This window comes from Hydra viridissima, unplaced genomic scaffold (assembly GCF_058129835.1).
Source record: "Hydra viridissima isolate aposymbiotic clone 2 unplaced genomic scaffold, HvirCarnegie_v1 scaffold_8, whole genome shotgun sequence".
Taxonomy (NCBI): domain Eukaryota; kingdom Metazoa; phylum Cnidaria; class Hydrozoa; order Anthoathecata; family Hydridae; genus Hydra; species Hydra viridissima.
This window is the reverse complement of record NW_028324307.1, coordinates 44,401-116,489: the sequence shown is the minus strand read 5'-3', so window position 1 is coordinate 116,489 and position 72,089 is coordinate 44,401. Positions and strand designations below refer to the sequence as shown.

Genomic DNA, 72,089 nt, shown 5'->3' with positions numbered 1-72,089 from the left:
AATATATATATATATATATATATATATATATATATATATATATATATATATATATATATATATATATATATATATATATATATACATATATATATACATATATATCTTTGCATACACAAATTGATGTGTATTAAATTTAGAAAAACATGCAAAAATAACAAAAACGTGCTTATTTTACTTACTGTTTGCAGAGCTTACTCTGTTGTATAACTTAAATTTGTAAAACAGATTTTTCTTCTGCTACGAAACTCGACAAACAATTGAAAACCAGGAAGAAATAAAAGCAATGATGAGAGGTATTGAAGCTATTACCAGAGATGATGTTTCCGCAGACGTATTTGCCCAAAAGATGAAAAATGAGGAAGAATTCCGACATCTATAAAGAAAGTTAGAGCACTCAAAATTACGCAAAAAGTTGGTAAATAATGCTGTCATTTTAATGTTAAGTATATAGCAATAAAAGGTGGAATTGGGAGAAAAACTTGTTTTAGTTTTTTTCTACTTTTACATTATTTGGTCTATTTGACAGCAGGCGAGCAGTTGGTAATTGGCCAGTTAAAATAAATAAAATATGGCCATTGGCCAATTAATTTTTATAAAGTGTTGTATTGTGGTAAAATTGAAAATGTACGACCTTTACGGACGACCTTTTTAGACAGTTTTAGGACAAATTACGACGTCTGCCGGACGTCCAAATTAAATTTATGGTTGTTGTACTTGCGCATTAATGACACTTAAATCTAGGAATAATTACTTTTTCTTTATTAGAAATATATTTACTAGTTTAAATGCATATTAGATAATTTAAATGCTATAACAAAAGAAAAGAACTTTTACTTTATTTAATTTCTTCTTTTTGCAATATAGGCATTGCTCGTTTTAACAAGTCGCTAACAAGTGCTTCGTTATTGCCTACGTTAAAAACATCTTTTTCTGAACTCAGCGCTTCCAAAACAAACTTAAATATTTATATTTAGTTAAATACATACTTAAACTTTATTGTAACTTTCTTGTTCTTCACAGCAACACTCAGTAGAAACCTTACAACATAATTTGGTATGTAAACTAACTAACTTTTTAAACATTTGTATAATGTTGTGACTACAAATTTCCGTTTTCCTTTTATCCTATTTTTACTAAAACAGGTTGTGTCATTTTGCTGTCTAACACATTTTTAACTATACTACGCTGCGTTGAACCACCAACACCTTTAACATGCGTAATTTAAAGAAAACAAAGAGTTTAGTAAAAAAAACTCAAGTGTAAACAAAACTATAGTGGAGGAAAGACAATAACAGCCTACATCGGTGTATGGGTGCTTTTCAATCAAAATTACATAAACTTTGTTTATAGTTTTGAGCTGTGTTTATAGTGGTAACATTTTAAATTTTATTGATTAAAGTTACTTTTCAAATAAGTTTTCTTCACTAAAAAAAAATGATAAATATCTAAATCATGTTCTTTGATTGAATTAAACTTTTTTTTACATATACATGCAACAGTCAACATAATTAAAAGAGAATTTGTTTTAATACTGGAAATGAAATCTTCGGGTAAAATAAGCTGATTATATTTTGGACATAATATTTCATTTAGTTGTTTAACCTTTATATTTTCCAAAGACAGAAAAAACAAAATAAGTGTTTAAAATTTTTTTTAGAATTGCTGGTTGTTTTGGTATTTTACCATAAAAATTACACTGGTAAAGCTGTAAATGAGGATTGATTTCTTTTTTTAGTTCTTTAATATTTATTTATTTAAGTCATGTGCTGTCACAATAGCTTTTTTAATGGCAGCAATCATGGAAGATGACCACCGTTTTTTACCAATACCAGGGCAACCAATAAGCTTTTCATTTTTGTTTTAGTGATTTAGTAACATTTAAACTTTACTGAGTTTTTCTATCTGCAGACAATAGCATTCATCGATGAGTTTTCCAGTTCATATTTAAAAGAAGTGTTGTTGATTTCATTCTTTTGATCATATTCTTCATGGTATCATAACGTTTTGAAAATTATTAGATGAGTGTACATTCTCTAAATCTGACAACATGACATGGAATATATATTTCAATGTTATTTTCTTGATTTATTCCAATAGCAAACTTTTTTTTTCCCAACCAAATATCCACAGATCCTGTAAATATGATTCAAATTTTTGTAATGGATTTTCATCTAAAAATAATAAAACTGTTTGGAAAGTTCTTGTGAATAACCGTCAAACTTAACCACATGCATTATGTAGTGTTTATATCCATAAAATAAATTAAGCTAATAAATCAATAAAAAACTGCATATAAAGTAAAAGATTTTGTTCAAAATTATTAGAAACAATTAGTCAAATTTTTTACATAAGAACAATTTTCATTTCACAAACGATGTAAAAAAGATGTTATCAAATCAGGACAATGGTTAGATGTAAATTTTGAACAAGAAAAAAAATTAAGTTCTAAGACTTTTTATAAGTAACAAAAAGTTAAAGATTCATATAAGTAACAGTAGAAAAACATTTAAGTTTTACTGCTCAAAAAAAATGTAAAAAGACTTCCAAATTTGTAAACAAATCAAAGAAAAAGTTTTTTTTAGGAAGATCTTCTTCAATCATAAAATAATTCTCCTTTCATTTTCTTACTTCTTAATAAAATTAAGTTACCGAGACACTTCTAACAACCTAAAAGCTGTTTATCAACGTATACGATTTTAAAAACCTCAATAAGTAATGAAAAAATGGTTGCTAAGTAAAAATTCATTCTGTAACGAAGGTCCGTAGCAATTTTGAAAGTTCTAAAATTTTCATAAACCAACTGCGCTTGCGTACAATAACCTGTCGCTTATTAACTGAGTTTGAACGACCGACACCCCTAAATAATTTTTGGATATTGGACTTTGAGTTGACCCGAGAGCGCCACCTATCTAGGGTGAAAGTAGACATAGTCCCACACCCAGGAATGTCAATTTTGAAATCAAGTAATGACGTCCGCGGAAATAAATTGGATTTGAAGTCAAAAATCATACTAAAAAAGGACTAGCAGGTGTAACATACAAAAATGCCTATAAATTTTTTTTGGTAGTTTAGATATTACCCAAAATGGGCATGTATACTACCCATATGTGTGCCAAAATGTGTATAAAATTTCAGGCCAAAATATTGCTTACTTTTGAAATTATGGCAATTCCAGTTTTCAAAAACCTCACTTTTTGCCAATGTCACCATGTAAAGTTACCATCCATTGAGCCACTATCTAAGTTATCCAACAGGCAACACTACACTTTAGCCCTACAGGTTGTGGGCAACAACTTTTGTAACAAGAAGTTTTTTCTAAGACTTAGTGGTAGAGAACTATGTCAAGAAAACTTATCAAGTTAAGGGATTTTCCTTTATTAATATAACTCTTAAGTCATAATAAAAAAATGAGTATAGCACCATAGTTGTCCATTTTTTCAAAAAAGTGCATAAAATAAAAGTAGTAGGGCTTAAAAAACTAGAGGGGGTCATTTTTATACAGTTTTCATTAATTTTGTGTTCCACTTGGAGAAATTTTGACAACCTGTGATGTATTTCTAGTTTGGTAAACAAATCTTACTGTCTGACAAATATATGATTGATTTTTCTAGTCAACTTGAAAAAAAAGTTAAATTCGGAACTTCTTAGGAATTTTGGACGGTTATTTAAGTTCAGTAATCTTATTAAGTAAAATTTCAATAACCTATTGAAATGACTGATGTTATAAAATTTATCTCCATTGTTTTAAATTGCCAACGGCATTTTCAAGATTTACCTAGCTACGATTTTTAACAGAACTTCATGAAAGTAAAAAAGTATTTAAAATGGCTTTAACATCTATTTTAATTCTATAAAAAAAATTATAGGCGTTATTGAAAATTTTGCAAAACCATGAAAATTGAAAAATTGACTTGTGTTCTTAACAAGTTGATCTCTGTTTACACTTTTGTTTTCCTTGAAAATTTTCACATTATTCTCAAAGAACTTATTAAGTAATAAGGTAAGAAACATTTGAAATTTAACATTAAAATGAACAGTGATACTTTCATATTTTTTAGTTAATTTTGTAATGTTGTTTTATATTGAAGGTGACTCCAAGTTGTTGTTCACTAAGACTTGCATTGTTTTGCCGTAAATTCAGTTGTCAAAGTATTTCGCTTAAATCACCGGCAATTTTCAAGATAAAGGTATAAAATTTTGACAGCAGTTTACGGGATAATAAAGAAACATATTTTATTTTATAAATTTTTTTGTAAGACTTAGTTTTGGTCCAGTTTTATTACTTCCAATCTTATTGCTCTGTTAAGCACTTAAGTTTAACCAAATTTGTACACTTCACAATTACTTTAAGTACATTAGTTATCCATATAAATCAAAGATTAGTATATTTAATTGTTTGCATTGTATACTATAAGTAAGTGAAAAAAAACTTTTTCGCCAAATAAAAATCCCTTAGGGGCTAACAGAATGTTTAAAAGTTGCACTAAAATATTTATAATTATGCAAAGATTGATAGATTAGGTATTTCCTTGAAACTTTCTTTTATGTAAAATTAAAAAAAATATTTCTCTCAGCCAATCAAAATGCCGAACCACACCAGAACTCATGAGGAAAATCAGAAAATTGTTTGCCTGATTTGTCTTAAAAAGTGCTCAAGACAACTGATAGCATTTATGTGGGAGCAAATCAGCAAAATCTATGGAGTCAGTTTTGATAAAGCTGATTCTCACATTCCTCAAGGTAATGTAGGGTTGATTTTAATTGTATGTATATAGGGATATTAGTTTTATTGTGGTATTGCAATGAAATTAAAAAGCTTGCTTGCTTTTAATTGATTTATTTAAACTGCCTGTTTTCATAAAAACCACAGCTTTACTAGCAAAACCATTGAGGTACAGCAATATTTCTCTGACTTATGAAAATCACTTTTTATGCTTAAAGGTATTTGTGAAGCCTGTAGAACAATGATGAGGCGTAAAGGTGAAGAGCAAGATATCACTCTTCCCCCTCTGTTTGACTTCACAACTATTTCTGTCAGAACAGAAACACGAGGTCATGTCTGTGATTGCCTCTTGTGTAAAATTGGACGATTACAAATGAATGAAATCCACTCGATGAGACAAAAGCTCAAGAAAAAAAACACTCCTTTGAGATGCAATGATTGCCTTAGTCCAATTGGTAAAGGTTTAGCACACACCTGCAACCAGTTTACCTTTAGAGAGAACCTTAAGGGTTTGGCAGCCCGAGATGCAATGGATGCCGAACAGATTGCTGCCACTGTAATCACAAACAAGGAAGCCTCACCCCATGGGACAGTTCGTCTTTCTAAGGCTTCTGGAGGTCATGCATTTCCCATTACGCCAGGTAATTAAAATTTTATTACTATATATAGTACAGAGCTCATACAAGTTATTATTGTTCAAAATTCACCATAATTGATTGTTTTTTTACTTGCAAATATCATCAGAATTTTAGTTTTTGAAGGAACTAAATACAGGCTTTAGTTTTCAGCAACAAAAACTGTATTTAGAAGTAAGTTATCTAAAATATTCTAATCCTTTAAAAAAAAGAAATTCCATTTTAAGGCCCAAGTGGAGTCATTTTTTTATTATGATTTAAGAGTTATATTAATAAAGGAAAATCCCTTAACTTGATAAGTTTTCTTGACATAGTTCTCTACCACTAAGTCTTAGAAAAAACTTCTTGTTACAAAAGTTGTTGCCCACAACCTGTAGGGCTAAAGTGTAGTGTTGCCTGTTGGATAACTTAGATAGTGGCTCAATGGATGGTAACTTTACATGGTGACATTGGCAAAAAGTGAGGTTTTTGAAAACTGGAATTGCCATAATTTCAAAAGTAAGCAATATTTTGGCCTGAAATTTTATACACATTTTGGCACACATATGGGTAGTATACATGCCCATTTTGGGTAATATCTAAACTACCAAAAAAAATTTATAGGCATTTTTGTATGTTACACCTGCTAGTCCTTTTTTAGTATGATTTTTGACTTCAAATCCAATTTATTTCCGCGGACGTCATTACTTGATTTCAAAATTGACATTCCTGGGTGTGGGACTATGTCTACTTTCACCCTAGATAGGTGGCGCTCTCAGGTCAACTCAAAGTCCAATATCCAAAAGTTATTCAGGGGTGCCGAGGAATCCGTTAGGTCCTGCCTCATTATTTCCAAGACGTTCAAGGCGATCAAGGATTTTCTTTTGGTTTTCATAAATTTAATAAAACTGACTTTTCAGTTCCATAAAAATAGTATATAGCAATTCTGAAAACAAAAGCTGAGATTTTCATTAAACTTTTTATATATTCATTTGTAAAAAACGACTAAACATGTAATTTTTTATTTAGATTTAATTAGGTTTTTTAAATTCAATAAGTTCCTTATTCTAAAACTAAAATTAAATCAAGCAATTGAAAATTTTATATTATTAACAATATAATACAAAAAAATAAATAAGAAGCAGTTTTCATAAATTCTCTGTAATATAATATTGATAAAATATATACCAATAAATACAAAAGTACTGGTTATTTGTCATTTCTTTAAAAAGAATTTAAACATCTATATATCTGGAACTTCTTGAAATAAACTTTCATCATCACCTGTTTTTGAATATTTACCTCTTAACTTATGAGAAAATCCACTACTCTTAGGTTCATTAGAATGAAAAATTAAGTCTAGCTCTTGACTAGTTGCCCATTTTTTTTTTTTTAGTTTTCCAATTGTTGATACATAGAAATTATTTACACACAATTTTCTTATCATGAAAAATTATTATATAAATAATCATTTAAAAAAATGAAACTTGATATTCTGACTCATCTGTTTGAAATTGAAGCATCTGTTCGCATGTCTCCAATATTCAAGCTTCGAAAATAAATTTAAAAAACTCAAATTAATTCCATCCTAACTGCAGGAATAGCCCTTTCAGATGTATATGTTCCAAGAGTTTTGTAACTTTTTGGCTGTCAAAAAAGTAATTATTCCAAGATTTCAGTGTCATAAATGCCCGAATGGGGAAATACAAGAATGAATTAGGAAATACTTGATTGGCGACAGGTCTTATTTACAGATGAGTCAAGGTTTTGTCTTGTCAGTTCTGATTGTCGCCCAAGAGAGTACAGAAGACCAAATGAAAGATATTTTGCTAGTAACACTCGAGAAACCACTTTATATGGAGGCAGCTCGTTAATGGTATGAGGTGGAAAACCTTTAACAGCTCGCACAGAGCTTTTTATTACTGATGGTGAACGTCTGACTTCTAGTACCTTTTGCACCGTACTATGGAGATGAATTACTTCTTATGCAAGATAATGCTAGACTACATACGCCACATACTGTTACTGAATATTTTAAAATATTCAAGTTTTGGAGTGGCCAGCTTGCAGTAAAGATAAGAACCCAATAGAACATCTTTGGGACATAATGGGACGCTGAATTAGAAGCCAACATTCACCAATTAACAGCCTAAACAAGCTGCGACAAAGTCTTATCTGCGTGTGAGATGATACCCCTCCAGAAACGATTAGAAATCTAATTGAAAGTATGCCACGGCGCTATCAGGTGGTAATATCACCAAGAGGTGGTAACACTACTTATTAATAAGCCAAAAATGTTTCAATTTGAACTGTATTAGTGTGCATAACAATAATATTCATTTTACTTTATTTTGTTAAACAAACCATATTTTTGGTTTTAGTAACTTTTTTCACCACCCTCAAAGTCAATTTTATTACTTTCATCAAAATAAATGTGTTCATGAGTTCTATTCTTAATATGTTTGTCAAAGTATATGATAATATTGACAGCAATTAAAGGAAATGGAAATGTAGAAATAGTGTGTTAACTTTGCGGTTTAGTGTATTTTCGATTTTTACGAGAAATTTATGAAAACTATTTTTTACGAAACTTCAAGAATTTCTTTTTGAGATTAATAACATCGGCAGTCTTGGTAGCCAAAATTGTAAAGACGAATTTAGCTTGTCAAATAAAAGTTCTGTTTAATACGTAAAAGGGAAAAGAGTTTAAAAAGGTGAGTTTTTAAAATTGCGTTGGCATCTCTGTTTCCCCATTATATATGGTAGTTACCTAAATGAGTTAATTTTTTTGCTAATGCAGTGCATAAGTCGCGTCATATTTGGCATTTCTGAACACCAAAGTCTAGGAGTACACAGTGGTTTTGTGACCATCACACTTGGAGTCCTTTTTGGGGTTCCCCATTTCTGATTGAAATACCTAGTAGTCGTTTGAAACAATAGTTTCCCACTAGCTTTTATTATGGTAATTGGTTATTCAGTTAATATGTTGGGTACTTCTATTAACTATTGTAAATAAATGATTTAAAAGCATTTAGGTTGTAAAAAGATTATCAAGGGAGCGAATGAACAAGAGATCAAAGACAAAAATTAGAGAGGTGTTGAAGCATGCTCCTAATTGACCAGGAGTTAACCATAAGGTTTATGCAGTTAATTGCTCTTTTTAACCAGTAAAGTTGATTCTTAGACGCATCTAATCATATGTTTACTGTAAATGCTGATCTTGGTGTATATTTTTAGCATTTGGAAAAAAAAGAAATAGTAACGTGGGTGTAATTGATTCGTAGTATTTTTTTAAAAACTTGTTATTTTTAAGAAATTTTGAAAAACTCGTAAAAGAAAGACAAAGTATTTATTCCAATAAAAGATTTATATTCATTATACAAGTTTACAAGTTACTTTTAAACAGATAATAATCCATTGAAGTGAGCTTTGTCGACAAGAGTTGGACCCGAGATGAAAAGTTAGTACACATTTTTGGAGCATGCTTTACAAGTTCATTCATGATTTGACATTATCTTGATTTTAATTGATAAACATTTTCTGATTGAAAGGAATCAGCAAACACTTGTCTTTTAAATTCAGCATGAAGGAGCTCGATAGGCCGACATTGAAGGACATTGGTGGGGTTATTTTGTTTCAAAACAAATGGAACGTGTTTGTTGTTTAAATACATTAACTACTTTTGAAGAATAATGTGGTAAAGCTTTGTCTGGCCAAAAGATGCAAGCTTTATCAGGGCAGTGATTCTCAATGTAGGTATTCTCAATGTCTTCGTTGAAGACATTCAAATTTGTACATCTGGGCATCAATGGCCATTTCCTAGTTCCAGATAAAGTAATTAAAAACACCATGATCACACAATGCTTACCAAACACCTAATTTAATGGGAAACTTGGTGCGACCTGAGAAGCAGGGTTGTAAGTCAGCCAGCAGAAGTCAGCCATCATTTTCTCATTGGCGCGCCCCAGGTAGCGATGCTCAATAGTTGAAATTGTTTGGTGGAAACGTTCTCCATGCTCGTCTGTAATGTTTCTCTCAAAATGCTTGGGGAAAAAGTCCAAATGGCTATGCAAAAAGTGAATCTTGGGGGACATGTGCACATTCATTTCGTTGAAGGCTGATAACAGTTCTGAGATGATGTCTTTATAGCCGTCCGACCGGTGCTTGCCTGAATAAATGAGTTCAAAGAAGAAATTCTTTGATAGAATACAAGTATTATGTACTTAATTCCTAAAACTTTCAGATACCTACTCAAAAAGTTCTCCACACAGCCTTTCACAGCCTTCCACGCTCTGAACTAAATCGGGGACAAGGAATCAATAAACTGTTGGCTTTTCAAAAGTTTTTGAGTGTCTGGTCCAACGAATACTCCTTCCTTAACTTTTGCAAGTGACAGTTTTGTAAAGGTCTCCTTTATGATTTTCATCGGTTCGCCGTCAGAGTGTAATGCCTTAACAAAGTTCTTAAACAGACCTAGCTTTATGGGCAGTGGAGGTATAATAACGTTGTCAGACTGAACAAGTGGCTCATAGCGAATATTGTGAACACCAAGGGTCGCATTGCCTCGTTCTAGCCATTCATTCCTGATGTAATGCTCATGTTTATTAGGTATTATAAATACCAACCAGGTAATTAAGATTACCTGATTGGTATTTGTAATACCTTATAAACAAAGAATACTTACAAATATGCTAAGACATTTCTTATAATTTTCAATGAAAACATTATTCTATATTTCAAAGTTCTGTTGCAAATATATTTTCAGGCAGCTTTTCTATATTTATCACTAAATACATTAAAAAGATTTCTAAACAACTTAATTAAATGAAAATTCACGTACAAAATACACTACAGTATTAAACAACTATTTTCAGAGACATGTCAGAATCTAATAATTAAATTCAATTGAGGAAAAGCAAAAAAAGTCGGGATAAAATAAAAAAGTCCTTAATTCACAACCTGTCTATCAAATACATTTTTTCACCCATCAAAATTAAAATGTGTAAACACAAACATGCTCAAAATACTTAATCACCATTTTGTATTTGTCCTGAGTTGTAGCATATTGGATAATTTAGATATTTTTTAGCTATTTTGAAGATGGTAAACCATAGCTATTTAGCTGCGTTTGAAAGATCAATGTAAGATAGTGATTTGTTATCTAACAGAGCTTGACCAATTTTTCTTCTCATATAAGCAATGTAAACGTTATAACTTTTTCTGTCTACGAAATAAATGAAGATTTAGAAATATTAATTGAATGACTCTTTAAACGAAGTCAAAGTAAAAAATTGTTATCTAGAAATATTAGAGATTTAAGTATTTACAAATCTGGATTTGGTAAACAACATTATCACTTAATCTTCTCATTAATCTAGGATGGCTTGATTATAATTGACCAGAGTATAGCATTGTAAAGAAAACTTTTGAAGAAAAGTTACATAAGGAAACGATATCAAGAATTTTCAATAACAATTAAGCAATAATTCAAATTGATGGATCCGTTTCTTCACTGATTGAGGCAACAGAAAAAAAAGCAAACAACTCTAGGACATTGAATGAAAGTTTTTGAGCCAGATTTAGATATTACAGATCTGTGACGATTATCACCAGAAACAAAAATCTTTTCATTTTTTTCAATACATTTTTAGAGAACCAAATCAAAGTACGTTTAAACCTGTATTCATATAGGAAGAAAAAAAATTAAGTAAATTTTACAGATACAAGATCCATTTCATCATGATTGGGTTTTAACAACATCAAATATACTCAGATTTGTCAAGAATCTGAAAATCGTGCTCACATTATAAAAGCAAATAGTATTCAAGTTTACATGAATAACATTTCAAAATCTTATGTAGTTAGTTCAACATCTAATGCTATTTATACAAGTTTTCCAGCCAGTTCTGTCCAGTAAATGTATTAAATGTATATATATATATATATATATATATATATATATATATATATATATATATATATATATATAAAAGGTTAGGTCAACATCTTCCAATTGTTATTGAACGTTTGATAGGAACGCCAGTTATTTTAACATTCGATACAAACGTTCCAGAGATGTAAATCGGAGTTCACTTAAATTGGTGTACGTAAGTTTTAAACGAAGCAATCAAACTTTATGGATACAAAACAGTAATTGTTACCTGGAAACCATTGTGCTTCTGTATCATTCTGTTACACTTTTTGGGCGTTGTTCTTCATTTTGAGTCTGTGATCAAATAACTTTTTTTGTATAACACTTTATGAATTTTCTGTAAAGTTTGTAACAAAGTCAAAGCGTGAAAGTTCTTATTATTTTATTGCGATGAGTTACTGAACTGATCGGTCTTGAGAGAAACTGCTTTCTTTATAGTAAACATTTATGGTACTAAATTTTTCTGTTTTTTTTTCTTTTGAAATAAGCTATGGCATAGGCTGATAAGTATTTTAAGTTTGAAAATTTTAATATTTTAATTAGGCTAATAATTTGATTTTAGAAAAAATTTTTAACTTAAGCTTCTATTAGGTAACTATTGAAAAAAGTTCAAAAGACTGCCAAAACCTATAAAGGGGTACTGTAAAGTAGTAAATTAGAATATATTCAAAGTTTGCAGTACCCCAAATTTAAACTTCTTGCATTTTTAGTGAGATTAGTTTTTGAAAACCATTATTTAACAAAAGGTTTCAAGATTTTGTTTATAACTGAGAAAAGATTTTTTTTTTTTAAAAAAAAAAAAAAGAGTTGATTGTTTTATCGAAAATGGATTTTCTAACCAATGCGCCCTCATGCAGCTAAGTTGGACCCCAAAAAAATGCAAAACATTTTTGACTAGTAACCTTATATTAGCCAGTAGCAACAATTTATTACTATCCAAAGTTGATTTTTTTTTATTACCCACCTTAATCACTATCAGATAAAGTATTTATAGAGATGGCTATATGTATTTTACTAGGTCTATTCTTAAATATTAACTAAATTTTGTAATTAGGTGCTAATTAAAATTGTTACATTTTTATTTCATTTTTGTTTCATATTTAATTCTTTTAACTATTTCTTTAAATGTTTTTTGATTTTTTAATATACTAGGAAGATTCTCATTCAAAATCTAAGCATACATCATTCATAGCTGTTTATCAACCCAAACCAAAAATCAATATTTTACACATGAGCAAAAAATATCAGATAGTGAAAAAACCTTCCTCTCCTGCCAATAATATTATACCACCTCTACTGCTCCTAATAAAGATATTAAGAAGAGGGCGTCAACGTTTTATTTTTCTTACAACATACGGAAGTTTTGGAATTAAAATGCGAAATTTTTTAAAAGAACGTATTAGTTATTATTCTCTTATCGCGTTTTTCCATCATATTTCACTTTATTGTGCTTGAATAATTTGTTGAATTTGAGATTTTTGTTCTGGCTGAAATTAACTTTAAAGTTCTTTTGTAATTTTAAAGTTGCCGTTACAGGTAAAATAAGCAATAGCTTGTAAGAAACAGAATTTTTTTAATAGGAGATTTTTATATTCAAGTCTAAAAAATTAATATTTTTAACATATAGGCATCTTGAACAATGATTGCAAAAAACACTCATTTAAGTGCATAATACATCCTCAAGAAAGTTAATTTTCTAGATTTACCATACTTATACTTTTAACTAAAAATAACAGATTAGTAATTTAGATTCTCCCTACATCAAAAATGCTTTCAATCAGCTTCCGCTAGGCTTTTATATTGCTGAAATGTCTCCATGCAAACAAAACATCAGCAATTGAATAATTTAAAAGTCTTGCGGAAGCTAAAACATTTTCTTGAAGTTAAGGCATGCCTTGTCAAATAGCATGTTTAATCATTTTATATATCTACCACTCTAAATTAGCATAGAACTCAAGTGTAAAGAAAAGCTAGGGTTTTACAAAGGCCAGCATTCTGGCTATATTTTCTTTATCATTATTTTCTCTAGAACTCTTTGCTAGTTTACGTAAGTAGTGTTTTCTTTCTGTTTACATAAAAAAAAAGATTACCTTTAGTCCTATTAGACAATTCATTTGAATATTATGAGAAAAAAAACAATTCGAAAGAAAAATAAAAAGCAACAAAGTGAAACTTTATGATTATAACTCACATAGTTGTCTCTGAAGCAAAAATGATTGAGGCGTGTTTGAATTCGAAGGTTTTTAATTCATCATTAAAGTCCAGATTTCCAAAAGAGCTTTTTGAAAAAATTCTTTGTTACAATTTGTTTTAAAATCTATCACGAACTTATTTAATTTTTCTTTTAACATTACCGACCACATCAGTAGTTTAATCTGTAAGAATGTTGGTAGCATAACAATGCTGTGTATAAGGTTCTTTTTTTGCTATTACTATTAATATAAAAAGTCTTTAACATATCTGGCATATCAATTCAATTAAACTTTATTGGCGCTCCAGCTTTCCGTCGAGAAAGATTTCATTTCAAAGTGAACAATGAGATAAACCATTTGGTTATTATTGGTCAAATATTTTTTTGAACACAAATTTTCTTACTATGAGAAAGGATGAATAGCGATGTGGAATATTTGGAATTGTTAAAACTTTAGGTAAATTATTAAGTCAATTGAGCAAATGCAAGTCAGCTGCATATTTGTTTTAGAATCTTCTCTAACTTAGCAGTTGCTGTCAAAGCCTTATTTGCCTAAAAAAGAAAAAGCCCCTTCAATTACCAATTTATTTAAATAACTTTCAAATTTAAACTGTTTAGGAATTATTCTTTACACTTTTAAATTGCAGGAATTTATTTAAAAAAGTCATCAAGGGTTTAACATCTAATTCCTTGATGTCTGTCCTATTCAACTATTGAGAGAAAAATTAATTCCTTTGATCTTCACCATTGGATGACGGTAGTGGAGGTACTTCAAGTAGGTAAGTCTCTCCATTAATGTTAACTAAAAAAGCCATTCTATCCCTCGTTAATATTTTTCCTTTGTTTAGCTCAAACGAGGTCTTGCCATCAAAATGAATTATACATGGATATGGTGATGCGTTTTTGGCTGCTTTAACATCTTCTTTTGAAATGGTTCCCAAGTTTTTCATTTATTTTTTTCATTTCGCTATATGTGGTAGACTGACTGCTTTTAGTTTCTTTAAGATCAACACCTGATTGATATAGATTTGCAATTTTTACCTTCTGTAAAACATTTGGTGATTTATCAAAGGCTGTAGCAGTAAGCGGAATTTTTGCATTTACTGTGTTTGGGTTTTCAGAGACTTCTAAATAATACCAATCACCTGGATCGAATTCAGAGTCAATTGAAGAATCATCGCTTAGAATTGTGTCTATAAGTTCAACGTTGGGTACATAATCTCTCAAACTCTTAGGCAGTGAAGGATTTTTCTTCCTGATATGGGATTTTGAATTATGGATTGTGAACGATTTTTCTTCCTGATGTGGATAAAATATTTTGAACACTTTTTCCTACATACTGAATTACAAATTCATTTATGTTAAGAACATCTAAGAGTCATTAAAACATCTAAAATCATTTCTTTTAAGTTTTCCCCAAATAATGTACTTAAATAAATATTACTAGTGTTATTTTTATCAGCATGTGTTGCTGTATAAATACCTTGCTGATCTATTAGATGACCATTCCTTTCAACAGGAGAAATATTTATACTTTCATATTCCGTATAAGGATCTCTTATATGCTTTCTCTATGAATGAATTTTAAGGGCATGGACACTGTCATACGTTCTGCAACAACCAACTTGTCTGCAAGAAATTTTACAATTTTGTGTTGAAGAAATGCTATGGCGGTAATGAAAATGTTTTAAAAGATCACTGACAGTCTTTAATGATTCTAAATTTGACTCACAAAATACACAAAAGTAACCTATTATTTATTCTAATATTGAAAAAAATGTTAAAAGTAAAAAATACAAACGAAAAACTTAAAAATATACACAATTTTAGAGTTATTCAAAATTTTACTACTTCTCAAAACTCTAATTTTTAGTTTTAACGCATGCGTTTTTTGAAAAACTTTTAATACATATCTTCTGTCAAACCGAAACTGGACTTTGCATTTAACGCATTCGTTAGAACGATGGTAATAAAATTTTATATTTCCGTGTTTTAATTATTGTGAAAGCAACACAAGATCAAGTGTTAGTTTTCAACACAAGGTTTTTTACAGTGCTAAATTTATATAATTTATTTTAGAAAATAATATATATTTTGAGAATTAAACCAGTTTATCAAATTGCTTGATATTTTGAGGTAAGTTTGTTTTGTATTCTAGCTACTGCACAAATCTGTTGTTGTTCTGATTATACACTATTCTATTAAGTGTCTCCTAAGTTTTAATCCTATGTTTTCTCCTATGTTTGTAACACTGGAAAAGCATATTTAAATCTAGCAGCTATATTAATGTATGTATGTGTGGAGAAGCTATATTAATGTATGTATGTGAGGAGAAAGGCGAGTTTCTTGACTCAGGAGGGCTAAAAGATATTCTTTAAATAATAGTCTAAAATTTGAAGACTATCAAACACCATATGTCTTAAACAGTATATATGATATAATAAATAGTTTAAACGTAAAACACAATAACTTTGTTAAAAGGTTTTCATCTCTAAAAATAATTTATAAAAAATAAGCGTAAGTGATAATTTGTTTTAAACATTCATTTAATAGCTTCTTCGCAGAAACCAATTTTATTACCTGGTTCCTTAGGAGTTTGAAGAGCCATTTATTATTTAGCATTTATTTAAACTTGGTAGACTTCGTTTACATCTATTAAAGGTGCAAATTTAACGTTAAAGTTAAGTATGTCAATGATAACTCTCTTTATACTACATTAAAGGATATGACGTTGCTAGCTCTATATCTAAATCAAAAGTAAAATTTTAAAGTATACTACAACTCTATACCTAGCTAATCATAATAGAACTATTTACTTAAATGAATATTAATCTAATTCATTATTTAAATCAATTACTGACCGAATTACTCATCATTATAATATTCTGATCTGATTAAGTAGAAACTTATATAGCAATTCCCGCATTCCTCCATTTAAACCAAGTAAAACTCAACTAAGTTTGACTAAAAGTTATAAACTTATAACGTTTCATTGTTACATGGGTACTTTAATTATGTTACCAGTGTCAACTGCTTCCATTTCATCTTCTCTTTTCTCAATATTGTTCTCCTTGGCAGTTTTTGGTTCGTGTCATTTAATACTAGCACATATCTATAAACTCATTCTTGAAATCTAATAACGGACAATTCATACTTTTACTTTGAAGTGGGAGATAATCAAAATATGTCGGCATTAATTCTAAAGAGAAGGAAATCATTTAACAATTTTTACAAAAATTCTCTTAAAAAACCATCTTTTAAAAATTTTCTTCGGTTTCCTCAGGTGCAGTGCCGGATTAAGGCTTTGTTTGTGGGAAAGTCCGTATTAACTGTATAGGCTTTTTTTGTGGGAAAGTCCGTATTAACTGCATTTTTAGGCCACTAATTGAAATCTGCCTTAGGGCCACATTTTAACAAGTAGCCTGAAAATACAGTTAATACGGACTTTCCCACAAAAAGAAGAAAAGTAAAATTTAAAAAAGAATATTTATTAGGCAAAAACTACATAATTTAAAATTTTCGCGCTTTTATAACTGCAAATTTGTCAATTAGTTCTTTGAAGTTGACCTTGTTGAGCAAGCCACTTTCAATACACAGAAGTGAAAGTACAGAAAGACGCCGTTGAGCCAGTGTTGATCGTTTTGCATCTTTAATTCTTTTCAATTGAGAAAAAGAACGTTCTCCTGAACAATTGGTTGACATCAGACATAAGTAGATCCGGAGTGCTATTTCAGTATTTGGAAATGCTTGGTATACACCAGAATTGTGCAGCATTTTAAACATCTTCTGAGTACTTGAATCAACTTGATTCACGGTCGTTTAGACTTTAGAAATAAATGGAAAGTTATTATACGCAAGCGCAGTAGAGTTAAAAATAATTTAAAATTTAAAAAATGGCTACGGATGCAAAACTTATCATTGACAACGAGTAACTTGTTAAATTTTAGATAACTAAATAGGTTTTTAACTATTTTTTAAATGAAATTATTTTGAAAATAACTTGCAGCTGTACGAAAAAATTTTTCAAATAAAATACAAGACCTCTGAATGTGAATAATATCTACTTTCAGCTAAAGCAACTTTAGTGTTTTTGTTTACAATTTTTAAACCTTTTTTAAAATATTTTTGAGCGTAGAAATTTGTTAATTTAAATTTATTCAGCAAGATGAACCTTTTATCTTTTTTGCATTTTTTGCTTACATAAGGATTCAATTTTTTTTGCAGGGTTAAAATAAAATCTTATTCGTTAACTTTTTGTAACCTGTTGCTATGGTACTCTTTTCCGATGTGACTATATATATATATATATATATATATATATATATATATATATATATATATATATATATATATATATATAGCATAAACACTTATCTATTCTTTATTAAACCTTCTGAAGGAGTTAAACAGACTGTCAAAGAACAAAAAACTTGATAAATGTTTGACTCTTTTATTACTGCTCTCTTCTTTAAGAATATTGAGCACTCTATTTGTAAAATACACTAACATTGTTAGTGTATTCGACAAATAGAGTGCTCAATATTCTTAAAGAAGAGAGCATAATATATGTTAGTAAGCATAATATTATATAATAATATATAATATTATATAATAATATTATATAATAATAAGCATAATATTATATAATAATAAATTAGAGAGCATAATATATGTTAGTAACATAATATTGTATAATATTTTATAACATAATATAGTTATATGTTAATAACATTATATATATATATATATATATTTGAGGCAGTGGCCTTATTCTTCACAAAAATATTAATTAACAAATTATATTCAGATTAAAATAATGTAAACTGAGGTCTAGTTTTATTTGTATCTTTGTAACATTTATAACATATAGAAAGAGCGCTCCGGTAGGAGCAGGTAAAATCCTTATTTTTTTAAATTCTGTAACCGTTTGCATAGCAGTATATTGGTTAAGGTATTTTACCTAAACATGCATATTGGTTAAGGTATTTTACCTAAACATGCATATTGGTTAAGGTATTTTACCTAAACATGCATATTGGTTAAGGTATTTTACCTAAACATGCATATTGGTTAAGGTATTTTACCTAAACATGCACTGATTTTAAATTATCATTTTTAAATTCTTTCTTGTTTCGGAACCTTAAACCTTCAAACCTTTTTGAGTGGCGCTCAAAAAATGTCTTTGGCCGACTACATGACGACTTGACCCTGGTTAATGTCACCCAGTGTAGTGCAAATGACAACTGTAAATATCTGAAAGTTATAGGGTAGTTTGATTGTTCTAATGATAGAAATTAGATTTTGCAATATCCGCATAAATGTTGATGTATTAAATTAAAATAAAATTGAATTTTTATTTATTTATGCCCCTAGAAACTAAATGATGGAAGAAGAAAGCGTGTTAGAATAGGTTTCCATTTAGTACAGAGACAAAGGGCAGTTGATGTTTTTCTTGAAAGCACATTGTTTATTGTACAATAACATATTTTACACATTTTTGGAGGATGGACAAATCTGTCATTTCAACATGAAACAACTTCTCTAATTTTACTTCAAGAATTTCTCCTATAAAATAATGCTTTTTACCGAGAAACTGTCCACAAACTCTGCAAAAAAGTTTAATATTTTTGTTGTGAAATTCCATTTTATCTAATATTAGACTATTTAAAAAATAGTATATATATACTATTATATATACATATATACAATATATTGTATATATATATAATATAATATATTATATATATATAATATAATATATTATACATACATACATATATATATATATATAACCTGTTGCTTTGGTACTCTTTTCCGATGTCACTATATATATATATATATGTATATATATATATATATATATATATATATATGTATATATATATATATATATATATATATATATATATATATATATATATATATATATATATATATATATATATATATATATATATATATATATATAGTCACATCGGAAAAGAGTACCAAAGCAACAGGTTACAAAAAGTTAACGAATAAGATTTTATTTTAACCCTGCAAAAAAAATTGAATCCTCATATAAGCAAAAAATGCAAAAAAGATAAAAGGTTCATCTTGCTGAATAAATAAAAATTTAAAAATTTCTACGCTCAAAATTTTTTTAAAAAAGGTTTAAAGATTATAAACAAAAACAGTAAAAGTAGCTTTAGCTGAAAGTAGATTTTATTCACATTCAGAGGTTTTGTATTTTATTTAAAACATTTCTTAGTACAAGTGAAAGTTATTTTCACAAAAATTTCATTTAAAAAATAGTTAAAAGCCTATTTAATTATATAAAATTAAACAAGTTACTCGTTGTCAATGATAAGTTTTGCATCCGTAGCCATTTTTAAAATTAAATATTATCTTTAACTCTATTGCGCATGCGTATAATAACTTTCCTCTTACAAACGACCGTGGATTATGTGCACTTGATCGTTCTTAACAGTTTCTCTGTTCTTTGTACCAGCACATAAATTGTCGAAATTCTATTGGAAAATCAGAACAAAGGTCTTTCGAGTACACAGTAACCATTCCTTTAATAGCAGTGTCAATATCTTCGTCGGTAGGGCTACCATATGAAATTTTGTAAAAATCAGGACATCATGTCTTTTTTAACCTGTCAAATCAGGACAAATATAAATAAGCAGAAAGTCTAAATCAGGACAAAAGCTCGTTACACTAAAAGTGAAAATGACAAAAAATACAACATTAAAAACCAGCTTTATTTTACATTTTTGTAATGACTACAAGAATTATTTCTTTTCTTTGCTTTTAAACCAGTCATATTTTTCACTAGAGTGCACTTTTTCAATCTCCGCGTCTAACTTTTTCACCACTTTCATAAACTTTCTTCAGAAAAGGAAATTCATTCTTCAGAGTTTCATTAAAATGGCACTTTCTTTTCGACATTTTGGCTATAATAAGGGATTTTTTTTTACTTTAAGTTAAAGTAAAAGTTTAACACTAAAAAACCCTCTGTCACGAAGTAGAAACTTTGTAAAAGTGGAAAGTACCAAACCAGCAAAAACAAAAGTAAAATACTGCCTTATCATGTCTGCTACCTCAGCCATTTCTGCCAACACTGCCTAAAATTGCAAGAAAATTGTAAAAATTGAATGGAGAAGTTGGAGTTGCCAAGTCAACATTTTTCTCTTTGCTTCATTTTTTAGTTTTTGTCAAAATGATATTTTTTTCTTTTTTGTTATGGTTTTTTAAAATCAGGACATTTTGGCACCTGATCAGGACAGTCAGGACAGACCCTTCAAATCAGGACAGTCTTGATGAAAATTAGGACTATGGTAGCCCTATTCATCGGTCATGGAGTCATACTCAGTCAGAACTCCAAATCTCCGCAGCACAATTGAGTAAGCTTTAATGCGTTTCTTTAATGCATTTTTCAGCTAATCGATGATGACATAGAAGGTATTGACCTTGAAGTTTTGCTGGCTTGACATCCCTTCCATAACATCTGCGGCATCTCCATCATTGATTTGTCTCTTACGGTTTGGTTGTCTTTGACTTTTAGATTTATATGTGCTGTTGCCACAGCGATCACCTGCCTTCTGATTATAATCATCAAACTTCTCTCGGCATTCATCCAAAAATATACGCAAGCTCTTCAGCAGACCAATAGCTGTAGTTAATTCGATTGTAGAACTTTTCAATAACTTGCTATTAATGTTGAAGCTCTGCAGAATGTCATTCCAAAGTTCACACTATAGGGCAACTTCAATAGTATCCATGTGTTTGGCCAATGAACCCGCTTCATTCCTTGTGCTACCATTCTGATTACAATCCCCTGAGATCTCCTGAAGAGCACTTTGTAATTTGTGGTACCCCTAGAACACTACTTTTGCAGCATCAGCTCGAGCAGACCAACAGGTATCTGATTGGTATTTTGGAACAAGGGATTCTGGTTGGTTTTTAACATGTGTCATCATGACATCCCAACAATGTGTTGATGCTACAAAGAAAGTATACAGGCGATTAAATATGTTAAAAAAGGAAACTGCTTCAACGCAACAATCCACAGCTGACTGGCCAACTAGGTTCAACGAGTGGGTAGCACAAGGAATGTAGTCCTCTAAACTGTTTTTGTTTTTCAGGATTTGTTGCATGCCAATATATTTACCAGACATATTGCTGGCATTATCATATGTCTGACCACGGCAATTTTGACAAGCACTGAAGCAATGTGTCAGCAAGATTCTGCCCTGTGTGACTGGATATATTGATAAATGTCAAAAAACGCTCCACACGCTGGTAATCCACCATATTAATATAACGAAGAATGATGGTCAGCTGGTCACAATGGGTAATATCAGGAGTGGAATCTACTGACTTTGAAATCTCATCCTTTATGAAACCCATAACTTGTTCACCCATTATTGCAATTAATTCTTCGCAGATTGTTTTTGATAAATATGATGTGTGACCGCGTCCGCCATTGCCATGAGTACAGATGTACTGGGACAAAAATGGATCAAATTGAACAATCAGCTCTAAGCTGCCCAAATAATTCCCGTTTTCTCTGGAGCCAACAACTTGATTGCTACCTCGAAGAGGGAGACCTCTCTCACAAAGAAAAGTAATAGTTGCAACACAGCGTGACAGGACATTTCTCCAATAATTGTTCTGCTCCAACATATTGTTGTGCAATTGCTCTTCAACTCTCCCAGCAGCAACACTTTTTGACATAAAGTGAGAACTGATTGTATGTGCTTTGCACTGATTTCATGGAATTTTAAGTATTGTATCATATTCTTCCAATCCTTAAATCCTGAGCCCGACAACTTTGACTGGTCAGATGAAAACAGAATGCAGGGAAAGCAGAAGACACATGTCTTGGCTGGAGAATAAACAATCCAGTCACGATCAACGATGTCACCATTTCGCAAAACCCGTTTGAAGACAATAGAATTTAGAAAGCGATTCACTCCACTGTATTCCCGCTTTGTTACTGGATAACTGTCTGCCAAGTTTCGAAAATGGATAATTCCAAGGCTGATGCATATGTTACGCACATGATTTGTTATGTTACCAAAACTCCCAACATCATTGGGAATGGTTCCTGAACCAGTATCAGCTCTGTCTTCAAATTTTTCAGTATGTCCAAGTTCAAATGCAATTTTTGCGGCCTACCTGAGATGTTGATGAGGATGGTGGGGAATTGAGAGTAATATTATCAGTAGCATCAACCTTGTTCGTGGCAGTGAAAAATGAATTGATTTTGGGTATTTTCTTTAACAGTTTATCTTCATCATGCATTTTCTTCTCTAACTCCTTCGCTCGCTCCCAACCACCTTTACGTATCGACATTAATCTAAAAGTAAAACGTAAAAGTGATCTTTAAAAACGTATTTTAATGTATTCAATAGCATAAGTATTCGATTTAAAAATAATTGATTCATAAAGTCATATCATAAAATGATGAAAAATTTTAAAAATTGATATCTTGTGAACTGCATGATAAGAACATACAAAACCTATATATAATATAGATTTTAATATTCGAAATAATAATTTAAAATCAAACTACCAGTATGCCAGAAGAAAATCATTTGATGAATTTGGTTTTGAACTACCAGAATAAACACCAATTATGAATTCAGATGATGGGATTTCTGGAATGCACCCACATATAACCCAAAAACATTTCACTGTGCTGTTAAAGAGAGGTAATCCATCAATAAATAGACAAAGACTCAACTTGGAAAGATCGGAATTTATATGTTGTTCAATTAAAATAATAATTACAACAGAAATCTAACAATAATGATGACAGCGTCAACATAATTCATTAAAAATTATAGATTCCTAAAAGTGAAGGAATTTATTTTTATTTCTTTCAGGAGCATGGTGTTCAAAAGTTCATGCAAATTACTCACTGGGATTGATTGTTTGACTTATTAATGATCTGCTTCTTATACCCCTAGGTCACAGAACTGAAGTTCTACATGTATAGTGTATATACGTTTTCTATGTTATAGCAAGAACTAATTTATAAATTAAAATAATATTAATTAGAATATGTAAAATGGATATGTGATATAATAATGATTAAACATATTGTTTTATATATATGTGATAAAAAAATCATACATATATATATAGATAATAATGTATGATAGTGAAAGTCAAAATGAAATTCACTCAGTATAGTTGAGATACATGGATCTAATCCATATTATATTAGTGATCTTTATTATATTAATATCAACAATAAATAAAATATGTGACAAATATGTTTTGATAGAAACATTTAAAACATGGCATGTTGAACAAAGAAGCTATACCCAGTTCTTTCTGCAGTAAATGTGATGACTTTTTCTTCTTTAAACCTACTAATAAATTTAAAGGATTACAATTTTATAACAATATTGTATCTAAAAGTATATTCATTTGCTAAAACTATTAATTTTATTACTGCGCTTTGTTATTGTTTACGAAAGAGTTCCACTGTTTAAAACAAATGTTATCGAATTTCAAAAATATAAAAAAACATAATATTTTTCGAATATTTTATTCGAAATATTTTAAATCGATACTTTAGAAGAAAAAAATTATCACTTATAAGAATGAATTAGTTACAATTTTTGACATCGTAAAATTGATATAAGAACAAAATGTGCATAATAATTGGAACAATTATAATAATTTCATCAATAAAGATAAGACATAAATATAAATTTACGTATAAATTTTTTGTAACCTGGATTTTTTGCTGGCCTGAAGGCATGTGCCTTGTTTGCCTAAGGGTTAATCCGGCACTGCTCAGGTGATTACAGCTCTGTATATAAATAAATATTTAATATGAATAACATTTATAATTATAGATAAAAAGTACCCATACTTGTAAAGAAAAAAAGGATGGCTAAAAGTGTCCAAGAGGAAGTAAACAGTCACACTGAGTATTTAAAACCTATATATGAAAAGGAAGATCTGCCAAATATAGTTTCAAACTTAAAATATTTGCATGCTGCAGTTGAGCACGAAGAAGAAATAGTAAATGTTGCAGAAGAGCGCGAAGATAAAATGCTGCTTGTTGCAGTACTGCACGAAGAAAAAATATATGTTGCAGAAAAGCACGAAGATAAAGCACAAAAAGTAGCAGTTGAGCGCGAAGAAAAAATACAACGTGTTGCAGTAGAGCACGATGAAAAAATACAAAATGTTGCTGAAGAGTACTATGAGAAATCACTACATATTGCAGTAGAGCACGAAGATAAAATACAACTTGTTGCAGTAGAGCACGAAGATAAAATACAACTTGTTGCAATAGAGCACGAAGATAAAATACAACTTGTTGCAGTAGAGCACGAAGATAAAATACAACTTGTTGCAATAGAGCACGAAGATAAAATACAACTTGTTGCAGTAGAGCACGAAGATAAAATACAACTTGTTGCAATAGAGCACGAAGATAAAATACAACTTGTTGCAGTAGAGCACGAAGATAAAATACAACTTGTTGAAGAAGAGCACGAAGAAAAAGTACATGTTGCAGAAGACCACAAAAATAAAATACAACTTGTTGCAGTAGAGCACGAAGATAAAATACAAATTGTTGCAGTAGAGCGCGAAGATAAAATACTTCTTGTTGCAGTAGAGCACGAAGAAAAAGTACAACTAGTTGAAGAAGAGCACGAAGAAAAAATACATGTTGCAGAAGACCACAAAGATAAAATACAAAAAGTAGCAGTAGAGCACGAAGATAAAATACCACTTGTTGCAGTACAGCACAAAGAAAATATACAAGTTGTTGCAGTAGAGCGCGAAGATAAAATACTTCTTGTTGCAGTAGAGCACGAAGAAAAAGTACAACTAGTTGCAGTAGAGCGCAAAGATAAAATACAACTTGTTGCAGTGGAGTACGAAGAAAAATTACAACTTGTTGCAGCAGAGCACGAAGAAAAAATACAACATGTATCAGCAGAGTGCGAAGAGAAACTACAACTTATTGCAGTAGAGCAAGATGAAAAAATGAAAAATGTTGCTGAAGAGCACAATGAGAAATTACATTATGGAGCAGTAGAGCACGATGAAAAAACACAGCATGTAACAGTAGAGCACGAAGAAAAAATACAACTTGTTGCTGTAGAGCACGAAGAAAATATACAAAATGACACTGGAATACATTTCCTTCCGCTTCAATATTGTTTTAATTGAGAGGATCCATCCTTATAATTATTTTAAAATCTATAACTCAGTGATTTAGACATTAAATAACAAATAATATTTTAAGTAACTTTTTTTTTCAAATTAAGACTTGTAAATAGACTTTAAGTGTGATGGTATATTGTAAGATTATGAAACTGGAACAAATTTTACTAATTTTATTGTCTGAAAGCAAAACTAAAGAGTTGGAGATTTTTTTCTTAATTTATCTTTACTATGTTTTTGCAAGTCACTAGATCACCTGAAACCAATTTAAAAATTGAGTTCATTTGACGCGAAGCAACTTTGCTAATTGAAATTTAAGACTTTTTCATTTTCAGACTGTTTGATTTTTGCGAACAGTTTTAGGTTTCACTTATTGAATGTAAAATATAATAAACTACGGAAAACAAATATTCAATTAATTTTTTATTCCTTATTGTAAATACGCTCAGTTTATACTGCATTATTGTGTTATATGGTCTTTGTGCGAGGTCCTGAACTAGTGCCGGACCATAAATTTCGTCTTAGTAGGCTTACCCTTTATTATATCGTTTGTTTAAGATTAAAAACTACATCAAAAATTAAGTTATATAAATATATTATTATAAATGAATAATGTGCTACATGTTAACTATAGAAAGTATACAAATTACATTTTAATTGTCCACATCACATAGTTACCGATATAGTTTACGGTTTAAAAGTAACTTACCCACGTAATACTTGCATGGCGCACGCCCATGGAAACAATATAGTCAAAAAATGTAATTCAAGTAGATGGTAGCTCTTAGAAATAACTGGAAGCAAGCAATATGCAATTGTTTAACTAATTCAAAATGATATTATTTGTTCCCTGATTTGCATCGCTACAAAATATATAAGAAATTTAGCAGATGTTCTATTTTCATTGATAATTTTCTTGAAAAATTAAGCTGCGCATTCTTAAATTCAAGACAAAAACTATTCAATTTCTGGTTGTTTTTGCTCCAGTAGATATACTCAAATAGCTTTTTTTTTAACTCAAGATATGACATTAAAAAGATCTTTCTTATCATTCTCTATAAAGAATTTTTGGTACCTGTAAAAAATGTATTTTACAATTATCATTTACTGACATATTGAAAATTGGATATTCTTTTACAAATTTTTTAGTTATTAAAAGCTGTCAGTTTTGATCTGGTAATTATTCTAGTTAATCACAATAGGCGGACATACTGTATAAAAGTTGATACAAAAAGAATAGCAGTTTAATAACACATTCAGAGGAAATTTGATTTCTGAAAAACTCCAAACATGAAAGTTGAGAAATGATTAAATAAAGTCATCAAACAATTAAAACCCAATTAATAACATTTTGATATATAAAGATTTGATCCTTTTCTTTTTCAGAAAAGAGTGTACCATATTTGAATAATTAGGGAAGAACATTTCTCAACCGGCACAAGGTGTCTAAAAGAGGTCTATAAGAGGTTTTCTTTTGGTATTTTAAACGTCGATGTACTTTTATATTTTTTATAACAATTTTACTTATTTACTTAAAGTTGCTAACAATCGTGTTAGTAAGCTGTTTCCATTTTATTTAATTATTCATTATTTTTAGAAGACTAACTCACAACACTATCACATAACAATGTTTATTCAAGTATCAGCTAGATTATTGAATTACTTAAATAAAATTTTTAATATTAATATAAAAGTATTAGTATCAAACATTTATATTTAAAAGATTGAAAAGGAATACTTAATTTGCTTTATTCTATAAACTGACTAGCTTAAAAAGACATGCAAATGGGTAAAATTAGGAGCATCCAAAAATTCAAACCACATTCATACATCCAAATTAGATGGATGCATGCATCTAATATATTTGAACAGAGATAACCTAAACTTGAAAAAAGAAATTTGGTGACCATTTAATCGCGGCACTACTACACTTTCTCCCCCCTTCCCCGTTTCCTAATTTTACGATTGATAATAAGAGAACTTTTAGCTGATTATCAAAATAAAGAGACTAGTAGGGGAGAACGGGGTGAGATGGGACAAAAAAATTTGATTGCGTGCTGCGCTTTAATTTTTCCACAAAACCATACAAATCGGTTTAAAACTATAGTCCAATGAATTGTCATGTTAAATTATTGTAAAACCCATTATTTAACCATCAAATTAAGTTCAAGGGCTTGGTTTTTTAAAGTGACACTGTTTGTCCCATGTCACCCCATGTTGGGGTGAAATGGGACAATGGTTGGGGTGAAATGGGACAAAAATAGAAACAAATAATTTTAAGCATTATTTTATTGTTTATTCTACTCCTTATAAAACATAACAATACACAAAATTTATTTATGTTTAACAAAAATAAAATACCATTCTAAATGCATTTGTAACTTTGTTCAACAGGTTGCTTGATGTTTAAATTAAGTCAAAATTACGTTGATGTCTGAGGGGGTGACTTTTTTTCTTTTTCTTATCTTTATCTTCCTTTTTTCTTTTACATTCTGATAAACTTTCAACTAGTTCATTTCTTGTTGGTATGTCAGTCAATACCAGAGACCTAGAACATTTTCTTTCTGCACTTTTTCTCTTTGCCACCCTTTCACCTGCTTTTGGAAATGGCCTTATATCTTCTGCTGTCCAAAGGTAGGCAGAAGTGCTGATTTGCTGTTTCTTTTCATTTATAACTTCAGATACAATACACAGTGATGTGGGGATTGATTATTTGTCGCAATTGTCATTTGCTGGAATTGGTCGATCAGATACATAAGAACATTAAAAGTCGACATCACAGAAAACATACGGATTGTACGGGAAAATTCCAGCTGCTTTAAAACCATTTTGAATATTTTGGGAAGTAAAGGCTCTCGTATAAGCTATTCCTAAATTTTCAGAAATGTCATATATCGTCATAGGAGTATTTGGATGTGCCTTTAACCATGAATCAAATGCTGAATTGTAAAATTTCTTTAATGGCCCAAATACTGATCTGTCAAGTGGTTGGAGTTTGTGGCTGCAATGGGGTGGCAATGTCAAGAGCACAACATTGCTTTCCTTAGCTTTATCCATCAGTTCAATCGATATATGAGTTTTGTGGTTGTCCATTATTAAAAGTAATGGATGATCCTTGCTAGGATGTCCATGCTCCACAAAATGATCAAACCATTTCAAAAAAATTTCTGTGTTTATCCATCCACTAGGATTAGCATCACCTTTTGTACTTGTTGGTGCACCTTTAAGCATATGGCTACGAAAGTGGGTACAAGGAAATATCAAAAACGGTGGAATAAAATTTCCAAGGGCATTAATGCAACCCGCCATTGTAACTAGGGTTCCCCTTTCAGCAGAAGTTACCTGTCCTACTTGCTTTACTCCTTTACCAGCAATCACTTTCACTGGCTTATGAACAGTTGTCAGACCTGTTTCATCAATATTGTAAATGCAATCAGCAGAAAAGTTATAGCGCTTCTGCACACTGTCAAGGTTTTTGAAGAAAGTATCTACATTTGTGCGATTGAAACTAGTTGTTCGACTGAGGCTGGTAGCTTCTGGAGTACGAATAGATAATTTTGTACGATTTAAGAATAAATAAAACCATTCAGTTTCAGCTGTTTCACTCTTTTTCCAGTTTTCTGGTACTTTAATGTCATTTTTAATTGCATATTGATATGCAAGTTGCTTTGTTTCTCTAACATTAAGTCCATAATGCATATTAGATGCTTGACGAAGATATATTGAAAGTTCATCTTCTTGTGTCTTATTAAAAAGATATTTATGTTGTTTATCAAAGTATAAGTTACTGTAAGAAGTTTTTTTATTAACCTTTATTTTCCGCTGTAAACTTGATTTTGAAATTGTATACTCTTGTGCAGCTGCTCATAGTGATAAACTGCCAGATTCGACAGCCATCACAGCAGCTTTTATTGTATGAGCATCAGGCTTTAACAGACTTGTCACTCGTTCGTACTTTCTTGGCATCTGAAAAATTATTACTCATATTACTCACTCCATTATTAAAAAAAATTATTCTCTTTTTAATTGCATTAACCAAATTCCAGATTAGGCTATAAATTTTAAATTTATTTTAATGAAAATAAAATAGTATCAAAACCCTATAAAACTTTTAATGTGATTAAATTTAATAAGGCTAATAGTGAAGAACTTTATTTAAACTGAATTTAAAATACAAAAATGATTGGCATTAAAACAATATTTATTGTGAAAGATGTCTTCAGGACAAAGTAACAAAGAAATCCAATATAATTATTATTATTTTCTATGATAAAAAACACTTTACTATAAAGTAAACATTGAAATCTTATCATAAACATAAACATAATTTTTTGTTCACTTGCTTTTTTAGAAAAATATTGATTATAAAAGTTAAAGTACAGTAAATTAAAAAAATGATAAAATTGAACAGTGTCCCATTTCACCCCAATTCTCCTGTTCCAAGTCACCCCATCACTAGCAGATGTGAGAAAACCTTTATTTTATATAGTTCTCGTAGCCATATGATAATCATATTTCTTCAGTAGTTAAATAAAACAATAGTGAATAATTAAAAACCATAAACATAAAAATATATGCAAACAACACATAAATTCTTAATATTAATGATCTATTCAAAGTCCAGGAAAACTGTTACATTTTTACATATTCGCAAATAATCCGAAAAAAAAATACTTCTGAAACTTAAAAAACACAATGATATGAAGAAGCTATTTCAAACTTATAACATATATAAAAAACTTTTGCTTTATTAACTTTTTCACTGAGATATTGCCAAGTCCCATCTCACCCCATGTCCCATCTCACCCCGTTCTCTCCTAATAAGTTTTAGGCCTCAAAATTAATCTAAAGTTCTCTAATCTGAAGTTGAAAGAACAAAAGTGTTCAACAAATTGCTACTATTCGCCATCATGGTTTATTTTTGTTTAAAAGTTTTCTTTTAGTAAGTAATAATAATCTATGATTTTATATGATTCTTAATCAGCATAAAGTTCTCCTTCATTATCAATCATAAAAATTTAGGGGGGGGGGGGGGAATAATTAAGAAGAAGTAATCGTTCTAAAAGATAAAAAAGTTATCAAACCAACTGCAAAGAGATCTTTTATTTTAAAGCGTTCAACATTTCAAAACTTACTCGCAAACTAGCAAAGTCGGTTCCTCGAATGAAAAAGGATAGAGTCTCGAAAAAAGTCAGAGTTCAAAAAAATTGACTTTATACAGGTCCTACAACGTTGTAGATATTTTGGAAGAATATATAGACGCAATTGTAAACATCTGAATAAAACCAATGAGCAGCTGTTTAGGGTTAGGTTTAGGATTAGGGTTAGAGTTATTTTAAGACATCTGCTATGTACTTTTATTATTACAGCAATATTCTGCATTTGGTTTCCATCAACATTTTCTTTTTACTTCTATAAGGCGCTTTAAATCTATTTGATAGGATTACTTCTCATTTGATTTCTTTTTAAATATTCAAAGAAAAGACAGACTTGCAAGAAAAGAATGCACAAAAAAAACTCTCAACAAGAAAACGAAAATGAAGCACATAAATAACTTCCGAAAAGAAAACGATATTTTTTCAAAACTCTATGACCAGTAAAAGTGACAATTGAAGTAAATTTGTGCATTTAAACAACGGTTTTAAATAAGGTTGAGCAAAAAATACATATGGTTAAGACTAATTTATCATAAGAAAATTAAAATATTACATGTCTTAAATAAAAGTTTCGCTTATCACCATTTTCTCAAAAAAGTATAAAATTTAAAAAGTGATTATTTTTTCAAGTTTGATGATATATAAAAACTCGTGCTTATATAGTGTTTAAACAAAAAGTAAAATATTTTGGGTTCTTTTTTTTCAGATTTACTGAGATAAAAAACCTTGTGTTCTTCAAAATTAAAATAGGTACTGATTTTTTGCCTTTCAACCGGCGATTCTTGAGGTCGCAAGAAATTTATTTAAGATAGAGTGCTACAATTTAAAAATTCGCTAGAATTCAAAATGAATATCGAATTTAAAAGACTTTTTTCGATTTTCAGAAACCAAATTTTTTTCTTTCTTTTTTTTTTTAGTAATTTCACCAACATCAAAAAAAAATTAAAAGTAAAGTTTTATTTATAACTGTGGCCATTGACATCTAAAACATAAATCTTTCATATTTTCATTATAATTAGGATTTAGAAACAGTGTTTTTTTAACGTTATTTAAAAAATTTTCAAAGTATTTATAAGAAAATTTCCGCTCCGATTAAAAAAAAACAACTCGAAATTAAAATTAAAAACACTTCAAAAAGAAATTTTTTCAAAAATCTTTTCTTTCTATAATCTCTAAATTTCATAAATAATTTTTGTATTATTTCTACATTTTGCATATTTATTTTTACACATTCAATTTTTGTATTTCAACTAAAAATACATATTTTCGTATTTCAACTTTTTAAACTCTTCGATATTTTGATATCCGTGGTTCGAACTTCAAGAAGCTGTTATAATCCACATCCTCTTGTAATTCGAACCACAAAGCCATTTACAAATGTCGATAAAGTCCGTGTCGTCATTGCGATAAAGACGTAATTGTTCAGCAAGTCAAATTATAGAGAAGACAAAACCTTCGAATTTGTTCTTTAATACGATGATGAGTAACTAATTTATCCAACTGGAATCCTGCGTCCAAAAATTTCTCCGTGAAAAATTACTCATGAGAAACTTTATGAGAATAAAGATAATTAAAAAAATTGTTATGAAAATATTATAAAAATATATTTTTTTGAAATGTATATCCTGTTAATATATCAAAAACTATATTAGTTAGAACAGTATTAAATAAAAAAAATTAAACAAAGTCATACTGTGGACACCTATGGCATTAAAATTTAATGTTTTGTATTTTGATGCAGTTTAATGCCTGTGTTTTCAATTCTTTGACGCACCATTCCTCCCAACCAGAGTATAAGTTTATGAGTTGAAAATTAAAACCGTAAGCTTTAATGCCAAAATGTAGGGTGATAAGTCTTTATATTTAAGTTTATAAGACCTTTTCCAAAGTTATGCTGTTTTTGGTGAAACCTTATCTTTCAGTCAGAAGATTGAGGATAAACAGGAATATTTATTTCCCCAACTCTTTTAGATTATTTGTGTTTCAAAAAACTACTACATTATGAAAGTCGTTCCTTCAATTAGTTCCCAAGAACCATTAAATAATCTGTAACTTTCAATCAGTTTCAAACAACACTTTTAACACTTAAGAATTTAGTAAAGTTTTGAGCTAGCATCTTGAAAGACAAATTTAGAAAATCTTGATTTTACTTCACTTTTAAATGCAAATACACACAACTTTTTCTTAAATGATCAATGAAAAATGTTAAAGATTAAAAAAATATATTAAAATTGTTAGATGAATCTTTTATTTTTTAATTTTAACATTTTCTTTATAACATAACATAGTATAAATGTTTTGTACATAACATAGAATCAAAACGAAAAAATCTCAGATTTTTGTACTACAAAAATATTTTGATGCAAATAACTTTCAGCAAAAATGAAAATTTTAAAACACAAAGAAAGGCATTTAAATATTCAAACTGTTCTAAAATAATAAACAATAAAAAAAATTTCGAAATATAATACAATTTTCAAAAATGAAAATCTTTATACAAGCACTTACATCTGCACAATCTTACTACAAAAGACCATATCTTAAGGTGGTCCTATACCATTAAAAATGGAAAATTTCAAATTTTTTTTTTTTACATAATTTTGTGCAAAATTTATACTAGTTTAAGTTTTTTTAATAATTTTAAATAAATTCAGAACACAAGTTGGTATATTTTTAATTTTAAACAAAGTGCTGAAATTGTTTTGCGTAGTTACGCCCCTAGCAACGTAATTTTTAAAATTAAAAAAGTTTCCTCTTTTTTACCCACTGCTAAAATGAATGTTTGAAAATGTTAACGCTGCATTTTTAAAGTATAGTTTGCCAACTTTCAAACTCATTTTTTGGCTATACTTTGCAAGAACAAAACTATATTAGCCTTGTGCTTCATTTAATTTGTTTGAATTTAGTAAATTGGTACTGCAGTTAAAATTTTGTTATGGGTCGAAGAAAGTCAGGTTAAAAACCTTTAAAAAGAGTATTTCATGGAAATCGATTTGTAGTTGCTCCACCAAAAACAATAAATAATTCAATTCCTACTTCAGAAATCATTATAAATGAAGCTCCATGTTCAGCAAGTGGTTTAAAATTGAAAAATAATAACGTGAAGGAAGCAGATTTGAATACATCTTATTTGCTAATAGACTTTAATATTTTGGCAGAAACAATATGTTTGTATTCAGTTTGCCCAGAATGTAATCAAATGGGATTATGTACTCAAAATTTAACAACAGAAAAGAAAGGATGGGCAAACTGAGACTTTCCTGTACTTATTGTCAATGGAGTAAAAATATTTTTACCTCTAAAGAAATTATTTTACCAAATAAAAGTGGTCAAAAATGTTTTGACATTAACACTAGATGTGTTATGGCACTTCGAGAAATTGGCAAAGGTCTTGCGTCAATTCAGACCTTTTCGCGTATACTAAGTTTAACAGATCCTATAAATCTCAAAGCTTATGACGAAATTAACAACAAAATGTTAGATTCATACATGACTGCTGCTAATGAAAGTATAACCAGTATATGAAAGTATAAACTTTTATGGACCTAAGTACCGATAGTTTATTGATTAAATGTTTGCATGTAATGACCCAGAATGTCAATGAATCACTTAATGCAATGATTTGGTCTCGATACCCTAAAAATCAATATTGCAGTCAAAAAATAATTAAAATTGGTGTTTGTTCAGCAATTATTCATTTTAATGATGGATTTAATGGGCTTCATAATGTATTTAAATTTTTAAACATTACTCCTGGAGCTTCATTTTGCATAAATGGTCCAAAACGAGATTTATGTAGAATAAAAAAAGCTAACAAGAAGTCAAGTAGTTCCTATAAAAAGCAAAGAAAAGTTTTAAGAGCTAAAAGAAAGGGTTTTATTGATGAACAGACAAACACAAATGACTATGAGTCTTATATAACTGGAGCATATTGATTTTTTTATGTGTGATGTTATTTTGATACTTGTTATTTTCTATTTATTTTCTTATTTTTGTTTTTCTCAGTTTTTGATTTTTGCCTATTTTTAGTCACCGTTTCCAGAATAAAATCTCCTAGGTTTTACAATTTGACCTAAAAATTTCCCAAGTTATTCATTTAAGTTTGATCTACAACCTGAACTAAAATGAAAGTTTTTTACTTTGTATTTTTTGAAATTTTGATATAAGAACTAACATAACTATAGTCACTTTTTGATATAAATGGTATTTTATCTATAAAATATAAACTACTCAATAAATTTTATTGATTTTAGTTCAAATTGTTCTTCATAGTAATAAAAAACTTTTTGTAAAATTTTATTTAATAAGTAAATATGGTTTAAAAGTTATTAAGGAAACAGTAATTGGGGTATTTCGGGTCCCAACATGGTTTGTTAACCCCGTAAAAAAACTTTTTCAAATTTTTTTGGTTTTTTTTCTTTTTTTATACCTGGGCATCCTATTATATGCAGTAAAAAGTGTTTTAAGGTCAAATGTCAGCGACACAAGTTTGATGGTATAGGACCCCCTTAAAGAGATCTTGCAAGATATAACCTGATAAAAAGCTTATTCAAAACATTCCAAAGTCTTAAAATCGGAAAAGCCATTGATTTTTATTTTGATTTAGGTAAGTGACCACTCTTTACTACTGCAAAAACAGTTTTATGACTATACTTTAGACTCGAAATAAAAAATAGTTTTATAAAATTTTTACATTATACCAGTTTTAATAAAATTCCCAAAAGTAAACAAGTCTGAGGGTACAAAGGATTTAATGTTAATTTAATTTCTTCAATTTTGAATTTCTATGACTATTTATTTAGTTTATCTATTTAATAAGTAAGCTATTGTAAGAAATATGATGGAAATTTATCAGTAAACTTATGTCAATTAGGTATTGCAATCCCGGAGGTTTTTTTCAATCCCGGGATTTCGGAATTGAAAAACATCAATCCCGGGATTAATCCCTTGATTGAAAAACAGATACAACATCTATATAGTATTAAGTAGAATAAAAATAGTACATTTAACTAAAAATATATTTATTAAATGAATTTAGTTTAACATGTTAATTAAATTTCACATGTTAATTAATGTTAAAAAAATTGTTAGAAATAAGGAGATATGTTATGCTTTTTGTGCTTCGAAACGCGACTTCAGGAAGTATAACGCGTCCAAAGTTTCATCGCCGAAACGGTACGAATTTTTACATTGAACAGTCCAGCGGAAGAAATTGCCCGCTCAGCCTCGACACTTGTCGGTTTCATAGTTGTTAGAAAAAATTAAACTCTTTCTAACTAATCGCCAGGAGTACCCCCATTTTCAAATAGTGTTATTTCTTTTTGAAGTTTTGATGAGAATATTTCATGTCTATTTGGTTGTATTGGTGATTGTCCTTCTTTACCAACACGATCAAGTTCCTCTTCAATACTTAAAGTATTACTTTCAGGCTCAGGAGCCATTTCAGGTTACTCAATCAAATCCAGCATGTCAGACTCAATTGATGCTCTTGTTAGAGCAGGATTGGAAGCATTTAATCTTTCCAACAATTCTACAAACAGTTTTCGACATTTAAATGAAGAAAGCACTGTAATTATTTCTTCATCAACTTCAACGGGGCTTCGACTGTTATGCAGGTATTGCAGAAGTCCACTCATATCGGTCCGGTGTTCATGCATGCGAGTCATTAAAGCTATACGCATTTCTTTGCTTGTATTATTGTCAGCATCTTTTAATTTTGTAAGCATGAAGTTAATTATAATGTCGGCTGTAAATAGGTTAGAACCTCGACGACATATTGCTCCAACCGTTGCTTTTATGGGAACTAAAATTGTAATAATCTCTGATAATATTCTCACTTCATCATGTGACATAATTATAGAATTATCTTGCACTGGGTAAATATCAATTAATGATTTTTGTATATAATTTTTTACTTTGTAAAATCGTTTAAGCATTAACAGAAGGCTGCTCTACTGTGTCTTGCATTCCATCATTAAAGACAGTTGTTTTCCAAATTCAGCCTTAACATATTTTTGTATGATGTCGTTCTTGTTAGCTGATCGTCTAAATTTTAGTATTAGTTAGCGTACTTTTTTAATGACTGGTCCATAATGAACTTCATTTAATCCAATTTTTGGTCATCTCTTTTAATGACTGTAGTCCAACAAATCTTCCATAATGTCCTCATTCTCGAATGAATCACTGTCAGAAAATTCATTGTTAAAATCTGGCTGATTGGCATCGAATTCTCCCTTTTTATAAAGAACATCAATGACAGCAAGTTGTATGCCGAAAGCAAAACATAATTGTTGGTTAGCAGGCAGCAACCAACCAACTTTTTTCATAAAACTAGCTCCGTCGGTCAATATAGCCACAATATCGTTGTATAGATCAAGACTATGGTCTTTAAGTCTTTTTTCTAATAGTTCAATGCACTTTTCTGCTAGTATTGAATCTGTTATTCGCACTAAACCCAAGCTCCAGAACAGAGAGTTTTGTCCATGAACGTTAATATTTATGTAGCGATTTCAAAGTGACGTCCATTCATCAAAAGGCAAAGAAAATATCTCTCCTACACCGAATTCTGTTTTCTTGCGCACTTCGATTTGATGAACTAAACCTAATCTTATTTTTTTGCTGTACTCTACAACATGATTACGAATTGTGTTTACTGACGTTGGTAGATTTCTGAATCCCATAGCAGTTAGAGCGGCACGTAAGTCTTTGCAGAACAAATCAAATTAAATGAAAGCCCGTCAAACTCCGTTAAGTGTCGCACGAAGTGTTTTATCTTCCCTCTCCCGTAGAAAATATTTCCAAACAGCTGAATTACTTTTAATTATAAAATCCATTAACTTTTAGTTTTAAGATTCTACCTTATAAGAAACGCGCTTTTTTTCAGTTTGAAAAAACTGACAATAGTAAATAAGCTATTAAAAATTTTTAACTATGTTAACTAAGGTATTAAAGAATCTAACTAATTTAACGCGAATATTTTAAAAGTTTTTAACAAATTATTATAAAGAAAATATAAATCGTAGTATTTAATGATACAAATTCTGGGTATCGCAAGCAGGTATATTATAATAATTTTTTTCATTGGTTAAAAATGATTGTTGTTTTTTTATATTTTTTCATTACGCTTTACTTTGTTCAATCTTATAGGGAATCCCGGGATTGATGGTCCGGGATTTCGGGATCATAAAAAAGGCCAAGATCCCGGGATTGCAATCACTAATCTCAATATTTCAAGTATTAACTTGATTAATTTTCAAAGATTAACCCTTTAACTACCGCTAAATAAATTGTGCCGACTATTTCCGGCGCTTGAAAATAAAAGTAATACCATGCCGGAATATTCCGGCAGCGTTGCATAGACTTTCTTATGATATTGGATTTATATTGCGGCTTTATTTTAATACGTTTTCAAAAACGTCGTTCAATAAAAAAGTTTACTCTTTGCAAAAGGTAATAATTATCTATTAACTGTAAAAATTGTGCTCTGTTTTTAAATTGTAAAAAATTTAAGAAATAAGATATTTTAAGTTAGTTGTTATTATTTAGATGAACTAGTTAAGTCCATATAACTATGTAACTTTATGATATTATTTTAACAAAAAAATACTAAATGTTTTTTCTTATTTTATTATATTTGCGACATCAACCTTTTTTTACATAAAACTAATAATCATATTATTTTGCTAAAAAAAGAAAATTTTAAATACAGTATATTTTTTAACTACGTAAACTGAACTGCCTATTTTTAAAAAGTTTTCGCATTAAAATTTCAGTTATTAATAATCGTTATTAAAATATTAAAACTTATATATAAGAATTAGGGTTTACAACAATGCACCTTTCGTAAACAAAACATTTTGCAGAATTTCTACAAAACTACACTAATTTTACGGAAGATTTAACCGGTAAACTTAATGGTATAAATAATTTTATATTTTCGGCCGCTTTTGGTAGTTAAAGGGTTAAGCGTGCATTTTTCTTTATCTTGTATCATTTTGGTAAATAAAACAAAGTATTCGTACAATACTGATTGTCTCTGTTCTATTTTATGCTTTGAACTTATCTAGCATTTTAGTGCCTGTGTTATTTTCAATTTGTGAAGAGCATGCAAATCATTGCTGTGACTACTGCTATGCTTGCAGATTAAACATCATCACTTAATTACAGCTAGTTACAATTAAAACTATAGATGTTTTAATGAAACCCCCTGAAATGGGATAACACTAACATTTGATGAGATTGAATAAATAAAACTTCCAGTAAACTTCGCTCAACATAAATAATACTATATCAAAATAAACTAGATGAAGAGTTTTATGATGAAGACAGACATGGTTGGCAAAATTCCAAACCACCTGGTTATTGGGTTTTTGCAAAAGGGCTTCTTTTTGAGGTTTTCATTACCAAAATTCAATTACCTGAAGAAAGAACAATAAAAACTACCAGAAACTAACCAAAATATAGGGTTAGTCATAAGAATAAATGATGTAATACAAGTTTAATCTTTTAGTACAACAGTCTTTCTCATAACTTTTAGAGAAGTCTGAATGCAACTTCTGAAATTATTTGGACATTTTTGATAAAAATTCTTTTTAAGAAAATTTTGAATTTAGATCTATCTCTTGTGATTAAGATGTGGATGATGCAGTTGATCAGAATGGTCATGATCTTTTGGATTAATGGCAACATCCACATCATAATCTATATGATTAGCAACACCATCCACATCAATAAAATCAAACAATTTCCATTTTGATGCCACTTTGACTTTTAAAATATTACTATTTTTGTAATATTTTTGTATAATCGTACATAAAAAATATCTTGAATACTCTGCTATAAATAATTCAATCAACTGTGTTACCTATTTTTTAAAAAAATTTTAATCAAACAATGTATATACGCCAATGTTTACTATCAATTTTAGAATGGAGTAAAACAAGAAATTATTGATTCATAACTCTCATAAAAATGAACTACTTAAAAATGAAATATGTGGCATACAGTTTAAGTTGTTTTAACATTATTCATGTTTGCATTGAGCAAAATACCTGCATCCATAATGCACTTTATAAAAAAATCGAAATTAAAAAAGTCAATTATATTATTGGTTTACTAATTGTCCTTTGTTAAAGATAAACCTTGGTTAACAATAGGCATTCTAAACTTACTAACAACCAAAACTTCATAAAAAAACAATAAAAACCAAAAAACTGTAAAAAGAAAAATTCACTTTTTTTAAAGTTTAAACAATATTGTAATAGTGTAAACAATCTTTTGAAGTTTAGCAAAAAGGAAAAGTGACTTAAACCTTTTTAGCCACAATATAAATAATATAAAAAACACTTGGAAAAGTATAAAAGAGGTGATAAATGTAAATGAAAAGCCAAATAAAAGTAACTCCCCGACAAGCATACTGATCAACTACAAATGCGAAACTAATCCTAAAGCAATCCATAATCTCTTTAACAATTTCTTTACTACGATTGCTTCAAAATTATCCAATTGAATTTCAAATTCTAGATTCAACTTTCAAAAATATTTTACGAATCCTAATAGCAAGTCCTTTTATGTGCGCGCATTAAGGAAAGAGAAAACCCGCGCATTAAGGAAAGAGAAAAGGTAAGAACGTTGGACCGAACAGCCCTCCAACAAAACTTTTTAAACTGGTAGCAAAAATTCTATGAAAACCACTAAGTACCATTTTAAATCAGTCATTTTGCAAAGGACAATTTCCTGATGTCTTCAAGCTGGCCCAAGTTATTCCATTCCACAAAAACAGAATCTACGGTTTTTGTGGAATGGGATGTTTCAAAATTGACGTAATGTCGAATATTTGCTAACATGCCGTTGGAACGGTTTAGTTTGAGAGTTAGTTCATTTATGTGTGTTTTAAATGAAAGTTTCGTATTGATAAAAACACGAAGATAAGTTTTGTCACAAGACAAAGGCAGCATTAGGCTGCTTATTCTAAAGTTCATGTATTTAAGAAGAAACTTGTTAGTTTTATTTAGAAAAGTTAGTATAGTGCAAATTCTAAAAAAAACTAACAAGAATCGTTAGGGTTAGGGTTAGGGTTAGGGTTAAAGGGCCAACGAGGGGCGTCCTTCAATTGTAAAATGACTTTAGATGCACGTGTCTAGTCGTCTCATTGCATCGACCTAGAGGAGTTTTCTGATAGATCTTGCGCTTTGGGCTCAGTTAATCGGTCTGTATCCATTGTAAACACGGTCTCTGCCGTTAGAAAATCGTTAACCAGGCGTTTGTGAGCTTTAACAACCATCCCTTTGAGTTTAAAACGAACGTTTCTTCAAAAGCCACTCGAGATGGAGGTACTCACGGAGGTTTGTTACGGTAACAACCCTGTGGTTTGCCATCTTCTTTCTTTCCGCAGCGTCGCAAACGCATCGGCCGGTCTCTTAGGTGACGAATTAACGTCTGATCTCTCGACTGGAATGCTAAACGATTAGTAGAGTTAGTACTAAGAGTCGCATCTGGCCGCCGTAATTTTCTTCGATGATATCTTGAAAATTTCGTGACGTCGTTTTCAAACCTCTAGGGTCGATTTTAACCTTCGACCTTAAAGTCGATTTTAGCCTTCGGTGTGGCTCTGTACAACTTTTGCGGTGAAAAAGCTTGCGCGGAGTCTACAGTTGTATTTAGCCGACAGACGCTGGCAACGCAGAAACAGAATGACTCTTGGGCGGCGCAAACCGAGCGTTCAGCAAATTTCTAGCATTTTACGTCAAAGCGGACAATCTGCACGACAAATAAAGCTAACTTTCTCGTTGCAACAGTTAGTCACTGGACGTTGGACGAGTGTGTACAACTGTTTTGCGTCGAAAGCCGACCGGTGGTCGGATGCGACTCTTCTTTTCATTCGAAAATCAGAACCTGGCCATCAGTCGTGTATCACCATCGAATGCTTAATGTAGTGATTTCTCGAAACGACAAAAGCTTGTAAAACAAACAGCTTCGCTGTACTGTTGCCTAATATGTTAACGGATGGCCAGGAACAACCTTGGTCTGTAAAGAATGAGTTCGTTTTTCCATTCGAGGCACTAATTACTGCAGTTTTAAAAGTCACCTAAAGTATAAGCTCATCTCTCCATTCAAGAAAAACAAGCATCAGAGTTTCGGAAAGTTTGCATGCACGACACCACCATCGATGATACTTAAACAAACAGAAAATGAATTGCAAAACAGAACCACTGAATTGCAAAACATAAAAACGGACAGCTTGTAAAAAGCATGGTGATGAGCTTCTTCAATCCAATCAAGGAACCAAGCATCACAGTTTCGGCAATGGTGCATGTGCAAATCAGCAAACAGTGATACTTAATCAAACAACTTTACTGTTTTGCTTAGTTTGAGAACGGATGGCTAAGAACAACCTCGTTAGTGAGTATGAAGTCATCTCTTCATTCAAGGAATTAATAATCAGAGTTTTAGAAGTCTCTTACGTGCGATACTACTAATCAACGGTACTTAATCAAACAGCCTCTCAGAATGGCCTAGTTTGAGAACGGAAGGCTAGGAACAACCTTAGTAGTGGGTCATCAGTTGAACTTTTCATTCAAGGAATTAAGCATCTAAAATCTGAAAAATAAAAAGAAGAGCTCTTTGTTAGAAGTTCTTATTTTTATTTTTCCTCAACTTCTATTTCTTTTCTTTTTTTTCTTTTTTTTTTTTTAATGATAGTTTTTCTTTTTTTTTTTATCTATTTTGTTCGTTTAAATTAATACAACAGGCGTTTTAGGTCGTTTCTGTAACATTATTTAACACTTTAAATTGTAATAAATATTTGAACAGAAGAAAATCCTTTTCGTAACGTTAAAATGTCATAAGAACATTTCATCTTTACCAAATACGCTTGTAAGAATAGTTTCACTTTTAAAGTTTGTTGTATATGTCTTTTAATTTAGTGAATCGCAATTTGGATTTTCTTAGGCGCACATCTACTTTAGTTGCTTTTTCTTAAAGAAAGGTCACCAGAGTTTTCTTACACAGCTCCTGCAGCATAATCTTTAACAAAATACTCTTTTGAAAAGTTTTACATTGAAATAAACAAAAGCCATTTGGGTAAATAGAGATAAATTAGAGAATAAAAAGTGCATAAACGCCTCGCTACTTTGATGAAGAAGAAACGGATGACTAGATGCAACTTTTTAATTTCGTGTGCAATCTCTTTCGATTAAGGTACTTTTTGAATATTTTTTCAAAGAAATGTTAGCGTAGTTTTCCTTTTTTAAATTTAAATCATGTTTAAAGGTAGTTTTTGAATGTTTTTTCAAAGAAATGTTAGCGTAGTTTTCCTTTTTTAAATTTAAATCATGTTTAAAGGTAGTTTTTGAATGTTTTTTCAAAGAAATGTTAGCGTAGTTTTCATCTATTAAATCTAAATCATGTTTAAAGGTAGTTTTCGAATATTTTTTCAAAGAAAAGTTAGCGTAGTTTTCCTCTTTTAGATCTAGCTTATGTTTAAGGTAGTTTTTGAGTATTTTTTCAAAGAAAAGTTAGCGTAGTTTTCCTCTTTTAGATCTAGCTTATGTTTAAGGTAGTTTTAGAGTATTTTTTCAAAGAAAAGTTAACGTAGTTTTCCTCTTTTAGATCTAGCTTATGCTTAAGGTAGTTTTTGAGTAATTTTTCAAAGAAAAGTTAGCGTAGTTTTCCTCTTTTGGATATAGCTTATGTTTAAGGTAGTTTTTAAATATTTTTTTTAAAGAAAAGTTAGCGTAGTTTTCCTCCTTTAGATCTAGCTTATAATTCAGGTAGTTTTTGAATAATTTTTCAAATAAAAATTAGCAAAGTATAGTTTATTTAGCATGACATCACAAAATACTAAACTCAAAAAGGCAAGATAAAGTATAAGATAAACGTAAAATAAGATATAGATGAAACTAATGTTAGGCTGCATAAAATCAAAAACTGCATTGCCTATCATAAACACAAATGTCTAGTGAGAGCTTTTAAAGTTCGTTCTTTTCGTCTTTTAATTTGGTGAATCGCGATTTGAATTTTCTAAGGCGCACATGTCTTTCAGTTGCTTTTTTTCTTAAGGAAAGGTCGCCAGAGTTTTTTTACGCAGCTCCTGCAGCATAATCTCTAACAAAATACTCTTTTGTATATCATTACATAGAAATAAACAAAAACCATATGCGTAAACAGAGATAAATTAGAACTCAAAAGTGCATAAAAAGCCTCGTTACTTTGCTATAGAAGAAGTGGATGACTAGATACAACTTTGTAAATTCGTGCACTATCTCAATGGATTAAGGTATTTTTCGAGAGTTTTTTCAAAGCAAAATTAGCGTAGTGTTCCTCTTTTAAATCTAGATTAAGTCTAAGGCAGTTTTTGAATAGATTTTCAAAGAAAGGTTAGCGTAGTTTTCCACTTTTAAGTTTAGCTTATGTAGCTTGACAAAACAACACACAAAAAGACAAGATAAAGTATCAGATAAACGTAAAATAAAATATAAATGAAACTAAAGTTAGGCTGCATAAAAAACAAACAACTTAATAATCTACTAGACATGTTTAAGTTGAATTAAGTAAAGTCCTTTGCGCAAATTTGGGTAAATAAGGGAGTAAAAATCCATAAAAAGCCTCGATACTTTGCTGAAGAAGAAGATGACTATATGCAACTTTTTAAAATCGTGAGCTATCTATATCGATTTAGTTTCTTTTTGAGTACTTTTTCAAAAAAAGGTTAGCGTAGCTTTCCTCTTTTAACATTAGCTTATGTAGCTTGACATCACAGAACACAAAACTAACAAAGGCAAGATAAAATATAAGGTAAACGCAATATAAAATATAGATGAAACTAAAGTTAGGCTGCATAAAATAAACGGGTAACAATACTCTTCTATGTATGTTTACATTGAGTTAAATGAAATCCTTTGCGCAAATATAGGTATGTTAAAGAATAAAAGTGCATAAAAAGCCTCAGTACTTTGCTGTAGAAGAAGTGGATGAGTAGATACAATTTTTTAAATTTGTGTGCTATCTCTATCGAATAAGGTAGTTTTCGAGAGTTTTTTCAAAGCAAAATTAGCGTAGTGTTCCTCTTTTAAATCTAGATTATCTCAAAAATAGATTTCGAATAGTTTTTCAAAGAAAGGTTAGCGCAGCTTTCCTCTTTTGACATTAGCTTATGTAGCTTGACATCACAGAACACAAAAAGATAAAATAAAATATAAGACAAACGTAAAATGAAAAATAGATGTAGCTAAAGTTAGGCTGCATAAAAAACCAACAACATAATAATCTACTAGGCATGTTTAAATTGAATTAAATAAAATCCTTTGCGCAAAAATAGGTATGTTAGAGAGTAAAAGCGCATAAAAAGCCTCGCTACTTTGTTTAAGGTAGTTTTTGAATAGTTTTTCAAAGAAAGGTTAGCGTAGTTTTCCTCTTTAAAGTTTAGCTTATGTAGCTTGACATCACAGAACGCAAAAAGATAAAATAAAATATAAGACAAACGTAAAATGAAAAATATATGTAGCTAAAGTTAGGCTGCATAAAAAACCAACAACATAATAATCTACTAGGCATGTTTAAATTGAATTATATAAAATCCTTTGCGCAAAAATAGGTATGTTAGAGAGTAAAAGCGCATAAAAAGCCTCGCTACTTTGTTTAAGGTAGTTTTTGAATAGTTTTTCAAAGAAAGGTTAGCGTAGTTTTCCTCTTTAAAGTTTAGCTTATGTAGCTTGACATCACAGAACGCAAAAAGATAAAATAAAATATAAGACAAACGTAAAATGAAAAATAGATGTAGCTAAAGTTAGGCTGCATAAAAAACCAACAGCATAATAATCTACTAGGCATGTTTAAATTGAATTAAATAAAATCCTTTGCGCAAAAATAGGTATGTTAGAGAGTAAAAGTGCATAGAAAGCCTCGCTACTTTGCTGTGAAAGAAGTGGATGACTAGATACAACTTTTTAAAATCCTGTGCTATCTCTATCGATTAAGGTAGTTTTCGAAAGTTTTTTCAAAGCAAAAATAGCGTAGTCTTCCTCTTTTAAATCTAGATTATGTCTAAAGTAGTTTTTGAACAGCTTTTCAAAGAATGGTTAGCGTAGCTTTCCTCTTTTAAGTTTAGCTTATGTAGCTTGACATCACAAAACACAAAACTCAAAAAGACAAAATAAAATATAAGATAAACGTAAAATAAAATATAGATGAAGCTAAAGTTAGACTGCATAAAAAAACAACAACGTAATAATCTACTAGAATCTAATAAAACCCTATGCGCAAATGTAGGTATGTTAGAGAGTAAAAGTGCATAAAAAGCCTCGCTACTTTGTTTAAGGTAGTTTTTGAATAGTTTTTCAAAGAAAGCTTAGCGTAGTTTTCCTCTTTAAAGTTTGGCTTATGTAGCTTGACATCACAAAACACAAAACACTAAAAGGAAAGGTAATATAAAAGTTAATCGTAAAATAAAATGTAGGTGAAATAAATGTTAGGCTGCATAAAAGAAAAAAAAAATCGTAGCATAATAATCTTCTATATATGTTTGGATTGAATTAAATGAATTCCTTTGCGTAAATATAAGCAAACTAGTGAGAAAAAGTACATAAAGAGCCTCGCTACATTGCTGCAGAAGAAGTGGATGACTATATGCAATTTTTTAAAATCAAGTGCTATCTCTATCGATTAAGGTAGTTTTCGAAAGTTTTTTCAAAGTAAAAATAGTGTAGTTTTCCTCTTTTAAATCTAGCTTTTGTCTAGGGTAGTTTTTGAATAGACTTTCAAAGAAAGGTTAGCGTAGCATTCCACTTTTAAGTTTAGCTTAAGTTGCTTGGCATCACAAAACTCAAAACTCAAAAAGAAAAGATAAAATATATGATAAACCTAAAACATAATATAGATGAAACTAAAGTTAGGCTGCATAAAAAACCAACAACATAAAAATCTACTAGGCATGTTTAAATTGAATTAAATAAAATCCTTTGCGCAAATGTAGGTATGTTAGAGAGTAAAAGTGCATGAAAAGCTTCGCTACTTTGTTAAAGGTAGTTTTTGAATAGTTTTTCAAACCAAGTTTAGCGTAGTTTTCCTCTTTTATGTTTAGACTATGTAGCTTGACATCACAAAACACAAACCTCAAAAAGGCAAGATAAAATATAAGTTAATCGTAAAATATAGAAGAAACAAAGTTTAGACTGCATAAAAAACAAACAACATAATACTCTACCAGGCATGTTTAAGTTGAATTAAATAATGTCCTTTGCGCAAATATAGGAAAGTTGGAGTGAAAATCCATAAAGAGCCTCGATACTTTGCTGAAGAAGAAGATGACTATATGCAACTTTTTAAAATCGTGAGCTATCTATATCAATTTAGGTCCTTTTTGAGTACTTTTTCAAAGAAAAGTTAGCGCAGTTTTCCCCTTTTAAGATTAGATTATGAAGCTTGACATAACAAAACACAAAACTAACAAAGGCAAGATAAAATATAAGGTAAACGCAATATAAAGCATAGATGAAACTAAAGTTAGGCTGCATAAAATAAACGGGTAACAATACTCTTCTATGTATGTTTACATTGAGTTAAATAAAATCCTTTGCGCAAATATAGGTATGTTAGAGAATAAAAGTGCATAAAAAGCCTCAGTACTTTGCTGTAGAAGAAGTGGATCAGTAGATACAATTTTTTAAATTTGTGTGCTATCTCTATCGAATAAGTTAGTTTTCGAGAGTTTTTTCAAAGCAAAATTAGCGTAGTGTTCCTCTTTTAAATCTAGATTATCTCAAAAATAGATTTCGAATAGTTTTTCAAAGAAAGGTTAGCGCAGCTTTTCTCTTTTAGCATTAGCTTATGTAGCTTGACATCACAGAACACAAAAAGATAAAATAAAATATAAGACAAACGTAAAATGAAAAATAGATGTAGCTAAAGTTAGGCTGCATAAAAAACCAACAACATAATAATCTACTAGGCATGTTTATATTGAATTAAATAAAATCCTTTGCGCAAAAATAGGTATGTTAGAGAGTAAAAGCGCATAAAAAGCCTCGCTACTTTGTTAAAGGTAGTTTTTGAATAGTTTTTCAAAGACAGGTTAGCGTAGTTTTCCTCTTTAAAGTTTAGCTTATGTAGCTTGACATCACAAAATATAAAACTCAAAAAGACAAGATAAAATATAAGATAAACGCAAAATAAAATATAGATGAAACTAAAGTTAGGCTGCATACAAAACCAACAACATAATATTCTACTAGTTATGTTTAAATTGAATTAAATAAAATCCTTTACGCAAATATAGGTAAGTTAGAGAGTAAAAGTGCATAAAAAGCTTTACTTTGCTGAAGAAGAAGATGAATAGATGCAACTTTTTAAATTCGTGAGCTATCTCTATCGGTGTAAGGTAGTTTTTGAACAATTTTTCAAAGAAAAGTTAGCCTAGTTTTCTTCTTTTAAGTTTAAATTATGTAGCTTGACATCACAAAATACAAAACTCAAAAAGACAAGATAAAATATAAGATAAACGCAAAATAATAAAATATAGATGAAACTAAAGTTAGGCTGCATACAAAACCAACAACATAATATTCTACTAGAAAAGTTAGCCTAGTTTCCTTCTTTTAAGTTTAGATTATGTAGCTTGACATCACAAAACACAAAGAGGCAAGATAAAATACAAGGTAAACGTAAAATAAAATAGAAGTCAAACAAAAGTTAGGTTGCATAAATACAAACACTGCATTGCCAAAAATAGAATTTGTTGTCTAGAAAGACCTTTTAAACTTTGTTTCTTTCGTTTTTTGACTTAGTGAATCGCGATCTGGTTTTTCTTAGGCGCGCTTGTTTCTTAGTTGTTTTTTTTGTAAAGAAACTTTATTCAGACGTTTTTTTTACGCAACTCCTTTAACATTATTTTTAACAAAGTATTCTTTTATACGTGATTACATTGAAATAAAACCCTTTGCGTAAATAGAGATAAATTAGAGAGCAAAAGTACATAAAAAGCCTCGCTACTTTGCAGAAGAAGAATTGGATGGCAAGATTCGTGTGCTTTCTCTTTCGTTTAAGGTACTTCTTGAATATTTTTTCAAAGAAATGTTAGCGTAGTTTTCCTCTTTTAAGTTTAGCTTACGCAGCTTGACATCACAAAACGCAAAAACCAATAAGGCATGATAAAATACAAGATAAACGTAAAATAAAATAGAAGTGAAACAAAAGTTAGACTGCATAAAAACGAAAAAAACAAAAAAAAACATAATATACTTCTATGCATGTTTACATTGAACTAAATAAAATCCTTTAGATTAAATATCTAAAATCCTAAATATATGAAAAAATAGAGAGTAAGAGTTCATAAAAAAGCCTCGCTATTTTGCTGAAGAAGAAATGGATGTCTAGATCTTTTAAAATAAGGAACTTTTTGATTTCTTTTTCCGAAAAATGTTTGGAGCAGTTTTCCTTTTTTAAATTTCACTTATGCAGTTTAACATCACAGGAAATATTATTTTGCTTTTTAACAAACTCTTAAAAACATCAGAAGTAATTCTAAATGCAACTCTATTAAAAGTTTTCACAGAATAACAAAACGACTTCTTTTTTTTTTTTTTTTAAAGATAAAAAAAAGTTTGAACTATCTTTAAATAAGAAATGTGAGAACAGTTTAACAGAACTTCTTGTTTATTATGTCTTTAGCGAAACAGATAAAAATATTTGCAAAAGCATAGATTAAACAAACTACACAAAAGGCCCATCTTTATTGCCAAACTGAACAAACTTATCTAAACTACATAAATGGTCTCACGATATTGCCATATTGAACAAACTTTTCTAAACTACCCTCTTTTTGAATTTTTAGCTTCATGTTTTTAATTTTGTCTTTAATATGGCTTCGGTAGGAGTACTTTTGCAAGACATGAATGAGCTTGTCACTGCTATGATTTGCCAAGATGCCAAGGTAATCTTTGTACGAGCAACTTGAGCTTACATCTGTAAACACGTCTTGCAAGATGTATGCCAACACCAAAGCTGCACATCGAGGAAAACTTCTGGTGTTGAACCATTCGTTGTGGCCAGGGCAAGCATTCAGCTTTTCAACTATTTCATCTAAAATTTTACAAACTCAAGTCATAACACAAAGAGATTAAATCGAATATTCATTTGGTTCTGAAGCATGACAAGATTTATTTTGTTTTTTCATTTGTTTTTTTTGTTGACCTTATTGTTTGCACTGATAGCAATAACTGGTTTTTGAAAGATTACCTAATTGGCATTGGCTAACTTCTGCTTTGTTTTCCTTTGGTCTTGTCTGAGTTGATCCTGAAACAAAATAAAACCATGTTCATTTTTCTAATTCATAAAAACCATCAACAGTTTCTAAGTGTTAGAGATGATAACAAGCTGTGCATGATTTCTAACGGTCATGTTTCTAACTTCATCATTAGAAATCGGGTAGACACAACTTTCTAAAAGTGCACTTAGCAATGATGGCTAGATTTTGTTAACAGTTAACCATCTGAAATTGTGCAAGAAGAGGTTTGTGTTTATATATGTTTGTATAAATTAGGTTTTACATTACCGATGAGTTCTTGAGTGAAAGATGGCATTTCCAACTTGATTTTTTTTCTTCTTGGATCTTTTACTTCTAAAACATAATCAGTTTTAGTATCATTCACTTGTATAAACATTTAAGCAATTACAGAATTAGTCCTGCAACAAATACATACACACTTCTGTGTTGTTCTTTTTTTTTTTTCGTCTTTTTTTATTGTTTTTTTTTTTTTTTTTTTTTTTTTTTACAGCTTTAACAATAACAATAGGGCAAGGAGTTAATTTGGGCATTTTCATTTTTTGAAAGCGTGTTGAGATTTGCATAAAAATCAAAAATCAAAAAGAATTTACCTCTGGATGTACAAGCAAGACTTTGGCTAAATAGACTACCAACAGATTGAACAGCACCAGGTGAGGGCTGTTTTTCAAGAACAGTACCAGCCTGTTGGACTGGAACAGCTGAAAGAAACAAACTGGGTTTGGCCATCGTTTGCTGACGAGCAACAAGATTAGGAGCCAGAGGAACAGAAAAGACCTCTTTTGAAGGATTAAAAACAACTTGCAGAGAAGGAGCAACAGGAACAGGTTTGGCAACCACTTGCTTATGAGCAGGTTCAAGAAGAGCTGGTTCAAGAAGAGCAGCTTCAGGAGGAGCATGGAAAACACGTGTGACAGCCATAAGATTATCTTGCTGTGAAGCAACATTAGACACTGTTTCCAGCAGAACAGAAAAGACCTCTTTTGAAGGACTGAAAGCAACTTGTTGAGCAGGAGCAGCAGAAACAGGTTTGGCAACCACTTGCTCACTAAAGTAAACTGGAGAAAGTTGTGCATGGTGTTCAATAAAATCCGGTTCATCAGGAAATAATGTTAATGCAAGAGGAGAACAAGCTGTGCCAACAGGAACAGCTAGAGTCTGATCTACATCCATACAAACAGCTTGTTCATTAGGAACTAGTTGTGCAAGAGCAGAGGATAGTTCAAGAACTGGACCAGCGATTGTTTGTTCAGAAGGAACAGACGAAACAGGAGTTGAGGTAGGTTCACACAAGAAATCTACAACATGTTCGTTGCTGTCCTCTAAAGGAGCATTGTTTTCTACAGCTGGAGAAAATGGAACCACTGTGGTACAACCGAAAGTAGCAGCAGATTCTTCAGAGTCAGAACCAGAGTCTGAATCTTCCTCAAAAATGTCCTCAACATCATGAAAACCGTACTCCTCTGCATTAGTTCGGAGCCAGTCCATCACATCCTTCTCCTCCTTTGGTGGTCTCTCAGACTTTTCAACAGTCAAAGACTCTATGACTCCGAAGGACTGTCCGATGCCGAGGGCAAAGCGCAACTCCTCTGCAGCGTTCCACTGGGACACATAAAAGCTATCCATTGTGTGTCTGCTGTGCTTCATGTAGAGTGTAGCAAACCGCTCGCGATCTTCTTTGCTGTTGTTGGCAAAGTAAGTGGCTATCGAACCGCGAATGCAAGTGGGAGTAAGACGCTTCATGGGAATGTTTACTTGGCTTTTTCTGAAGCAGGACGTCAGGCTAGAGGTGATAGCAGAGGAACCCATCTGGTAAACAGGCACTCTAGATGCACCTAGTGTCACACCTTCGTCTTTGTTGGCTCTCACCGAAGGAAAAAGGGGCCTGTAGCAGTCACTCAACTCCAAAACAGTCTTGGTGTCTGCAGCCATGTAGTGAGAGTCGTTGACAAGAAGGTCTCTGTATCTCAGCAAATAAATATCGATCAACACTTTCAAGTCGTTCGGCACTAGAATGTTTTTGGCTCCGTACTTGTATGCTGTTTTGTAGCGCTCTTGCACAATGCAATATCCACACTCACTCTTCTCAGCAGCCATGTAGTCTCTAATGTTTAAAAGAGCAATGTTAGATTTTCTTAAACTGTTAATTACAGTGACAGAGAGCAGAAGATGGTTTCGTAGAGACACAGCATTGTCTCTAGTCAGCGGAAGAGACGCCTTTCTAATCGATTCCACTAAGTCTCTTACGTATGCAGACTTGCCATATTCGGTCAGCAAACTGACATTGATGATGTTGATGCTTTTTCTTCTTTTCACAAGGCTCCTCCTCAAAGAACGAAAGGGCCTCAGCACTTTTCGCAACTCATCCACCTTGCAGCGCAAACGTTGGATGGCCTCATGAGAAAGTCCGAAATAGACGTTTCTGGCTTCACTGAAACGAAACAGGAGACAAAGGGAGACGAGGCGGTTGTACAACTTGTGACAAGACATGGCTTTTGTTTGGTCAAGTTCACTCAGCTTGGAATTGAGCTGAATTTTCTTAAAGTGCAAGGAGAAGTATCTATCCTCCAAAACATTGGAATTGGTGAGAGCGTTTGGGTGCAGCGTCAATGTGCTATCACAACAAGTCAATATTTCCACAACTGCATTTTTGTAGATCTTTGCTTGTGACCAAGTGTTGTTGTTGGCTACCACAAGCCACTTTTCAAAGTCTCTGAAGAGCTCATCTGCTGACTGGTAATAAAAGTGAAAAGCATCTTTGTCCAGCTGAAACAAGAGTCTCTTTTCTTCGGTCAAGACATAGGAGCTGGAAACCAAGTGCTCTAAGGAATCGAAATCAGAGTCAAGGACGGATTCGGTTTTCAGCTCTTTGTTTTCTACAGAGGTGCATTGGTTTGCAGAAGGAGCCTCGGACGAACCAGCAACTGGTGAGGGCAAGCTTAAAAGAGGATCAGAGGAAAGAACCGGAGAAGAAAAAGAGGAGGAAGACCCAGGAGCAGAGGATGCAGAGCCTGATGCAGACGCTTGTTCAGCTACTGGCTTAATACCAAAGAAGGCAGGTCGAATAAATTGAGGGACATAGAGCTTCTCGTTGTCGTATCGCTTTGCCTCTGCAATCTTTTGTTTGATCATCTTGGAATCGTAGAAATGAGTCTCTTTCAAGTGTATGTCCAGTCGGTCGTAATATTTCCAACATTGCAAACAGGGGTAAGGTTTTGGACAGCCGGACTTGCGTTCGAGACGAGCATGCTGAAACTTCCTGACCATTGCAGAGTAAAAGATGGAAGCTTCATCCAAAGTCCAAGAATGATCTTTTTTAGTCAAGTGTCTTTTAATGCTTGTGGACGAATGTTTGCACAAAGGCATCGGACAGCTAACAGCGTACCTCTTCTTGGTACCATAGAAAGGTACAACCCTGTTTACGGAGCCACACGCTGCAACTAATGCAACCCTGACTTTCTTTTTGAGCTTTAAGTCTCTCTGTTCTTGTGACTGCTTTCTTTTCTTTTTTTTTGCTTTAGAGTTTGGAGAAGAAGCAACAACAGAGTTGTTTTCTTGCGAAGAAGACATGTTCAGGTGTTTGTTTGCAACGGTTTAAGCTAAAAAAAAAAGAAAACAGTCAGCGAGAGTTTTTTTTTCTTCTGCCTGTATCCAATCCTGGAATGTTGCGTGGATTGATGAGAAACACAACTACAGCGAAGAGCTGTGTTTTTTCGAGTCCTCTGCAAAAGAGCAAGAAGAAAGTAAAGAGAGCAACAAGAAGAAACAAAGCTTGCACTAGCAAAAGAAGAAGAACGAGAGCAACTAGCATTACATGCATGGTGGCAACAGTGATTGCTATTATGAGAAGGAGAATGAGAAAAAAAAAAGAAACAAATAAATAAAGAGATGGAGTTTGAGAGGATCTCGCAACCATATGACTCAAAGAAAGAAACTGTGTTGAAAAAAGGCAAGAGAGGGCAAATAGAACTTGCTAACAAGGACAAATGACAGACATAACTACAACAGTAACAACTCTCATTGCAAGCATAATAACAACAACAGCATCAGCATCACTGACTCAGAGAGTGTTGAAAAAACAAAACAGATTAAAAAAAAAACAAGCAAAGTGGCTGAACAGTAACAACAACCATTGCATGTATAACAACAGCAACAGCATCACTTAATCAGAGGGTATTGATAAAAAAAACAAACAAAACAAAAACAAAAAAAAACAAAACAAATGAAAAAACAAAACAAGCAAACTGGGTGAACAGTAACAACTCTCATTGCAAGCATAATAACAACAACAACATCACTGACTCAGAGAGTGTTAACAAAATAAAATAGATTATAAACAAGCAAAGTGGGTGAACAGTAACAACTCTCATTGCAAGCATAAAAACCAACTACAGCAACAGCAGCATCAGCAACAGCATCACTGACTCAGAGGATATTGATAAAAAAAAAACAACTAACAAACACACAAACAAAAACGAATAAAAGCAAAGTTGCTGAACAGTAACAACTATCATTGCAAGTAAAACAACAACAACAGCATCAGCAACATCATCACCGAATCAGAGAGTGGTGATAAAATAAGATAGATTAAAAAACAACCAAAGCGGCTGAACAGTAACAACTCTAATAACAAGTAGAATAACAAAAGCAGCATCACTGACTCACAAGGTTTTGATAAAAAAAAAAAAAAAAAAACAAACAATGCAAGCCAAGTCGGTGAGCATTAACAAACATTCATTGCAACTATAATAACAACAACAGCAACAGCATCACTGACTCAATGGGTGTTAATAAACAAAAACAAAAACACAAGCAAAGCAAGCAAAGTGGGTGAACATTAATAAGACTCATTGCAACTATAACAACGACAACAGAAACAGCATCACTGACTCAAAGGGTATTGATAAACAAAAACAAAAACACAAACAAAACAAGCAAAGTGGGTGAACATTAACAACACTCATTGCAGCTATAACAAAAACATCAGCAACAGCATCACTGGCTCAAAGGGTGTTGGTAAAATAAATAAATAAACAAAAACAAAACAAGCAAAGTGGGTGAACATTAACAACACTCATTGCAACTATAACAACGACAACAGAAACAGCATCACTGACTCAAAGGGTATTGATAAACAAAAACAAAAACACAAACAAAACAAGCAAAGTGGGTGAACATTAACAAACACTCATTGCAGCTATAACAAAAAACAACAGCAACAGCATCACTGGCTCAAAGGGTGTTGGTAAAATAAAAAAATAAATAAAAACAAAACAAGCAAAGTGGGTGAACATTAACAACACTCATTGCAGCTATAACAAAAACAACAGCAACAGCATCACTGGCTCAAAGGGTGTTGGTAAAATAAATAAATAAATAAAAACAAAACAAGCAAAGTGGGTGAACATTAACAAACACTCATTGCAGCTATAACAAAAACAACAGCAACAGCATCACTTGCTCAAAGGGTGTTGGTAAAATAAAAAAATAAATAAAAACAAAACAAGCAAAGTGGGTGAACATTAACAACACTCATTGCAGCTATAACAAAAACAACAGCAACAGCATCACTGGCTCAAAGGGTGTTGGTAAAATAAAAAAAATAAATAAAAACAAAACAAGCAAAGTGGGTGAACATTAACAAACACTCATTGCAACTATAACAAAAACAACAGCAACAGCATCACTGGCTCAAAGGGTGTTGATAAAATAAAGAAATAAAAACAAAACAAGCAAAGTGGGTGAACAGTAACAACTCCCATTGCAAGCATAATAACGACAACAGCAACAGCAACACCATCACTGACTCAGAGAGTGTTGATAAAATAAAATAGATTATAAACAAGCAAAGTGGGTGAACATTAACAAACACTCATTGCAAGCATAAAAACTTACTCAGAGAGTGTTTATAAATAAAACAAAAAACAAAAAACAAAAATACAAGCCAAGTGGGTGATTACTAACAGCGCTAACAGCAGCAACAACAGTGTCTTTAGAAACAACAAACAAGTACAACAGCAACAACTGCTTTTACAGAGTATAACAATAACAACAACATGGCACTAACAACAACAAAAGGGTTGGAATAAAAACCTTTAGGCAAAAGGAGAGCTGCATTCAGACAAGATCGATTACAAAGAGGCTCTTCTTTAGGACAGAGGAGAAACTGCTTTTGAGGGACAGAGGGACTTTTGTTGTTGTTGTTGTTGTTGTGCAGAAACCAACAAACTTTTATTGAACCGAATATAACCGAATATAACCGAAAGTCTTGTTTGCTTCTGTTTTGTGCCATCAAGAAGGGAAAACAAAACATCACAAAACAAACGAAGCAAACGAAACAAACAAACAAACAAACGAACGAAACAAACAAACAAAAAAAAAAATTAAAAAAATTAACAAACAAACAAACAAACAAGCAAACAAACAAAAACAAATAAGAAAAACAGAAAACGCAGTACCGAAACCTCGCCATTTTTTATCCTTCCTCAAGCTTTCTCTGGGCGCCAAAGACCGAGAAAGTTGAGCAAACGTGACGTTGAGGGGAGGGGGGGGGAGTACTTATGGACAGCAGACCGACCAATGGCACGCTTAGGAGAGACCCACGTGAATGCTACATTTTCTTTCTATGCTAGCTGGATCCGCTCAAAGTCTGGAATTTCCAGCATTCACGTGTCATCACTCCAGCCACCAGATTGGCCCACACTTTGCACACTTTCAAGACTAGAACTTCACTTAATCACAAATTGAGCCAAAAAAAAACTAAGTCTTGCATGGCGACAACTTTTCCAAAAGCAAACAAAGGCAAACGAAGGCAAACGAAGAAAAAACAAAAACAAGTAAACAAAAACAAAACCGAAAAGGGAGAGAGAGAGAGCAAGTCGACTCATTTCTTTCGACTGCCTTAAACGAGAAGTCTAAAACGTTTAAAAGTTGAAAACTAAGTTTTTTAAATGAACTGCACCGAAAAAACTTTACGACAATTTAGCTGGTTAAAAACGCAGAGGAAAATATTTTATGAAACTTAAGCGTTCTAAAGGTGTCCATTTTTGGTTTTGTTTTTTTTATTTTGGTTTGTTTCTGGCTTGTTTCTTTTTTTAAATTCTAGCGATCGAGCATATTTGAACGGTTTCATCAACCTGTTGGCGCACGTGCTCGAGAGCTAGAACTTTGATTGCTTTTGTTGTTGAGAATTGAGAATGTCCGAGCAGGTTTTTTTATCGATTTCATCGCTTGTGGCGAGGCAAAAATCAAAACGCTTTTTGGACGAAAGAAAAGAGATTAAAAGGAAAAAAGAGAAGAAAAAAAAAACAAAAAAATGGGTTATGTGTCATAAACATTTATTTTCTCACGCGATGACGTCTAGTTTTGTTACAGTAATTAAAATATGGTATCAAGTTTGTAATTTCTATCTTATTTTTAGTTACGGATAATTGCCAATTATGTCACGTTTAGTATACACAACGCTGTTTTCTTAATAGCAATATGATACAAACAAGTTATAAAAAAAAAAGCGTTCGCTCGATCTTCCTTAGTCAGTTGAACAAAAAGAAATTTTCACAACATATTATTGATTTGGTTGTCCTAGCAAGCTGTTTTAGCAAACGACTAGAGGTTGCAACTGTTGTTCATTGAAAACGAAAAATCTAGCGTCAGCAAGAAATTTTTGAATACATAATGTACACAAAAGTGGCACTAACAAATGAAAATGTAAAAAAAAATGTTTACCTTGATGCCAGACTCGCAGAGATGTTGTCGCTCGTTGCTATCGACTGCGAACAGCTTTGTTGTTTTTCGAAGTGCCTCTTCATTCTACTTATAGCCGAAGTTTTGGCTTCGAAAAAAAATACGAACGTCGTTAAGCTCAACGAGCTGCTTTAATTGTTGTTCGTGCGAAAACGAAATGCTTAAAACGGATAAAAGTGTTGGCGTAATTACACTTTTCGACCGCGATGCAGTTTGTCAACTCTAGCGTACTTTTTTGGCTCGTGGAGCAAAAGCTTTTGCGGTGCAGTTCATTTACAACTTAATTTGCAACTTGCTGGCACAAGCAAACGTTTATGACTTCTCGTTTAAGACAGTTGAGCGAAATCAGTCGACTCACTCATTCTCCCTTTTCTGTTTTGTTTTTGTTTTGTTTTTTTGTTTTTGTTTTTGTTTGTTTTTTTTTTCTTTGTTTGTCTTTTGTTTAAAATGTAAAAAACTCGAAAGGAAAGTTGTTGCTTTGTTTGCTTATTGAAAGTTTTCGCCAGTTGCAAGACTTAGTTTTGTTTTTGTTTACTTATTAAAATATCGAGGAAAATATTTGAGGACATCGCATTCTAATGGTGCCTTTATAACAACATCTAACGATTTAACGTTTAATGTTGTGCTCAAAAAAAAAATTCCTTTTATATCTCTCAATGGTCTCCAACGATAAAACTGCCGACCAATCGCAACGATTAAACAGCCAACCAATGGCAGCTCAATGGTCTCCAAACAAGAGACTGCCGACCAATGGCAGCTCAGTGGTTTGAGAAGTGAGATCATTCGATTTCCTTTTATTATCTCCAGTTTGAACTAGTGCTTGGCTTGTGGTGCAGAAACTAAAACTTCCCGTTTTTGTATTTTGTTTTGAATTTCTTTGCTTTGAGCTTTTTAATCGATCGATAGCTTTAGGAGAAAAGAAGAAACCCCTCTGACGAAGTCTTGGCTTTTTTAAAAACGCTCAAATTTTGGCAAACAAATCTCATACGAAACGCTACTTTGATGTCAAGCTTTCGTTACTCCCTACTCCCTTCTAGCGGAGGGCGGCAAAAAGGTATTGCATCCTAGAGCTAAAAGGGAGGAGGGAAGCAAGTTTTTTTTCGTTTTGTTTGCTTTTTTATGTTTTTTGTTTTTTTGAGGGGGGGAGAGTTAGAGGGTAAGGGGGTTAGGATTAGAGGGGGTTGGGGTTACGGTTTGGAAACCTGGGGACGAGGATATCAAGCAGGAGTTTGGTGTTAAGGTTAAAGGGCCCACGAGGGGCGTCCTTCAATTGTAAAATGCCTTTAGACGCACGTGTCTAGTCGTCTTGTTGCATCGACCTAGAGGAGTTTTCTGATAGATCTTGCGCTTTGGGCTCAGTTAATCGGTCTGTATCCATTGTAAACACGGTGTCTGCCGTTAGAAAATCGTTGACCAGGCGTTTGTGAGCTTTAACAACCATCCCTTTGAGTTTAAAACGAACGTTTCTTCAAAAGCCACTCGAGATGGAGGTACTCACGGAGGTTTGTTACGGTAACAACCCTGTGGTTTGCCATCTTCTTTCTTTCCGCAGCGTCGCAAACGCATCGGCCGGTCTCTTAGGTGACGAAAAAACGTCTGATCTCTCGACTGGAATGCTTAACGTACTAAGATTAGTAGAGTTAGTACTAAGAGTTGCATCTGGCCGCCGTAATTTTCTTCGATGATGTCTTGAAAATTTCGTGACGTCGTTTTGAAACCTCTAGGGTCGATTTTAACCTTCGATCTTAAAGTCGATTTTAGCCTTCGGTGTGGCTCTGTACAACTTTTGCGGTGAAAAAGCTTGTGCGGAGTCTACAGTTGTATTTAGCCGACAGACGCTGGCAACGCAGAAACAGAATGACTCTTGGGCGGCGCAAACCGAGCGTTCAGCAAATTTCTAGCATTTTACGTCAAAGCGGACAATCTGCACGACAAATAAAGCTAACTTTCTCGTTGCAACAGTTAGTCACTGGACGTTGGACGAGTGTGTACAGCTGTTTTGCGTCGAAAGCCGACCGGTGGTCGGATGCGACTCTTCTTTTCATTCGAAAATCAGAACCTGGCCATCAGTCGTGTATCACCATCGAATGCTTAATGTAGTGATTTCTCGAAACAACAAAAGCTTGTAAAACAAACAGCTTCGCTGTACTGTTGCCTAATATGTTAACGGATGGCCAGGAACAACCTTGGTCTGTAAAGAATGAGTTCGTTTTTCCATTCGAGGCACTAATTACTGCAGTTTTAAAAGTCACCTAAAGTATAAGCTCATCTCTCCATTCAAGAAAAACAAGCATCAGAGTTTCGGAAAGTTTGCATGCACGACACCACCATCGATGATACTTAAACAAACAGAAAATGAATTGCAAAACAGAACCACTGAATTGCAAAACATAACAACGGACAGCTTGTAAAAAGCATGGTGATGAGCTTCTTCAATCCAATCAAGGAACCAAGCATCACAGTTTCGGCAATGGTGCATGTGCAAATCAGCAAACTGTGATACTTAATCATCAGTTCAACTTTTCATTCAAGGAATTAAGCATCTAAAATCTGAAAAATAAAAAGAAGAGCTCTTTGTTAGAAGTTCTTATTTTTATTTTTCCTCAACTTCTATTTCTTTTCTTTTTTTTCTTTTTTTTTTTTTAATGATAGTTTTTCTTTTTTTTTTTATCTATTTTGTTCGTTTAAATTAATACAACAGGCGTTTTAGGTCGTTTCTGTAACATTATTTAACACTTTAAATTGTAATAAATATTTGAACAGAAGAAAATCCTTTTCGTAACGTTAGAATGTAATAAGAACATTTCATCTTTACAAAATACGCTTGTAAAAATGGTTTCACTTTTAAAGTTTGTTGTTTTTGTCTTTTAATTTAGTGAATCGCAATTTGGATTTTCTTCGGCGCACATCTATTTTAGTTGCTTTTTCTTAAGGAAAGGTCACCAGAGTTTTTTTACACAGCTCCTGCAGCATAATCTTTAACAAAATACTCTTTTGAAAATTTTTACATTGAAATAAACAAAAGCCATTTGCGTAAGTAGAGATAAATTAGAGAATAAAAAGTGCATTAACGCCTCGCTACTTTGATGAAGAAGAAACGGATGACTAGATGCAACTTTTTAAATTCGTGTGCTATCTCTTTCGATTAAGGTAGTTTTTGAATGTTTTTTCAAAGAAATGTTAGCGTAGTTTTCCTTTTTTAAATTTAAATCATGTTTAAAGGTAGTTTTTGAATATTTTTTCAAAGAAAAGTTAGCGTAGTTTTCCCCTTTCAGATCTAGCTTATGTTTAAGGTAGTTTTTAAATATTTTTTCAAAGAAATGTTAGCGTAGTTTTCCTTTTTTAAATCTAAATCATGTTTAAAGGTAGTTTTTGAATAATTTTTCAAAGAAAAGTTAGCGTAGTTTTTCTCTTTCAGATCTAGCTTATGTTTAAGGTAGTTTTAGAATATTTTTTCAAAGAAAAGTTAGCGTAGTTTTTCTCTTTCAGATCTAGCTTATGTTTAAGGTAGTTTTAGAATATTTTTTCAAAGAAAAGTTAGCGTAGTTTTCCTCTTTTAGATCTAGCTTATGTTTAAGGTAGTTTTTAAATATTTTTTCAAAGAAAAGTTAGCGTAGTTTTCCTTTTTTAAATTTAAATCATGTTTAAAGGTAGTTTTTGAATATTTTTTCAAAGAAAAGTTAGCGTAGTTTTCCCCTTTCAGATCTAGCTTATGTTTAAGGTAGTTTTTAAATATTTTTTCAAAGAAATGTTAGCGTAGTTTTCATCTTTTAAATCTTAATCATGTTTTAAGGTAGTTTTTGAATAATTTTTCAAAGAAAAGTTAGCGTAGTTTTTCTCTTTCAGATCTAGCTTATGTTTAAGGTAGTTTTAGAATATTTTTTCAAAGAAAAGTTAGCGCAGTTTTTCTCTTTCAGATCTAGCTTATGTTTAAGGTAGTTTTAGAATATTTTTTCAAAGAAAAGTTAGCGTAGTTTTCCTCTTTTAGATCTAGCTTATGTTTAAGGTAGTTTTTAAATATTTTTTCAAAGAAAAGTTAGCGTAGTTTTCATCTTTTAAATCTTAATCATGTTTTAAGGTAGTTTTTGAATAATTTTTCAAAGAAAAGTTAGCGTAGTTTTTCTCTTTCAGATCTAGCTTATGTTTAAGGTAGTTTTAGAATATTTTTTCAAAGAAAAGTTAGCGTAGTTTTCCTCTTTTAGATCTAGCTTATGTTTAAGGTAGTTTTTAAATATTTTTTCAAAGAAAAGTTAGCGCAGTTTTCCTCTTTTAGATCTAGCTTATGTTTAAGGTAGTTTTTAAATATTTTTTCAAAGAAAAGTTAGCGTAGTTTTCCTTTTTTAAATTTAAATCATGTTTAAAGGTAGTTTTTGAATATTTTTTCAAAGAAAAGTTAGCGTAGTTTTCCCCTTTCAGATCTAGCTTATGTTTAAGGTAGTTTTTAAATATTTTTTCAAAGAAATGTTAGCGTAGTTTTCCTTTTTTAAATTTAAATCATGTTTAAAGGTAGTTTTTGAATATTTTTTCAAAGAAAAGTTAGCGTAGTTTTCCCCTTTCAGCTCTAGCTTATGTTTAAGGTAGTTTTAGAATATTTTTTCAAAGAAAAGTTAGCGCAGTTTTTCTCTTTCAGATCTAGCTTATGTTTAAGGTAGTTTTAGAATATTTTTTCAAAGAAAAGTTAGCGCAGTTTTTCTCTTTCAGATCTAGCTTATGTTTAAGGTAGTTTTAGAATACTTTTTCAAAGAAAAGTTAGCGCAGTTTTTCTCTTTCAGATCTAGCTTATGTTTAAGGTAGTTTTAGAATATTTTTTCAAAGAAAAGTTAGCGTAGTTTTCCTCTTTTAGATCTAGCTTATGTTTAAGGTAGTTTTTAAATATTTTTTCAAAGAAAAGTTAGCGTAGTTTTCATCTTTTAAATCTTAATCATGTTTTAAGGTAGTTTTTGAATAATTTTTCAAAGAAAAGTTAGCGTAGTTTTTCTCTTTCAGATCTAGCTTATGTTTAAGGTAGTTTTAGAATATTTTTTCAAAGAAAAGTTAGCGCAGTTTTTCTCTTTCAGATCTAGCTTATGTTTAAGGTAGTTTTAGAATATTTTTTCAAAGAAAAGTTAGCGTAGTTTTCCTCTTTTAGATCTAGCTTATGTTTAAGGTAGTTTTTAAATATTTTTTCAAAGAAAAGTTAGCGTAGTTTTCATCTTTTAAATCTTAATCATGTTTTAAGGTAGTTTTTGAATAATTTTTCAAAGAAAAGTTAGCGTAGTTTTTCTCTTTCAGATCTAGCTTATGTTTAAGGTAGTTTTAGAATATTTTTTCAAAGAAAAGTTAGCGTAGTTTTTCTCTTTCAGATCTAGCTTATGTTTAAGGTAGTTTTAGAATATTTTTTCAAAGAAAAGTTAGCGTAGTTTTCCTCTTTTAGATCTAGCTTATGTTTAAGGTAGTTTTTAAATATTTTTTCAAAGAAAAGTTAGCGTAGTTTTCCTTTTTTAAATTTAAATCATGTTTAAAGGTAGTTTTTGAATATTTTTTCAAAGAAAAGTTAGCGTAGTTTTCCCCTTTCAGATCTAGCTTATGTTTAAGGTAGTTTTTAAATATTTTTTCAAAGAAATGTTAGCGTAGTTTTCATCTTTTAAATCTTAATCATGTTTTAAGGTAGTTTTTGAATAATTTTTCAAAGAAAAGTTAGCGTAGTTTTTCTCTTTCAGATCTAGCTTATGTTTAAGGTAGTTTTAGAATATTTTTTCAAAGAAAAGTTAGCGCAGTTTTTCTCTTTCAGATCTAGCTTATGTTTAAGGTAGTTTTAGAATATTTTTTCAAAGAAAAGTTAGCGTAGTTTTCCTCTTTTAGATCTAGCTTATGTTTAAGGTAGTTTTTAAATATTTTTTCAAAGAAAAGTTAGCGTAGTTTTCATCTTTTAAATCTTAATCATGTTTTAAGGTAGTTTTTGAATAATTTTTCAAAGAAAAGTTAGCGTAGTTTTTCTCTTTCAGATCTAGCTTATGTTTAAGGTAGTTTTAGAATATTTTTTCAAAGAAAAGTTAGCGTAGTTTTCCTCTTTTAGATCTAGCTTATGTTTAAGGTAGTTTTTAAATATTTTTTCAAAGAAAAGTTAGCGCAGTTTTCCTCTTTTAGATCTAGCTTATGTTTAAGGTAGTTTTTAAATATTTTTTCAAAGAAAAGTTAGCGTAGTTTTCCTTTTTTAAATTTAAATCATGTTTAAAGGTAGTTTTTGAATATTTTTTCAAAGAAAAGTTAGCGTAGTTTTCCCCTTTCAGATCTAGCTTATGTTTAAGGTAGTTTTTAAATATTTTTTCAAAGAAATGTTAGCGTAGTTTTCCTTTTTTAAATTTAAATCATGTTTAAAGGTAGTTTTTGAATATTTTTTCAAAGAAAAGTTAGCGTAGTTTTCCCCTTTCAGCTCTAGCTTATGTTTAAGGTAGTTTTTAAATATTTTTTCAAAGAAAAGTTAGCGTAGTTTTCATCTTTTAAATCTTAATCATGTTTTAAGGTAGTTTTTGAATAATTTTTCAAAAAAAAGTTAGCGTAGTTTTTCTCTTTCAGATCTAGCTTATGTTTAAGGTAGTTTTAGAATACTTTTTCAAAGAAAAGTTAGCGCAGTTTTTCTCTTTCAGATCTAGCTTATGTTTAAGGTAGTTTTAGAATATTTTTTCAAAGAAAAGTTAGCGTAGTTTTCCTCTTTTAGATCTAGCTTATGTTTAAGGTAGTTTTTAAATATTTTTTCAAAGAAAAGTTAGCGTAGTTTTCATCTTTTAAATCTTAATCATGTTTTAAGGTAGTTTTTGAATAATTTTTCAAAGAAAAGTTAGCGTAGTTTTTCTCTTTCAGATCTAGCTTATGTTTAAGGTAGTTTTAGAATATTTTTTCAAAGAAAAGTTAGCGTAGTTTTCCTCTTTTAGATCTAGCTTATGTTTAAGGTAGTTTTTAAATATTTTTTCAAAGAAAAGTTAGCGCAGTTTTCCTCTTTTAGATCTAGCTTATAATTCAGGTAGTTTTTGAATATTTTTTCAAATAAAAATTAGCAAAGTTTAGCTTATTTAGCATGACATCACAAAATACTAAACTCAAAAAGGCAAGATAAAGTATAAGATAAACGTATAATAAGATATAGATGAAACAAATGTTAGGCTGCATAAAATCTAAAACTGCATTGCCTATCATAAACACAAACGTCTAGTAAGAGCTTTTAAAGTTCGTTCTTTTCGTCTTTTAATTTGGTGAATCGCGATTTGAATTTTCTAAAGCGCACATGCCTCTCAGATGCTTTTTTCTTAAGGAAAGGTCACCAGAGTTTTTTTTACGCAGCTCCTGCAGCATAATCTTTAACAAAATACTCTTTTGTATATCATTACACAGAAATAAACAAAAACCATTTGCGTAAACAGAGATAAATTAGAACTCAAAAGTGCATAAAAAGCCTCGCTACTTTGCTATAGAAGAAGTGGATGACTAGATACAACTTTGTAAATTCGTGTACTACCTCGATGGATTAAGGTATTTTTCGAAAGTTTTTTTAAAGCAAAAATAGCGCAGTCTTCCTCTTTTAAATCTACCTTATGTCTAAGGAATTTTTGGAATAGATTTTCAAAGAAAGGTTAGCGTAGTTTTCCACTTTTAAGTTTAGCTTATGTAGCTTGACAAAACAACACACAAAAAGACAAGATAAAATATCAGATAAACGTAAAATAAAATATAAATGAAACTAAAGTTAGGCTGCATAAAAAACAAACAACTTCATAATCTACTAGACATGTTTAAGTTGAATTAAGTAAAGTCCTTTGCGCAAATTTGGGTAAATAAGAGAGTAAAAATCCATAAAAAGCCTCGATACTTTGCTGAAGAAGAAGATGACTATATGCAACTTTTTAAAATCGTGAGCTATCTATATCGATTTAGGTCCTTTTTGAGTACTTTTTCAATGAGAAGTTAGCGCAGTTTTCCTCTTTTAAGATTGGATTATGAAGCTTGACATAACAAAACACAAAACTAACAAAGGCAAGACAAAATATAAGGTAAACGCAATATAAAATATAGATGAAACTAAAGTTAGGCTGCATAAAATAAACGGGTAGCAATACTCTTCTATGTATATTTACATTGAGTTAAATAAAATCCTTTGCGCAAATATAGGTATGTTAGAGAGTAAAAGTGCATAAAAAGCCTCGCTACATTGCTGTAGAAGAAGTGGATGACTAGATACAAACTTTTAAATTTGTGTGCTGTCTCTATCGAATAAGGTAGTTTTCGAAAGTTTTTTCAAAGCAAAAATAGCGCAGTGTTCCTCTTTTAAATTTAGATTATCTCAAAGGTAGATTTTGAATAGTTTTTCAAAGAAAGGTTAGCGTAGCTTTCCTCTTTTAAGTTTAGCTTATGTAGTTTGACATCACAAAACACAAAGCTCAAAAAGACAAAATAAAATATAAGATAAACGTAAAATAAAATACAGATGAAGCTAAAGTTAGACTGCATAAAAAACCAACAACATAATAATCTACTAGGTATGTTTACATTAAATTAAATAAAATCCTATGCGCAAATATAGGTATGTTAGAGAGAAAAAGCCTCGCTACTTTGTTAAAGGTAGTTTTTGAATAGTTTTTCAAAGAAAGGTTAGCGTAGTTTTCCTCTTTAAAGTTTAGTTTATGTAGCTTGATATCACAAAACACAAAACTCAAAAAAGAAAAGTAAGATAAAAGTTAATCGTAAAATAAAATATAGGTGAAATAATTGTTAGGCTGCATAAAAGAAAAAAAAAATCATAGCATAATAATCTTCCATATATGCTTGGATTGAATTAAATGAATTCCTTTGCGTAAATATAAGCAAACTAGTGAGAAAAAGTGCATAAAAAGCATCGCTACTTTGCTGCAGAAGAAGTGGATGACTATATGCAACTTTTTAAAATTGTGTGCTATCTCTATCGATTAAGGTGGTTTTCGAAAGTTTTTTCAAAGCAAAAATAGCGTAGTCTTCCTCTTTTAAATCTAGATTATGTCTAAGGTAGTTTTTGAACAGTTTTTCAAAGAAAGGTTAGCGTAGCTTTCCTCTTTTAACATTAGCTTATGTAGCTTGACATCACAAAACACAAAACTCAAAAAGACAAAATAAAATATAAGATAAACGTAAAATAAAATGTAGATGAAGCTAAAGTTAGGCTGCATGAAATAAACGGGTAACAATATTTTTCTATGTATGTTTACATTGAGTTATATAAAATCCTCTGCGCAAATATAGGTATGTTAGAGAGTAAAAGTGCATAAAAAGCCTCGCTACTTTGTTAAAGGTAGATTTTGAATAGTTTTTCAAAGAAAGGTTAGCGTAGTTTTCCTCTTTTATGTTTAGATTATGTAGCTTGACATCACAAAACACAAAGCTCAAAAAGACAAAATAAAATATAAGATAAACGTAAAATATAGATGAAACAAAGTTTACACTGCATAATAAACAAACAACATAATTATCTACTAGGCATGTTTAAGTTGAACTAAATAAATTCCTTTGCGCAAATATGGGAAAGTTAGACAGTAAAAATCCATAAAAAGCCTCGATACTTTGCTGAAGAAGATGACTATATGCAACTTTTTAAAATCGTGAGCTATCTATATCGATTTTGGTCCTTTTTGAGTACTTTTTCAATGGAAAGTTAGCGCAGTTTTCCTCTTTTAAGATTAGATTATGAAGCTTGACATAATAAAACACAAAACTAACAAAGGCAAGATAAAATATAAGGTAGTTTTCGAATGTTTTTTCAAAGCAAAATTAGCGTAGTGTTCCTCTTTTAAATCTAGATTATCTCAAAGGTAGATTTTGAATAGTTTTTCAAAGAAAAGTTAGCGTAGCTTTCCTCTTTTAACATTAGCTTATGTAGCTTGACATCACAGAACACAAAAACATAAAATAAAAAATAAGACAAATAGATGTAGCTAAAGTTGGGCTGCATAAAAAACCAACAACATAAAATATCTACTAGGCATGTTTAAATTGAATTAAATAAAACCCTTTGCGCAAAAATCGAGAGTAAAATGCATAATGTTAGAGAGTAAAAGTGCATAGAAAGCCTCGCTACTTTGCTGTAGAAGAAGTGGATGACTAGATACACTTTTTTAAACTTGTGTGCTATCTCTATCGAATAAGGTAGTTTTCGAGAGTTTTTTCAAAGCAAAATTAGCGTAGTGTTCCTCTTTTAAATCTAGATTATCTCAAAAATAGATTTCGAATAGTTTTTCAAAGAAAGGTTAGCGTAGCTTTCCTCTTTTAACATTAGCTTATGTAGCTTGACATCACAGAACACAAAAAGATAAAATAAAATATAAGACAAACGTAAAATAAAAAATAGATGTAGCTTAAGTTAGACTGTATAAAAAACCAACAACATAATAATCTAACAGGTATGTTTAAGTTGAATTAAATAAAACCCTCTGCGCAAATATAGGTATGCTAGAGAGTAAAAAGGCATAAAAAGCCTCGCTACTTTGTTAAAGGTAGTTTTTGAATAGTTTTTCAAAGACAGGTTAGCGTAGATTTCCTCTTTAAAGTTTAGCTTATGTAGCTTGACATCACAAAATATAAAACTCAAAAAGACAAGATAAAATATAAGATAAACGCAAAATAAAATATAGATGAAACTAAAGTTAGGCTGCATAAAAAACCAACAACATAATAATCTACTAGGCATGTTTAAATTGAAATAAATAAAATCGTTTGCGCAAAAATAGCTATGTTAGAGAGTAAAAGTGCATAGAAAGCCTCGCTACTTTGGTGTAAAAGAAGTGGATGACTAGATACAACATTTTAAAATCGTGTGCTATCTCTATCGATTAAGGTAGTTTTCGATAGTTTTTTCAAAGCAAAAATAGCGTAGTCTTCCTCTTTTAAATCTAGATTATGTCTAAGGTAGTTTTTGAACAGTTTTTCAAAGAAAGGTTAGCGTAGCTTTCCTCTTTTAACATTAGCTTATGTAGCTTGACATCACAAAACACAAAACTCAAAAAGACAAAATAAAATATAAGATAAACGTAAAATAAAATGTAGATGAAGCTAAAGTTAGGCTGCATGAAATAAACGGGTAACAATATTTTTCTATGTATGTTTACATTGAGTTATATAAAATCCTCTGCGCAAATATAGGTATGTTAGAGAGTAAAAGTGCATAAAAAGCCTCGCTACTTTGTTAAAGGTAGATTTTGAATAGTTTTTCAAAGAAAGGTTAGCGTAGTTTTCCTCTTTTATGTTTAGATTATGTAGCTTGACATCACAAAACACAAAGCTCAAAAAGACAAAATAAAATATAAGATAAACGTAAAATATAGATGAAACAAAGTTTACACTGCATAATAAACAAACAACATAATTATCTACTAGGCATGTTTAAGTTGAACTAAATAAATTCCTTTGCGCAAATATGGGAAAGTTAGACAGTAAAAATCCATAAAAAGCCTCGATACTTTGCTGAAGAAGATGACTATATGCAACTTTTTAAAATCGTGAGCTATCTATATCGATTTAGGTCCTTTTTGAGTACTTTTTCAATGGAAAGTTAGCGCAGTTTTCCTCTTTTAAGATTAGATTATGAAGCTTGACATAATAAAACACAAAACTAACAAAGGCAAGATAAAATATAAGGTAGTTTTCGAATGTTTTTTCAAAGCAAAATTAGCGTAGTGTTCCTCTTTTAAATCTAGATTATCTCAAAGGTAGATTTAGAATAGTTTTTCAAAGAAAAGTTAGCGTAGCTTTCCTCTTTTAACATTAGCTTATGTAGCTTGACATCACAGAACACAAAAACATAAAATAAAAAATAAGACAAATAGATGTAGCTAAAGTTGGGCTGCATAAAAAACCAACAACATAAAATATCTACTAGGCATGTTTAAATTGAATTAAATAAAACCCTTTGCGCAAAAATCGAGAGTAAAATGCATAATGTTAGAGAGTAAAAGTGCATAGAAAGCCTCGCTACTTTGCTGTAGAAGAAGTGGATGACTAGATACACTTTTTTAAACTTGTGTGCTATCTCTATCGAATAAGGTAGTTTTCGAGAGTTTTTTCAAAGCAAAATTAGCGTAGTGTTCCTCTTTTAAATCTAGATTATCTCAAAAATAGATTTCGAATAGTTTTTCAAAGAAAGGTTAGCGTAGCTTTCCTCTTTTAACATTAGCTTATGTAGCTTGACATCACAGAACACAAAAAGATAAAATAAAATATAAGACAAACGTAAAATAAAAAATAGATGTAGCTTAAGTTAGACTGTATAAAAAACCAACAACATAATAATCTAACAGGTATGTTTAAGTTGAATTAAATAAAACCCTCTGCGCAAATATAGGTATGCTAGAGAGTAAAAAGGCATAAAAAGCCTCGCTACTTTGTTAAAGGTAGTTTTTGAATAGTTTTTCAAAGACAGGTTAGCGTAGATTTCCTCTTTAAAGTTTAGCTTATGTAGCTTGACATCACAAAATATAAAACTCAAAAAGACAAGATAAAATATAAGATAAACGCAAAATAAAATATAGATGAAACTAAAGTTAGGCTGCATAAAAAACCAACAACATAATAATCTACTAGGCATGTTTAAATTGAAATAAATAAAATCGTTTGCGCAAAAATAGCTATGTTAGAGAGTAAAAGTGCATAGAAAGCCTCGCTACTTTGGTGTAAAAGAAGTGGATGACTAGATACAACATTTTAAAATCGTGTGCTATCTCTATCGATTAAGGTAGTTTTCGATAGTTTTTTCAAAGCAAAAATAGCGTAGTCTTCCTCTTTTAAATCTAGATTATGTCTAAGGTAGTTTTTGAACAGTTTTTCAAAGAAAGGTTAGCGTAGCTTTCCTCTTTTAACATTAGCTTATGTAGCTTGACATCACAAAACACAAAACTCAAAAAGACAAAATAAAATATAAGATAAACGTAAAATAAAATGTAGATGAAGCTAAAGTTAGGCTGCATGAAATAAACGGGTAACAATATTTTTCTATGTATGTTTACATTGAGTTATATAAAATCCTCTGCGCAAATATAGGTATGTTAGAGAGTAAAAGTGCATAAAAAGCCTCGCTACTTTGTTAAAGGTAGATTTTGAATAGTTTTTCAAAGAAAGGTTAGCGTAGTTTTCCTCTTTTATGTTTAGATTATGTAGCTTGACATCACAAAACACAAAGCTCAAAAAGACAAAATAAAATATAAGATAAACGTAAAATATAGATGAAACAAAGTTTACACTGCATAATAAACAAACAACATAATTATCTACTAGGCATGTTTAAGTTGAACTAAATAAATTCCTTTGCGCAAATATGGGAAAGTTAGACAGTAAAAATCCATAAAAAGCCTCGATACTTTGCTGAAGAAGATGACTATATGCAACTTTTTAAAATCGTGAGCTATCTATATCGATTTAGGTCCTTTTTGAGTACTTTTTCAATGGAAAGTTAGCGCAGTTTTCCTCTTTTAAGATTAGATTATGAAGCTTGACATAATAAAACACAAAACTAACAAAGGCAAGATAAAATATAAGGTAGTTTTCGAATGTTTTTTCAAAGCAAAATTAGCGTAGTGTTCCTCTTTTAAATCTAGATTATCTCAAAGGTAGATTTTGAATAGTTTTTCAAAGAAAAGTTAGCGTAGCTTTCCTCTTTTAACATTAGCTTATGTAGCTTGACATCACAGAACACAAAAACATAAAATAAAAAATAAGACAAATAGATGTAGCTAAAGTTGGGCTGCATAAAAAACCAACAACATAAAATATCTACTAGGCATGTTTAAATTGAATTAAATAAAACCCTTTGCGCAAAAATCGAGAGTAAAATGCATAATGTTAGAGAGTAAAAGTGCATAGAAAGCCTCGCTACTTTGCTGTAGAAGAAGTGGATGACTAGATACACTTTTTTAAACTTGTGTGCTATCTCTATCGAATAAGGTAGTTTTCGAGAGTTTTTTCAAAGCAAAATTAGCGTAGTGTTCCTCTTTTAAATCTAGATTATCTCAAAAATAGATTTCGAATAGTTTTTCAAAGAAAGGTTAGCGTAGCTTTCCTCTTTTAACATTAGCTTATGTAGCTTGACATCACAGAACACAAAAAGATAAAATAAAATATAAGACAAACGTAAAATAAAAAATAGATGTAGCTTAAGTTAGACTGTATAAAAAACCAACAACATAATAATCTAACAGGTATGTTTAAGTTGAATTAAATAAAACCCTCTGCGCAAATATAGGTATGCTAGAGAGTAAAAAGGCATAAAAAGCCTCG

General features: G+C 30.9%; 3 protein-coding genes and 1 long non-coding RNA gene across 4 annotated transcripts; 1 reads left to right on the top strand and 3 right to left on the bottom strand.

Annotated features, from left to right (window-relative positions):
- The first annotated feature begins 3,770 nt into the window (after positions 1-3,770).
- On the top strand, positions 3,771-6,475 carry LOC149884398 (uncharacterized). Its single transcript, XM_090096197.1, has 4 exons — positions 3,771-4,003; positions 4,092-4,190; positions 4,578-4,743; positions 4,945-6,475. The coding sequence occupies exons 3-4, from the start codon at positions 4,587-4,589 to the stop codon at positions 5,373-5,375; spliced, it is 588 nt and encodes a 195-aa protein (XP_089952323.1). The 5' UTR covers positions 3,771-4,003; positions 4,092-4,190; positions 4,578-4,586; the 3' UTR covers positions 5,376-6,475.
- Positions 6,476-8,688: 2,213 nt separating this feature from the next.
- LOC149884397 (uncharacterized) lies at positions 8,689-11,253 on the bottom strand. Its single transcript, XR_016455057.1, has 2 exons — positions 9,592-11,253; positions 8,689-9,508 (listed from the first exon to the last, which is right to left on the bottom strand). It is a non-coding gene; the product is annotated as an uncharacterized LOC149884397 (long non-coding RNA).
- A 16,492-nt stretch (positions 11,254-27,745) lies between these two features.
- On the bottom strand, positions 27,746-29,363 carry LOC149884396 (uncharacterized). Its single transcript, XM_090096432.1, has 2 exons — positions 28,627-29,363; positions 27,746-28,293 (listed from the first exon to the last, which is right to left on the bottom strand). Exons 1-2 carry the CDS (start codon positions 29,346-29,348, stop codon positions 28,056-28,058), a joined length of 960 nt encoding a protein of 319 aa, XP_089952558.1. The 5' UTR covers positions 29,349-29,363; the 3' UTR covers positions 27,746-28,055.
- Positions 29,364-49,513: 20,150 nt separating this feature from the next.
- LOC149884395 (uncharacterized) lies at positions 49,514-56,593 on the bottom strand. Its single transcript, XM_090095607.1, has 5 exons — positions 56,540-56,593; positions 50,675-53,680; positions 50,352-50,417; positions 50,036-50,092; positions 49,514-49,879 (listed from the first exon to the last, which is right to left on the bottom strand). The coding sequence occupies exons 2-5, from the start codon at positions 53,649-53,651 to the stop codon at positions 49,560-49,562; spliced, it is 3,420 nt and encodes a 1,139-aa protein (XP_089951733.1). The 5' UTR covers positions 53,652-53,680; positions 56,540-56,593; the 3' UTR covers positions 49,514-49,559.
- Between the last annotated feature and the right edge of the window lie 15,496 nt (positions 56,594-72,089).

What these genes read in the sequence shown, in the direction of transcription:
- LOC149884398 (XM_090096197.1), top strand. Translation starts at nt 4,587, where the DNA reads ATGCCGAACCACACCAGAACTCATGAGGAAAATCAGAAAATTGTTTGC. An exon ending in TGATTCTCACATTCCTCAAG is followed by an intron (nt 4,744 to 4,944) that starts GTAATGTAGGGT and finishes TTATGCTTAAAG; the next exon opens with GTATTTGTGAAGCCTGTAGA.
- LOC149884396 (XM_090096432.1), bottom strand. Translation starts at nt 29,348, where the DNA reads ATGCATTATGGACTTAATGTTAGAGAAACAAAGCAACTTGCATATCAA. An exon ending in AAACTCCAACCACTTGACAG is followed by an intron (nt 28,294 to 28,626) that starts ATCAGTATTTGG and finishes GCAAATCAGCAC; the next exon opens with TTCTGCCTACCTTTGGACAG.
- LOC149884395 (XM_090095607.1), bottom strand. Translation starts at nt 53,651, where the DNA reads ATGTCTTCTTCGCAAGAAAACAACTCTGTTGTTGCTTCTTCTCCAAAC. An exon ending in TTTCACTCAAGAACTCATCG is followed by an intron (nt 50,093 to 50,351) that starts GTAATGTAAAAC and finishes ATTTTGTTTCAG; the next exon opens with GATCAACTCAGACAAGACCA. An exon ending in AGTTAGCCAATGCCAATTAG is followed by an intron (nt 49,880 to 50,035) that starts GTAATCTTTCAA and finishes GTAAAATTTTAG; the next exon opens with ATGAAATAGTTGAAAAGCTG.